At 43.3% G+C, this 71,510-nt stretch overlaps 2 protein-coding genes and 2 pseudogenes across 7 annotated transcripts; 2 read left to right on the forward strand and 2 right to left on the reverse strand.

Annotated features, from left to right (window-relative positions):
* Positions 1 to 517: 517 nt before the first annotated feature.
* On the forward strand, positions 518 to 23,468 carry LOC131415801 (rab-like protein 2A). 6 transcript variants are annotated; one of them, XM_058557618.1, is made up of 10 exons: positions 1,658 to 1,731; positions 6,270 to 6,631; positions 15,222 to 15,372; positions 16,485 to 16,514; positions 17,651 to 17,730; positions 18,428 to 18,507; positions 20,972 to 21,083; positions 21,425 to 21,522; positions 21,914 to 21,997; positions 22,193 to 23,465. In XM_058557618.1, the coding sequence occupies exons 4-10, from the start codon at positions 16,489 to 16,491 to the stop codon at positions 22,271 to 22,273; spliced, it is 561 nt and encodes a 186-aa protein (XP_058413601.1). In that variant the 5' UTR covers positions 1,658 to 1,731; positions 6,270 to 6,631; positions 15,222 to 15,372; positions 16,485 to 16,488; the 3' UTR covers positions 22,274 to 23,465. The 6 variants fall into 6 exon arrangements, with proteins under 6 accessions (XP_058413598.1, XP_058413600.1, XP_058413599.1 ...); XM_058557615.1 differs by lacking the exons at positions 6,270 to 6,631; positions 15,222 to 15,372 and adding an exon at positions 518 to 601 and having other exon boundaries at positions 1,570 to 1,731; positions 22,193 to 23,467; XM_058557617.1 differs by lacking the exons at positions 6,270 to 6,631; positions 15,222 to 15,372; positions 22,193 to 23,465 and adding an exon at positions 22,098 to 22,186 and having other exon boundaries at positions 778 to 1,731.
* Positions 23,469 to 30,470: 7,002 nt separating this feature from the next.
* Positions 30,471 to 31,023, reverse strand: LOC131416502 (riboflavin kinase-like; annotated as a pseudogene).
* Positions 31,024 to 35,424: 4,401 nt separating this feature from the next.
* LOC131416503 (glucose 1,6-bisphosphate synthase-like) lies at positions 35,425 to 40,359 on the forward strand (annotated as a pseudogene).
* Positions 40,360 to 51,343: 10,984 nt separating this feature from the next.
* Positions 51,344 to 55,791, reverse strand: LOC131416504 (acrosin-like). The gene is made up of 4 exons (XM_058559188.1): positions 55,715 to 55,791; positions 54,467 to 54,673; positions 53,950 to 54,233; positions 51,344 to 51,396 (listed from the first exon to the last, which is right to left on the reverse strand). The coding sequence occupies exons 1-4, from the start codon at positions 55,789 to 55,791 to the stop codon at positions 51,344 to 51,346; spliced, it is 621 nt and encodes a 206-aa protein (XP_058415171.1).
* Between the last annotated feature and the right edge of the window lie 15,719 nt (positions 55,792 to 71,510).

Below are 71,510 nucleotides of genomic sequence, written 5' to 3' on the forward strand. Positions count from 1 at the left end.
TTATAAATCACCTAGACAAACGCCTCCCACATATGCGGCCCCACCCCTCCAGTCTCCCAAAGGCAGCGGCCAAGCGCCCTCCACCGCCCCCAACGGAAGCCTCCGCCCCAACTCCCACAAGAGTCCCGGCCCCACACCTACGGACCACCCCCCCACGCCCGAGGCCCGACCCCACGCCTACAAGCCGGCCCCTACCACCGAGGCCACACACACACCCACACACCCACCCACACACCTGCAGACTCCCGCCGCCCCTCCACTCCCCGAGACCAGCGGCCACTTGAACCCTGACGCAGTCCCAGGGCCCAAGCCCACCCCAGACTCCCTTGGAAGCCCCAGTCCGGCACGGGCCGGAAGCCCACTCCCCGGCGGTACTCCCGCCCGGCACCGCGCTAGCCAGCCCGCGCCCCGGCGGGGTCCTTGGGGCCTTCGGCCGGGCAGCCCTCCTCGGGGTCCTTGCGCGGTTGCGTAGCAGCTGCGAGGACGCGGCCGACCCGGATGCGGGTGGGGAGCCGCGTGAGCGGGGTTCGCCTGCCGGTCCGGGACTGGACGGGGGCCAGGGCTCGCGGGGGGGGGGCTGGCTGGGGGCTGCTGGCCACAGGTGGGCCGACCTGCGGCGTCCCTGGTCTCTCCAGCCCTCGCCCGGGACCGCACGAGAGGAGGAGGCCGCCCTCGAGGCGGGCTCAGCTTGTGGGAACCGCCCCTCCGAGGCCGGCCGTGGGCCCCGGGCGAACGGAGGGCCAGGGTGGGGAAGGACGGGCCGGTGGGTTCACGCGGCGGTGCGGGAGCGAGGCAGCCCAGCCTGGCCGCGGGGGCGGGGGGTTTCCCCCAGACATGTTTGGTGCCCCTGACATATTGAGTGAAAGACCTTGCCCGCTGGATCGCGAGGACAGCGACAGCCGTAAATGTCGAGCGTGGAGTGATAGGGCTGGGCTGGGCTCGCGAACGGGTCGCTCCGGCTACAGGGTGGAGGTGGAAGACACTCGGAACTAGTGGAGGTTGAAATAACACCAGAGAAGAGGGTCTGGGGAATGCCCGCCTTGAGGGAGGACGGGGCAGCTACTGACTGCGGTAGGGTGGAAAATGGAGGGGAGGTGAGAGGCGTGAGGTGGAGGGTCGGGAGTACAGGTTAGGCGTCTTTGGCCGTGTGCCCTGCCATTCAGTGATGAGCGCTCAGGCTTACAGAGCACTCTCTGCCAGTGTCTCACATTGATCATGTGACATGGGCACTGGTTATGGTCACTGTTTTACAACTGAGAAAACTTTTGTATGTGAAACTTGTAACTGTTGAACTGTGGCTTCAGCGTGGCTTTAGAATACTGTCTCTCCAGGTGGGAGTGGGAGGTGTGGCCCTGAGCATAGCTGCAAAGATGATAGGGTAAACCACCCTAAGAGGATCTTGGTGGGGACAAGATTACAACAGGGTGATGGGGAATAGAGAAAGATGCAAGTGTGTTCTTGGGCCCCGCTCTCATCAGCTCATTGTTTCCCTTGTCCAGGCAGATGAAGAAGTAGATTTGGTTGAAGCAACTTCTCATCACTTTAACAAGAGACTCTTGATCTTCCCAGACAGTGACTAGACCCCCCTCCCCTGGGCTGAGCCCTTTTCTACAGTCAGGAGCCAATGGCCGAGGACAGAGCCAAATCCTGTGAGCTGGACCAAGAGAAATACGATGCTGATGACAACGTGAAGATCATCTGCCTGGGGGACAGTGCCGTGGGCAAGTCCAAGTATGTTGGGAGATTAGGGAAGAAAGACCAGGCCCAGAGTGGGTCTGGGTTATTAGAAAAATCCTGCGGAGGCGCAGAGGAGCATGCTCCTATGGAAGTGGTGAGGGAGTAGTCTTGGCTGGAGCCCCGGTGTGCATGGTGGAGCGAGGGGCATCACATCAGCAGCTGTGCATGTTGGGGCACGGGCAAGTCGTAAGGACTGAGGAAGCTGAGCTGTTTCCATGAGTCCTGGCAGAAGGTGTGGGGCGGGTCACCCTAGAGACTGCTAAAGCAGTCCAAGGTGAGGCAGTGAGAACTGGGGTATTCCAGTATGTGGTGTGTGGGCTGAGGGATTGCAAGGTGGAGACAGTGGGAATGGAGAAGGAAAAGTGTGAGACGTGTGACTAGCACAACCAGTGACAGAATGAATAAAGATGATAAAGATGCTTTCCTGGAGGAACTCGCTGAGATTGAGAAGAGTGGATAGAAATGATGACTGAGTGTAATCAGCATAAAGATTAGTGTTTTCTTCTAACTGACTTCGGTGCCTGTGTGCACGGGGGTGGAACTCCCCACCTGGAGAGTTGAAGGGAGGCCCTGGCAGCTTGTCTCTACGAGGTGTGATCCTGTTTGTCACTTGTGGGCTGCTGAGGGCACACACCTATTTCTGCCGTCACAGGATGAGGGTAGACTTGCCCCTGACCAGATGTCTGATTTAGTCTCATCTCACAGCTGCTCCAGATCCACTTTGTTTTCCACCTTCATCTTTTATTAATGTTTCCTTGGACTCAGGTAGCTGTGAACAATTCTCTAGGGGCCTTGCTGGTTTTTAGGCCATCTTCGTGAATTCACATTCTCTTTCTCTGCCCCACCCCAACACTCACACTGTAGCTTTAGTTTCGTATTTTACAGTTGCTTTGACCATCCTCAGCACCATGCCTGTACAGTGAAGGTGGGGATGAGTGTAGTAGTTTGGGGAGATTACTCAGTAAATAACACCCCCTTTTCCCCCACCCAGCAAAAAGAGAACAGGAATGGCAGGCAGTGGAGAGCAAACTGTCAGCTTTATAACTGATAGACATGTTGGAGGACGTAGTTTGGTGTGCGATCCAAGGTGGCTACCCAACCCCTAAGTTCAATGCCAGTGTCTTATAAGCCTCACTTAAAACAACAAAAAATAAGAATCTAAGCAGTTAACAGGACGTCAAACATTATCACAGCGTTGGCCTCTACAACTACAACCTTTGGAAAACAAGCCAGTCTCCAGCACCTAACAGTGTCTCAGGGAAAACGTTGTCCCAAAGACAAAGACCATGATGAAAACACAGTGTGTCTGAGGAGAGATGAGCAGGTGGGCAAGTCTTGGTTCAGTTTCACTGGGACTCAAGAATTCTGTGCCTGTTTTCAGTATCTCCAACTTGTGAATCTAAACTCAGTTGGGGGAAGACTATGAAGAGGTTAATTAACCCCTGTGTTCATCATAACTGGAGGGCATCTGTGCACAGCCTCCTCTGGGTAGTGGTTGTGAGGTGGTGCTGCCACCTTGCACGGCTTGGAAAGTTAGAGTAATGGCAGCCCCACTCACCAGGCCTTCCTGGAAGTGCCTTCCTTTCTCATGCAGCAGCTTTATGCCGCTCCATTCCATTTCCTCTTTAGGCCTATTTCTGGCTCCCCGAGCCTCCCTTGAGGGTGGACTCCTCTGCTGCATGTGAGCGGCTGTCCTCAGACCTGGGCACTGCCTCCTGGGGAGGCCTTTCCTTCCCTCTGCATTCGCCACCTTCCTGAGCTGGATGCTGCTGCAGGGAGATGTTCTCCCTGACAGCCGCGTCTGACCTAGCCAGCTCATGACCTGAGTGTCCTGCCTGGCTGCCAGTCACTCGACAACAGCTGAGCACTACCAGGCCAGACCCTGTTCTAGGTGATGGATAAGAGCCCCTGCCTGAGTCCCCACTTATGCCCAGGCATTTTCTTCACGTTTTCTGTACCACTGGGACTGCTGACCAGACTGAGAGGTACCCATGCTCTTACTGTGGCTTCTCTGCAGCTCCAGAAGCCATCTTCCCCTGGGAGTCATTTAAGGCTCTCCACCCCTTCCCTTCCTTCTTTTTATGGATTTCTATGGACCTCAGATGTTCTTTCTGCTTAATAACAAGACAAGGCCTTTTCTGATTCTCTGTTTGAGAGTAGTTAGGTCCAGGTGCATTGCCTTTTTCTTTGATAGCTGTCTAAGTGGGCCTTAGGGTCTCATTTTCCCCTTAATAACTGTCCATCATCGTGCAAAGAGGGCAAAGGCACACACTCGCTGAGGCCACATGGTGTAAGTACAAACTTGAGTCGACTGGGGGAAATTATGAGGAGAGACTACACAGCATGCCCCATGTCCCAAGCTCTTGTTATCCCTGAGGGCCTGGAGTAGATGGGCTGGATGCCTTGTGGAAAGGGCCTCAAGACAGCGATCTGGTGCCTATAATACTCTAAATATTTTTGGGAAAGGACTGTTTATGTGACTGTGTAGCAGTGGCAGCCTCCTGGGGCCTCCAGAGGGTAAACCTGCTCTGCTTTTGAACTCAGGCCTGCCAAGCTGGCTGTCTGCTAAGCTACAGAAAGTTGAGAGGGAATTTGTATCTCAGTCCTGTCGTCCAGAGGCCAAACTTTCCGTAAGAAAACCCCTCTCTGCCTTTGTTTGCACTCTTTCACTGCTCCTGCTGTGATGAGGCGAGTCTCGCAACCTCTGCTGAGCGCGTGATCTCTCCAGACAGCGTTCCAGGCACAGGCCGTTTTCTCACCCTCTGTGGCTGCAGTACTTTCATTGTGTGGTTTTCTACATCCATGTAAGAAGGTGGTGTATTTTCTTTATAATATGGGTTCTGTTTCTTTTTAGTTATAAATGAAATCCACCCCCCTTTTACAATGGAAGCTGCAGTTTAAACCTCAGAAGTATAAAATCTTGGCTAGAGTGTATTAAATTGATAGACAGATAAGGAGTGACCTCACAAACGTGGGAAAAGAGCAGTTGCAATGTAGAGAGTGGTTAGGGCAGGCCTGTGTTTACAGGGGACGTAGAACAAAGACTTGAAGGAGGCAAGCGAATGAGCCATGCAGATATCTAGGGGAGGAGCATTTCAGCAGGAGGAAATGGCTAGTGGCTGGAACAGAGGGAGCAACAGAAAGAGAATGGGAGAGAAGAGAGGAAAGGGAAGAGTCAGTGGTGGTGCTGGAGATCTGAGGAGACCTTGATCTGATGGGAATCAGATGGGAAACCATTGGATGGTTTGAGCAGAGGAGTGACTTAAGTCTAACTTTTTTTTTTTTTTTGAGGAAGATTAGCCCTGAGCTAACATCTGTTGGCAGTCCTCCTCTTTTTGGCTCAGGAAGATTGGCCCTGGGCTAACATCCATGCCCATCTTCCTCTACTTTATATGTGGGACGCCACCACAGCATGGCTTGATAAGTGGTGCGTAGGTCCGTGCCCGGGATCCGAACCTGCGAACCCTGGGTTGCCAAAGCGGAGCACGCGAACTTAACCACTATGCCACTGGGCTGGCCCCCAAGTCTAATTTTTTAACTGGATTAGTGACCACGTTCTGAATAGATATTCATCTCAATAATCAATAGATCAAGCAGGGAAAGAAGTAGTAAAGTGATGAAGCATTTAAACAACACAGTTATCAATGTTGATCATTCATGTATAGAGAGAGATATTTAAGAGTTTCTATAGGGAATTTTAATTTTGTGTTTCACTGACGACTCATGGTATTGAGCACCTTTGCGCTTATTTGTACTTATTGGCCATTTGGAGCTCCTCTTGTGTGAAATGCCTGTTTAGGCCAGCTGCCCATTTTTATTGGATTGTTTGTAGGAACATCTTTATACCTTCTGGACCTTCTTTCAGTCTGTGGCTTTTCACTCTATTGTTAATATATTTTGATTAACAGAAGCACTTAATTTTAATAAAATCAATTTAATCTTTGAAAAAATTGTTAAATTAAAAAAACTATTTAAGCTTTATTGAGAGGTAACTGATATATAACATAGTTAAGGTGCACAATGTGATGATATGATACACGTATATATTGCAAAATGCCTATCACATAAGGTTAGTTAACACATGCATCACTTCACATAGTTACCTTTTTTTTTGGCGTGTGGTGAGAACGTTTAAGATTTACTTTCTTAGCAACTTTCAAGTATATAATAACAGTATTGTTAACTATGGTTACCATGCTGTACAATAGATGCTCAGAACTTAATCATCTTATGACTGGAAGTTTGTACCTTTTGACCAACAGCTCCTCGTTTCCCCCACCCCCCAGCTCCTGGCAACCACCATTCTATGCTGTTTCTGTGTGTTTGACTTTTTGAGATTCTATAGAAAAGGGAGATTGTACACTATTTGTCTTTCTCTGTCTGACTTTTTCCATTGATCATGGAAAGGTTCATTCATGTTGTCACAAATGGCAGGATTTCCTTCTTTTTTATGGCTAAGTAATATTCCATTTTATACACACATGCATATGCATACCTCATTTTGCTGCGCTTCACTTTATTGTCCTTCACAGATATTGTGTTTCTTACAAGATCCTCCACCAGCAAAAAGATTGACTCGCTGACTGCTCAGATAATGGTTAGTGTTTTTCAGCAATAAAGTTTTTTTTTTTTTTTTGTGAGGAAGATCAGCCCTGAGCTGACATCTGATGCCAATCCTCCTCTTTTCTGCTGAGGAAGATTGGCCCTGGGCTACCATCCATGCCCATCTTCCTCTGCTTTATATGGGATGCCGCCACAGCATGGCTTGACAAGCGGTGTGTCGGTGCGCGCCCAGGATCCGAACCTGCGAAACCTGGGCCACCGCAGCGGAGCGCGCACACTTAACCACTGCACCACCAGGCCGGCCCCTACAATAAAGTATTTTTTAATTAAGGTATGTACATTGGTTTTTTTTGACATAATGCTATTGTATACTTAATACACTACAGTATAGTATAAACTAACTTATATGCACTCAAAAACCAAAAAATTTGTGTGATTTACTTTATTGTGATATTTGCTTTCTTACAGTCGTCTGGTGAACCTATGTTCACTTGAGAAGAGTGTATATTCTGCTGTTGTTGGGTGGAGTATTCTGTATATATCTGTTAGGTCTAATTGGTTTATAGTGTTGTTCGTGTCCTCAGTTTCCTTGTTGTTCTGTCTGGTTGTTCTACTCATTATTGAAAGTGGGGTATTGAAATCTCAATATATTATTGTGCAGCTATCTATTTCTCCCTTTAGTTGTGTCAGTATTTACTTCATATATTTTGAGACTCTGGTGTTAGGTGCATATATGTGTGTAACTTTTATATCTTCTTGATAGATTGAACCTTTTATCAGTATATCCTTCTTTGTCTCTTGTGACTTTTTTGACTTAAAGTTTATTTTGTCTGACTGTAGTATAGCCAGTCCAGTTCTCTTTTGGATAATATTTGCATGGAATATCTTTTATCATCCTTTTGTTTTCAACTTCTTTGTGCCTTTGTATTTGAAGTGAGTCTCTTACAGACAAGCACATACATGGATTATGGTTTTTTAATGTATTCTGCCAATCTCTCACTTTTAATTGGAGAGTTTTATCCATTGCCATTTGCAACAATAATTAATTACTGATAAAGAATTACTTATTTCTGCCATTTAGCTATTTGTTTTCTGTATCTTCTGTTTTTTCCTCAATTACTCCATTATTGCCCTTTTTTTGTATATAGTTGATTTTTGGTAGTGTACTATTTTGATTCCCTTCTTCATTTTTTGTATAATTATTTAGTTTTTTCTTAGTGGTTACCTTGGAGTTTACAATTAATATCTTAAACTTATAACAACCTATTTGAATAATACCAATTTAGTTATAACAGTATATTATACTATTATATAGTATATATATATATACACACACACACACACTCTCTGCTTCTAGATTTCTCCATCCCTCCCCTTTATATTGTTTTGTCACAGATAACATCTTTATACATTAAATGCCTATTAACGTAGATTTATAATTATTGTTTTATCTATTTGCCTTTTAAATCATATAGGAAAAAAGAGGAGTTACAAACTGGAAGTACAAGAATACTGGCTTTTGTATTTACTGATGTGGCTGCCTTTGCTGGAGATCTTTATTTTTTCGTACGACTTTGAGTTTCTGTCTGGTGTCCTTTCACGTCCGCCTGAAGCACTCACTTTAGCATTTCTCATAGGGCTGGTATCCTGGTGATGAGCCCCATTAACTTATGTTTATCTGGGAGTGTCTTAATTTCTCCTTCATTCTTGAAGGATAGTTTTCTGGGCATAGCTGATGGTTTTTCCTTTCATAACTTTAAATATGTTATCCCACTGCCTTCTGACCTCAGTGGTGTCTGGTGAGAAATTAGCTGTTTATCTGATTGAGAATTTTTGTCTTTGGGTTTTGACAATTTGCCTGTAATGTGTCTTGATGGGGACCTCTGTGAGTTAATCCTGCTTGGAGTTCACTGAGTCTCCTGGGTGTGTATATTCATGTCTTGCATCATATTTGGGAAATTGTTAGCCATTATTTCTTCAAATATCTCTCTGCCCTTATCTCTCTCTCTTCTCTTTATGATGCATTATGTTAGTATGCTTTATGTTGTCCCACCAGTTCCTTGGACACTGGTCATTTTTATTCGTTTTGCTTTCTACTTCTCAAACTAGATAATTTCAATTGCCTTATCTTCAAGTTTGCTGATCCTTTCTTCTGCCTGCTCAAGTATGCTGTTGAAACCCTGTAGTGAGTTTTTCATTGTAATTATTGTACTTTTCAGCTCCAGAATTTCTGTTTGGTTCCTTTTATACTTTCTCTCTCTTTATTAATATTATCATTATGTTCATATATCGTTTTCTGATTTCCTTTAGTTCTTTATCCATGGTTTCCTTTAGCTCTTTGAGCATATTTAAGATAATTGATTTAACATTTTTGACTAGTAATCCCAATGTCTGGATTTCTCCAGGGATTGTTTCTGTCAGATTCTTTCTTTCATGTAAATAGGATGCACCTTCATGTGTCTTTGTGTGCTTTGTAATTTTTTTGTCAAGAATTAAACAGAGTATTTTAAAGTGGTAACTTTGGAAATCAGATACTCCCACTCAGGGATTGCTCATTTCTGCTTGTTTAGGGCTGGAGCTGTCCATTTGTAACTTTTCCACCTATTTGTGCAAAGTGTATATTCGTTGTTTTGTGTGGTCACTGATGTTTCTGTTCCAATATCTGTGGTCAGTGACCTGACAAAGATTTCCTTAAATGTCTGGCTCCAAAAAGGGAAAGAAAAAAAAGGTGTTTCTATCTATCAAAGTCTCCAGTCAATGCTAGCAGGGACAGTCTCGGAGGCCTGAGAAGGCTCAGACCCGGTTCCTCAGGGATCTACCCAAGTGGTCAAAATATGCAACCCAGACTTTTCGAGGGCAGTCTCTCTACTGCTCTGACACCAGCCAGACACTTGGAACACAGGTTACTACATCATTGTGGTGGGACTGAGGAATAGTTGCTGGTTTGTGCGTGTTGTTCTTCCACCCGAGATCAGCGTTGTCTCCTTTCATCTAGCACTGTGCTGGTTTTTATGTGTCCAGTCAGATTCCAGAGTTCTGAAATAGTTGATTCTGATCATTTTTTTCTAGGTTACTGATTGTTTCAGTTGAGGGATTGACTCCTACAATTTCCCCCTCCACCATTTTGTGTAATGTCCTCAAGGTTCATTTATTGCCATGCATCTCAGTTGCTCCCACACCATTGATCGATACAATAATCCTTTACCCCATTGAATTGTAGTACTGTTTTTGTTTTAAATCCACATAACATATATGTGGCTGTATATATGTTAAGGGCTCATTTATTGTCTGTCTTCATCCCCTAGAATGTAAGCTCCATGAAGACAAGAATTTTCATCTGTTTTGTTCAGTGTTATATCATGGCACCTAGCATAGTATCTAGTAAGTGGCAAGCACTCAGTAAATTTTTTTTTAATTAGTTTGTACTAAAATTGTTTAGTCTGTTCTGTGAAGAACATTTATGTTATCATTTTTATGCTATTAGACACAATCCTGCAGTGAATATTTTTGTGCCTGCCATCTTGGGCACACACTTAGACCTGGGGTGAAATTGCCAAGTTTTAGGGTTAGCTCAAACTTCGAGATATCCAAATTACTCTCCAAAATAGTGATATTAAATTTACACTCCTACCAGCACAGTACAAGAGTTTCTGTTGCTCCACAAATTCTCCAACATTTGGTGTCATATGACTTTGGGATTTTGGTAATCTGAGGGATATGAATGCTACTTCATTTTATTTTAATTTGCATTAAAATCATTAAATCATTAAATTAAAGGATTGAGTATCTTTTCAAATGTTTGTTAGCCATTCATCTGTGAATTGCCTGTTCATATTTTTAGTACACAGGTTGCTTGTTCTCTTATTCACTTATCAGATCTGTTTATATTTTCTGCATATTTTTTTTAATTTTATTTATTTATTTTTTCCCCCCCAAAGCCCCAGTAGATAGTTGATGTCATAGCTGCACATCCTTCTAGTTGCTGTATGTGGGACGCGGCCTCAGCATGGCCAGAGAAGCGGTGCGTCGGTGCATGCCCAGGATCCGAACCAGGGCCGCCAGCAGTGGAGCACGCGCACTTAACCGCTAAGCCACGGGGCCGGCCCCATATTTTCTGTATATTAATTCCTTGTCAGTTATTGGCACTGCACATATCTTCCCAGTCTTTGTTTTTTTGTTTGCTTTTTCTTAAATTTTCATTTTGAAACATTATAGATTCCCAGGATGTTACAGAGAGTGCCTGTGTACCCCTCACCCAGTTTCCCCAGTGGTTACATCTTACAGAGCTATAGTACAATATCAAAATCAGGGAAATGGCATTGGTTCAATGCAAGTCTATAATTCTGTATCATTTTATCACGTGTAGATTTGTGTAACCATCACGAGAATCAAGATAGAAAACTATTCCATCACCGCAGAGACCTTGGTCATGCTACCTATTTATAGTCACAGCCATCCCACTCCACCGCCCACCATCACTAACCCTTGTAACCTCTAATTTATTCCCCATGTCTGTAATTATGTTATCTTGGCGACATTGTATAAATTGAATTATACAGTATGTGACCTTTTTTACTGAGCATAATACCCTTAGGAGCCATCCAAGTTGTTGGGTATATCAATAGTTTGTTCTTTTTTATTGCTAAGTAGTCCATGGTATAGATGTACCACAGTTTGTTTTTTCCAAAATGTTCCAGTTAAGTGACATGTTGTTTCTTGGTGATGGCTGTTACACGTAAAGCTGCTATGAACATATGTGTATAGGTTTTTGTATGGACATGAGTTTTCATTTTGTGTTGTAGCTAGATCATATACTGAGTACATTTCATTTGTTAAGAAACTCAAATTTTTTTCGGAGTGTCTGTTTTCCCACCAGTAATATATGAGAGATGCAGTTTTTCTGCATCCTCACCAACATTTGGTGTTACTGATTTTTATGTTAGCCATTCTGATAGGTGTATAGTGACAGCTCATCATGGTCTTAATTTCCATTTCCCTAATGGCTAGCGAAGTCAAACATCTTTTCATGTGCTTATTTGCCATCTGTACATCCACTTCAGTTAAATGTCTCTTGCCCATTTTCTAATTGGATTTTTTTAACTGAGTTTTGACAGTTCTTTATTATTCTAGATACTAGTCTCTGTTGGATATATTGTTTGCAACCATTTTCTCCGATTCTGTAGCTTATCTTTTCATCCTCTTAAATAGAGTCTTTCACAGACAAAAGGTTTTAATTTTCGTGAAGTCCAATTTGCCTTTTTTTTTTCTTTTATGGAGCATGCTTTTGGTATTACCAAAGTCATGGGCTTTGGTCTTCACCAAACCCTAGGTGCCAAAGATTTTTTTCCTATGTTTTCTTCTAAAACTTTTATAGTTTTAGATTTTACATTTAAGTCTGTGATCAATTTTGATTTAACTTTTATTTAAAGTCTGAGGGTTTTGGGTAAAAGTTTTTTTTTTCTTTTTTTTTTTTTTTGCTTATAGATACAGTATTCAATTGGTCCAGTGTCAGTTGTTGAAAAGGCTATCATTCCTCCAATGAATTGCTTTTGCACATTTGTAAAAAGATCAGTTGGCTGTACTTCTGTGTGACTGTTTCTGGGTTCTCTCTCTCTCTTTTTTTTTTTTTTTTTTTGTGAGGAAGATCAGCCCTGAGCTAACATCCGTGCCAATCCTCCTCTTTTTGCTGAGGAAGACTGGCCCTGGGCTAACATCTGTGCCCATCTTCCTCCACTTGATATGGGATGCTGCCACAGCATGGCCTGACAAGTGGTGCATCAGTGCACGCCCGGGATCCAAACCCAGGCCGCCAGCAGCGGAGTGCGTGCACTTAACCGCTACGCCATGGGGCTAGCCCCCCTGGGTTCTCTCTTTTGTTCTGTTGTTCTGTGTGTCTAACCCTCTGCCAGTACCACACAATCTTTATTACTGTGGCTATATAATAAGTTTTAAAATCGAGTAGATGCATTCCATCCCCTTTATTCTTTTTCAAAATTGTTTTAGCTCTTCTAATTCCTTTGCCTGTCTATATAAATTTTAGAAAATCTTGCCTATACCTATAAAACGTCTTGCTGGGATTTTAATAGGCATTAAGCCTGCATATCAATTTTGGGAGAATTGGCATCTTTTTTAATAATGAGCTTTCCAGTTCATAAACATTGTATGTCTCTCCATTTATTTAGATCATCTTTGATTTCTTTCATCAGTATTTTGTAGTTTTCAGCATACCAGTTCTATAAATGTTTTGTTAGGCTTACACCTAGGTATTTCTCTTTTTTTTGTTTTTTGACCATTTATAAATGGTATCATATTTTAAATTTCTGTATATATGTTTGCATTGCAAGTGTATAGAAATACAGTTGATTTTTGTGCATTGACTTTCTATCTTGTGACCTTGCTGAACTTACTTATTAGTTCTAGGAGTCTTTTTTGTAAATTCCTTAGTATTTTCTCTATATACCATCATGGCATTTGCAAAGAGGGACAGTTGTATTCTTTTCTGAGTCATATGCTTTTTCTTGCCTTATTGCACTGGCTAGAACTAAGGTAAGAGCAGATATCTTTGCCTTGTTCATGAATTTAGGGGGAACACATTCAGTCTTTCACCATTGATTATGTGTTAGTTGTAAGTTGTTATAGATGCTCTTCGTCAAAGTTAGGAAGTTCCCCACTATTCTTATTTTTCTGAGACTTTTTTATCATGAATGGGTGTTGAATTTTTTCAGATGCACTTTCTGCATCGATTGATATGATCGTGTGATTTTTCTTCTTTAGCCAGTTAATATGGTAGATTACGTTGATAGATTTTCAAATATTGAACTAGGCTTGCATCCATGAAATAAATCATACTTAGTCATGGTGTATAACTTCTTTTATATATTGCTGAATGTCTTTGGTTTTGATATCAGGTAAACTGACCTCATAAAATGAATTGGGAAGTGTTCTCCCCTCTTCTGTTTTCTGGAAGAGATTGTGTAAAATTGATACTAATTCTTTGAATGTTCAGTAGAATTCTCCCCTGAAACCATTTGGGCCTAGAGATTTATAGTTATAGAGCTATTCAAATGATCTGTTTCATATTAGGTGAGTTTTGGTCACCTAATATTCCTTTTAAGGAATTGGTCCATTTTGTCTAAATTGTCAAATTTTTGTGTGTAAAGTTGTTTGTAGTATTATAGTTTGTAGAAGACTGTGATGTGCCTTACTGAGAAATATGTGTGTTAGATAAGCTTCCTCAGGCATGAGTTATAGTGCCTGGTGAGTCAATATGAAGTCAACATTAATGAATCAACAGTAAAAATGTGACCAGAGGCTCACAGGAACCTAGCCCTGTAACTCCCCTCAGAGCAACAGTTCAATATTCACTAATTCATTGTTTGTGGTGACCTTATAGGACATAACTACTATGAATAACAACAATCAACTGTAATTCTTGATTTGTTACGGCTTAAGTCTGCCATTGTAGTTTTTTTCTGTTTTTCATTTCTGTATTTGTTTGTTTTCTGCCTCCCTGTGGGTTGCTTGAACATTTTTAAAAATTCTATTCTGATTTATCTGTAGTCTTGTTGTGTATCTCTTTGTGTAGCTTTTGTAGTGGTTGTTCTAAGTATTATATTGTATATACGTAACTTTTCAGTCTACCAGTTAGAGTGAAGTGTAAACACCTTACTTCCCTTTATGTCCCTTTACCCTCCCCTGTTTAATTAATAACCTCCCCTTAATTAAAATTAAGTATTTCCTCTACATGCATTGAGAACTCCATCATATAGTGTTATAACTTGTGCTTTGACCATCAAAAATAATTTTAAAAACTCAAGGGAAGAAGAATGTTTATTGTACTTACCCATATTTTTTCTTACTCTGTTCTTTATTCCTTCTTGATACCCCAAGATTCCTTCTTTATTGTTTACTTTCTGTTTGCCATTCTTTAGCCATTTTTTTAGGGTAGGTCTGCTAGAAACAAATTCTCTTCATTTTCCTTCATATGAGAATATCTTGATTTCCCCTTCACTCTTGAGGGATATTTTCACTGGATTTAGGATTCTGAACTGACAGTTCTTTTCTTTTAGCACTTGAGAAATAATGTGCCACTTCCTTCTGGTCTTCGTGGTTTCTGATGAGAAATCCTCTGCCATTTGAATGGTTTTTCCCATGTAGGGACAGTGTCATTTCTCTCTCATTGCTTTCAAGATATTTTTCTTTGTCTTTTGATTTCAGGAGTTTTACTGTGCTGTGTCTTGATGTATACTTCTTTGGATTTATCCTTTGACTTATGTTCAGCTTCTTCACTCTACAGGCTTTTATGTCTTTTTCCAAATTTAGGAAGTTTTCAGGCCTTATTTCTTCTATTGTTTTTTGAGCCTGGTCCTCTTTTTCCTCTCCTTCTGGAACTCCGATGACATGAATGTCATCTTATAGTCCCTCAAATCCCTGAAGCTCTGTTCGTTCTTTTCTGGTCTGTTTTCTTACTACTATTTGTATTGGGTGACTTCTTTTGTTCTGTTTTAAAGTTCAGTGATTCTTTCCTCTGTTCTTTCCATCCTGCTGTGAGCCCATCTAGTGAGTTTTTCATTTTGGTTCTTGTATTTTCCAAATGTCCTAAAATATCCACTGGGTTCTTCTTTATATCTTCTATTTCTGTGCTGAAAACTAGTCCATTGTTGAGACTTTGTATATTTTTATTTATTTCGAGCACATCTGTAATCGCTCATTGATGCATTTTTATGACAGCTGCTTTAAAAGCTCTGTCAGATAACTTTAATAACTGTATCATCACAGTGTTGGCATCTATTGATTATCTTTTTTCCTTTAGTTTCAGATCTTCCTGGTTCTGGGTATGATGAATGATTTTTGGTTGAAACTTGGACATTTTGAATATCATGTTATGAGATTCTGGATCTTATTTAAACCCTCTGTTTTAGCTGGCTTCTTGTGGCACTGCTTCAGCAGGAGAAGGGGGAGAGGCAGCACACCACCCACACCCACCACTTCCCTAACTGCTGGTGGGAGTGAAGTCCCGGCTCCTGTGGTCTCCACTGACACTATGGAGAGAGCAAGCCTCATTACCATCTGGTAGGGAAGAAAGTTCTGGCTCTCTGCTTGGCCTTCTTTGACACCAACCCAGCGTGGGAATCTTGGGGCGCCTCATTACAGTGGCAAAAGGGTGGAAGTCTCGGCTCCGCACTTGGCCTTTGCTGATGGGGGTGGAGGTGGGGCTACAGTTTTTTGCATGGTGTTTAGATGGTGGTTATAGTCTACATGATTTCCGTCGTAGGAACTGGGGATGCAGCAATAAACTAAAAAATCAAAAACTGCTTTCATGGGCATTTCATTCTAGTTAAGAGAGAGAGACAGTCAATAAGTAAAATACCTAATATTTCAGTTGGTGTCACCTGTAGGGCAGAGATAGAATACAAGGTAAGACAGAATTTGCCTGTTATAAGGAAGATCATCAGGGAAGGTCTCATTGCTCAGGTGACATTTGAGCAAAGCCCTGAAGGACCTGCAGAATATTGGGGAAATGGCTTTTGGGTAGAGGGCACACCTCCCTGGCCTCGGTTTCCTGTGCATAAAGCAGGGGCAATTGTGCTTGTCAGCAGTGTGAAGAGGTAGAAATAATGGATCTGAGATCCTCACAGGGGCTCGTGTGTGCACTTACAGTAACATGAGCTGTTTGTTATGAGGGGTTAGTAATGGTAATTCCCAGGTTCTAGGCTTGGAGAATCAGGTGATGCCACTAACTAGATAATTCAGAGGCAGGGGCAGGGTTAGTGGGTTAAAGAAACTCACTTTTAGATCTGTTGAATTTATGGTTCACACAGACTTCTCCAGTGTCAACATATGGCAGAGCTCTGAAGAAAGTCCTGTATTTCTTCAACTAATATTGATCATCAGCTGCTGTGGTGCCCAAAAAGGATTAAGGCGGGGTCCCTGCACGCAGGCAAAGCAGCTGTGGGTACTGGGCATTGTTACAGCAAGGGGGCCAGGAACTTAAGGGCAGTCAGGAAGAGGGCGGGTGGGCAGTTCCTGGGCGTTGTTCTTAAAAGGAAACTGTGTGGCTGTGGAGTGAATGGGAGGTGGGAAGCCACAGGTGGCTTCCAGGTTGTCAGCTGTGAGATCATGCAGCAGGGCAAGGAAGAGAGGTCGAGGGATATGTCTGACCACCTTGCACACTCTCCTTACAGACTTATGGAGAGATTTCTCATGGATGGATTGTATCCTTCAAGGTTTGAAATGCTCCTTGTTCCTGCAGCTCCTCCCCACCTCATGCCAACTCAACCCCACTGCCCACCCCTTTGCTCCAGTGGTCCAGGGAGGAAGGATAGGTGAGTGAATGCACAGGTTTCATTCCTGCTGGTTTCTTGCCGACTGACCCACATGGCATCACACATAATCGATGCTGCATATTGTGGAGCTTACTCATTTGGATTTGCTTTATATTAGGAGGGCAAGTAGAATGGCTAATAGCTCCTGGTCAAATGCCTAGATTCAAACCCCACCTCTTCTTAGTAGCTCTGGCATTGGGCAATTCACTTAACCTCTCTGACCTCAAAACTTGGGCTCTCTAATATTTAAAAATTCTCCAGTATGAATGAACTTTGTAAGGTATGAGTTGCCAGCCTCTCCCTCCTCCCATGAATTGTCACATTGTGCACATTTGGAGTGAGACCTTCCCTGACAACTGGGATAGTTTTAAAAATCTTCCCAGGGGAATCCATTGAGAACCATGAGTGAGAAGAGCCTGGAGCCTCTTGCTCCCTGCCCTGGGCCCCGGCCCCCAGGTGGAGTCTGCGTGTATCTTGCATTACCTTCTACCAAGTGCTCCTTTGCACCCACCCACCTGCTTCCTCCTGGCTTTCCTGGTTAAACCACCCAGTGTCCTGCAGCTTCAGGAAGTATTATTCCCCAGGGTTTTTGTTACAGGTTCACACACAGGCAAACTACAATTCATAAACAGCTTGTCGAGGCTTCTTTCGCTGGAACGGTCATGTTGCTGCCTATGGCTGAGTTTCCTCTCTGGCCTGCAGGAGCCCCATCCATTAAGGAGCTGGGGCATCGACGGTTGCATTTTCCAACTAGCTGATGCCGTTGATGACAGCAGCTCTGTAAAATTCCATTCCATGTTTTCCCTTGGACTTAGATGGCCAGGACACACTCCCAGCCTCTCCCGCCCTTGCATTTCCATTGTGCCAGCAATATTTGAAGCTGATCCTCTGTCTGCAACATTCATTCAATTTAAAACCTAACTTCAGAACGCAAAGGAGAGAGGGCCTGTTCCATCACACCAACGCCCCCCAAGCACCTTCCTTACCTCCCTTTTATTCATCTTTGCTCCTTAACCTGAACTCAGTCAGCCACAGCAGCTATCCACGTACGCCCTGACCCTGTACAAGCACACGGCCACGGTGGACGGCAAGACCATCCTTGTAGGTGAGCAGCACGCCCAGCTAGCCGACTCTCAAGGGGAGGGAGGGGGGAGGGGAGAGAAGGTCCCTGGGAGAGAGTCAAGCAGGGAGGAAATGAGACCCCAGGCAGGGACGAGGGGCGGTAGGGAAGACCCCGAGAGCCAGGAGGCCAGGGAGGGCAGGAGGAGGCACACAGAGTCTTAGTTCCAACCCTCTGACCTAGTGTTCTCATTTAGCTAGTGTAAAGAAATAATAAATGTGGTCTGAATATTGTCTTCCTCAAGGGGTTTTGACTTTCCGTGAGGTCACAACCTTCCCCTTGGCCAGGCCACACATCCTACCTGTGTCCCTCTGTGGTCACCACACGTGGGAAGTCTGCCTAGTGTTGACATTGGAGAGTCCCGCATCTTGTGGGTGGGGGAAGGGGGACACCTACCTTCTTCCTCTCGAGGCTTCCTGTGTGCATTCTCCTTCCTCTTGGCCCTGGCCCTTTGTCTCCCTCTCACCCACCCCCACACACACGCACACACCTCTCACGGCACACCCAGGTGTTTCGTGTCCTGACGACACACACGTGTGAGCTGCGTGGTCTCCATTCCTCCCCATCCTTCCAACTTGTGCGTTGTGTTTCAGCACTCAGAGACCTGCACAGAGATGCTCAGGGCATCGAGTGTCTGCCCTCCAACCCCCATCAGACAGTCAGAGCTGTGTTCATATTGCAGACTTTTGGGACACAGCAGGCCAGGAACGGTTCCAGAGCATGCACGCCTCCTACTACCACAAGGCCCATGCCTGCATCATGGTACGAGACCAGCTGGGAGGCAAACAAAGGCTCGGCAAGTCTGGCCTGAGGAGTGAGGGGCTAAGGGGCCCAGCAGCAGTGAACCCTCCCCACCAGGGCTGGGTGTGGGGGGAGAGGGGATTGGGGCAGCTGAGGGATACTTCAAAATATACGTGCTCCCCAGAGGTTTTGAGTGAGAGCATGCCAGGGTGAGCCTCTCTTCAAGTGGGGATGGGTGAATAACCACCATGCTAGGGGAGCAGCAAGTTCAGGGCTTCAGCATCAGGCAGAGCATCTAAGAAGCAAATGGGGCCAGCCTGGTAGCATAGTGGTTAAGTTCGTGCGCTCCTCGTTGGCGGCCTGGGTTTGTGGGTTTGGATCCCAGGCGTGGACCTACACCACTTGTCAGCCATGCTGTGGCGGTGTCCCACATACAAAATAGAGGAAGATTGGCACAGATGTTAGCTCAGGGTGAATCTTCCTCAGGCAAAAAGAGGAAGATTGGCAACAGATGTTAGCTCAGGGCCAATCTTGCTCACCAAAAAAAAAAAAAAAACACGAAAGAAGCAAACACAGTCCCTCCATGATGGAGTCCACCTACTCAGAGTGGACTCTATGGTTCCCAAGGAACTTTCCCTCCCAAACCAGCCCCTCTCCTCCCTCCCAGCCCCTCACTTTGCTGTCTAGAACACAGTCCTCAGGGGTCCACCCCAGTAGCCAAGGGGTAATAAGTGCGACAAGAGGACCTGAAACTCAGCCATGGGAAGGACCAAGAAAGGAGAGAAGAGCTGTGTAAACCTGTGTCCCTAGGACCTCCTTCCCATAAACTCCCTGGCTCCATCCTTGGGCCCACTATCCTTTAAGTACAAGAGCCCTTGGAATTTTCCAAAATTTTAATACTAGTACCTATAAGGGGACAAAACAAAAGAGGGTGACAGGGTAGTGCCCGAGGTTGTACTTGAAGTCTTGCATAGTCAACATCTCTGACCCTTGAGAACTGGGAGGGTGGCGTCCCAGCCATTTCTGTGTCTGTTCTGCACTGGCACTTGGTGCTTTGAGCCCACCTCTCTTTTCTCTCTGGGAGTGACCTCCTCCTGCCTCTGACATGTCTCCCTTGGCTCCTTTTGGACCCTTTTCAGAGGCTCAGGGATGTCTGTCCTGCCAGCATCCCTGTGTGCCTGTTCTGTCGATGCCTACCACCCACCCCAGACTGCTGCATGGGGCCTGGCAGGTAGAAGGCACTCACCTTCTGATGACCACGTGGGGATCTTATAGTTGCAGAGGGAGCTGGGGTTCCACTCTCCACCTTGAAACCCTGATGGGGATGCTACTCATCCCAGCCAGCTCCTCCTCAGCTCTCAAAACAAGGAGAGGAAGTTCAGGAACCCAAACCTGGGCAAAAGGTGACTGTTTGTTGGTGATCATGGGAGGCAGCCTGGTGTGAAGCACATTGGAGAAGTTTCATTACAAGCATGCTTTATAAGAAGTCTTTATTGGGAATTTAAGAGAGCATGGTCATTGGAATTGGGCCTAGGGAGTACCTTGGAAGAGCCTCCCAGGTGGACCTCCTGCTGCCTCGGGGTGTGACAGCTGCTGACCCATGCCCGCCATGCAGGGCAAGCCCCTGGCCCTGGGTGTGGTCCATGTTGCTCCTATGAAGGGCTGGGTGGTTTAGAAGTAAGATCAGCGGTTCCAGGGTTGCTCATCTCAATCCACTGTTGTGCTGGGGTGGTTTGGGCCTCTGAGTCTGTTCTGGAGGATGGCTTGGAAGCAGGAGCTGGCCTGTGAGGAGCTCCTGTGAGGGGCTTGAAGGATCCCTGCAAGGGAGAAAGGAACAACTTGAAGTGTTTTAGGACTTCTGGCATCCCTGCCCTTAGAGCAAGTCCAAAGTGCTCATGCTTCTTGCTGATATTTTAAAATAGGTAAAAGCTATAAATTATAAAAAGTTAATAAAATTATGATAAGCTACAAAATAAAAGATAAAAATTACTTTTAAGAAGTTTAAAATACAAAATGAATAGAAGATTAAACAAAAGCTTAAAGTTAAAAGGAAGTCAATAGTAACTAAAGGAAAGTTCTAGAAACATTTAAAATTATTACAAAGGAATTTTAAAACAAAGTTTAAGCAATTAAAATAAGACTAGACTAAGAAAAAAAGTTCACAATTTGTAACAGACTATATTGATTAGTAAAATGATACAACTTGGTTAAAATAGGTAAATAGGATTAGGTGACAAGATAACAAATAAAGGAATAAAGATTTTAACACTTGGATCTGGAGGTTCTAGAGGGCTTCCCTGAAAGAGCACACACAAGCCCAGCCTTTGTGGTCACAGGGGCTGCAGCTCAGAGCAGATGCCCAATCCAGGATCCCAAGCCCATGGCACGTGGCCATGCTCACCTGCCTGTGTGTGTGAGTCACCTGGGGGTGGCGTGCAGTGACATTGACGCACCTGAGCTGACTTCTTTCCTCTGCTCATTGCAGGTGTTCGATGTACAGAGGAAAGTCACCTACAAGAACCTAAGCACCTGGTATACGGAGCTTCGGGAGTTCAGGCCAGAGATCCCATGCATCGTGGTGGCCAATAAAATCGATGGTGGGGCCATCCCTGCATCTGGGTGTCAGCAATGGGGGACCCACCACCACACGTTTCCTCCTCCTTTCCTGGGGCAACAAACCTTCAGTGATCCATCCTCCTTCCCAAGATAAAGCCCTTGGTTGCTTGCCATCACTCCCTTCCCAGTAAAGATGCCAACTGAGCCAACCTGCCCTCTTCCTGAGGCACGGATCCCTGTGAAATGAACTCTTTCTAGGTCACATCCCCTGACTGTCCCTGTCCATCCCACATTCTGGAATGGGGGCCTCCAGTAACCTACCCTGTGAAACCCTCTCCCTTTCCTTTGATGGACAGGCCAATGTCCTACCTTTTCTCTACAGCAGACATAAAGATGACCCAAAAAAGCTTCAATTTTGCCAAGAAGTTCTCTCTGCCCCTGTACTTTGTCTCGGCTGCCGATGGTACCAACGTTGTGAAGGTAATGGTAGACTGTGAGGGCATTCTAGTGAGGTTGGGGAAGGGCGGGTGGTGAAGTGACCAGGGAAGCTACAAAGAGAAGGGCTTGCTGCAAAGATGATGGAGAGGATGGGCATTGTTGTGGGGACCGTAAGTGGGCATGTGGTGACAGGAAGGGGTCATTGTAAGTATTGACAGTAGAGGTGGTGATGGGCCTGGGCTTGGTGAGGAAAAAGTCCATTGACCATGCATGGGGTTAGGGTGTTGGGGAGAAGGTGAATTGAGGGGTGACCTTGCTGATTTTAGGGGTGGAGTATTGTGTGGACTTAGGACGGGACCTGTGGGTACTGTGCAGGCGGAGTCCAGGGCAGTGGTACCCACTGCTATGTTTTCCTTCCTAACACTTCCCCCAGCTCTTCAATGATGCAATTCGATTAGCTGTGTCTTACAAACAGAACTCCCGGGACTTCATGGACGAGGTTTTGCAGGAGCTTGAGGTAGGTCAGGCCCAAATGTCAGGTGGGATAGAGAAAAAGGCGTCTCTTCAGAGGGATGCAGAATATAACCCAACAGAGTGGCTCTTGCATGCCTTTGCAGGCAGCACATACTCATTGTGTGCACCGCTCCTAGAAGTATCAGAGCTACAGTTGAGTAAATGCCGGGCCAGGCCTCACCTGCAACCTTGTTCACAGAACTTTGACTTGGAGCAGGAGGAGGAGACTATGCCGGAGCAAGAGCAGCGTGGCAGCATCCAGAGCCCATCTCCCTCCTGAGTCAGAAGGAGGCCTCTCTCCATGGCCAACTTGTTGGGTGCGGAGTGGCTTTCAGAATACCCCGCCCTTCCGCAACCCTCCAGCTCTGCACTGAGAAACTCTTCCAGGCCATCCCCTGCTCTACTTCCTACAAACTCAGCCATCCCATTTGCCTCCCCCACTTTCATGGCCCATGATACCTGACCCCTCAACAGTTGTCCCCTCCCCTGTACTCAGGGACAGGGATGGGGTCAGCACCAGCAAGCACTCTCAACAGGTGTTAGGAGGTCCATACCACACCCTGAAGCAGAATTAGGAATCAGCATCATAACCCTTGCCCCAGGATCGGACAGTGAAGAGAATCAGGCAACATGCTTTGTGTCTCTCTTAAATAAAAGGAAATTTAGGTGGTGTTTTTTTTTCCTCCCCTCAAACTGACCTCAGGATCTATTCATTGCATTTCCACCAAGGAAATGGTTTCTAATCCCTGACTACCCCCATTCCCACCCCTGCAGAATTGGGAGGCCTCCACCCTTTTTTCACATGGTCTCCCATTCTTTTTCCTCTTTAGTCTCCCAACCAACTTTTTTAAAAAAATGATTTTGAGCAGACAGCTGTTCCTTCCACAGGTTTTTCAGAAGGTGCGGCCAGTACATTGAGGCTGCAGTCACAGGCACACAAGTGAATGCAGGTGACAGGTCCAGCCTTCCTTTGCAGGACACAAATGTGATTGTCACTAACACAAAGGTCAATACAGCCATATCACAAGGCACACCCATTTGGGTTACAAGAAATTAAGAATTAAGACTTTAAGAAAGGCTTCCTTTAAAAGCCCTATTTCAGCATGTGAGGCTTTCCTTCCTTTTGAGAACCAGCGCGGACATGGTGCCTCCTCAGTGGCGAGGGCTGCGGGGAACCGTGCTGCTGCCTGTCCACTTCTCTCCAGTACTTGTGGTTCACTAGTGTTTTTATGATTATCTTGTGCATCATTTCCATCGTTTTTATTTATATTTGTTTCTGTTGTTTTCTTTTTTACAGTAAACGTTGAATTATATAAACACTGAGTGTATGTGCATGCTTTGTGGGTATGGATTTCACCGAGCAAAAAGCCACAAAAGAACTTGTAGGTCATCAACTACATTAATGGAGGGAGACCATCTGGATCTGTCATGCGAGGGTAACCCAGGCTGACTCTTGATTTAGCGTAATAAAGACCATATCAATGGAATTTAGTGTTTTAAAAAGAATGGGATTGACTTGCGAGTCGAGAACAAATGTTTTCCCCCTTTAAATTACTGATATTAAAATTTCACCTTAAGAGATTTAACCTGACCAGGATTTTCAGGGATTGCATTACCCTGGTGAGGGGGGCTTTTAAAAACAACAATAACGGGCCAGCCCAGTGGCATAGTGGTTGACTTCACATGCTCTGCTTTGGCAGCCTGGGATTCGCAGGTTCACGGGGCACGGACTTAGGCACCACTTATCGAGACATGCTGTGGTAGCGTCCCATATACATAATGCAGGAAGAAGATGGGCACAGATGTTCGCTCAGGGTCGATCTTCCTCCCCCCAAAATAAAAAATAACCCTTTAGTTATTATAAATGACTAGTATTTTTTAATATAATGGCTTTATTGAGATATAATTCAAATGCCATAAATTCACCATCGGTATTGGTTTTACGTAAACATTTTGCACGAGGTTCCCTGGAAGCAGTCTGAGAAGGCGGTTCTTGTTCAAATGACGCACTGGGGCGGTTCTCTCAGAAGAGACAGACTGAGTGGAGCAGCAGAGGGCAGGAGGCAGGGAGCTGAGCAAGGTTGTGGGCTCGGCTGGAGGCCAGCTGCAGTCTCCCACCCCCACTCCCCACCCCACAGGGACGCTGTGGAGGGCAAAGTGCCCCACCAAGTTGGTTCCACTTTGAGACTAGGGGGCTTTTTGTGCAAGTCAGCCAACTGTTGGAGGAGGAGTAGGTGGAGACAGCAGTTTGTAGCCTCCAGGGCAAAGCGGCTCCTGTTATAGCAAGGGCAAGTCTCTGGGGAAAAGGGCAGCTATGAGTTTTATACATCAACACTCAAAGCAATTGAGGGATGAGTGCTCAGGCCGGGTGCCAACCCACCCTTACAGTGCTCAGATCCACCTGCGAAAGGCTCATTGCATCCTAATACAGGGAACAACACTCCTAAATCTTTTTTTAAATAATTTATTGAGGTAAAATTTACATAACATAAAATTTACTATTTTAAAGTAAACAATGCAGTGCAATTTACAGTTACAATGTTGTGGAACTATCACCTCTATCTAGTTGTAAAACATTTCCATCACTCAAAAATAAAATCCCTTACCCATTAAGCAGTTTCTCCCTGATACCCCCTTCCCTCAGCCCCTGGCAAATACTAATCTGCATTGTCTCTATGGATTTATGTATCCTGGAAATTTTATATAAATAGAATCATACTATATAGGACCTTTTGTGTCTGTCTGCTTTCACTTACCGTAATGTTTTCAAGATTCATCCATGTATCATGTACTTCATTCCTTTTTATGGCTGGATAATGTCCCATTGTATGTATATACAACAATTTGTTTATCCATTCATCCATTGACGGATGTTTGGGCTGTTTCCACCTTTTAGCCATTGTGAATAGTGCTGCTAGGAACAGGCTTGTATGTGAGTCTTTCAGCTTTGTTCTTTTTAAAGATTGCTTTGACAACATCAAGTCTTCCAATCCATGCACACTGGATGTCTTTCCATTTATTTAGGTCTTTAATTTCTTTCAGCAATGTAGTTTTCATGTACAAACCTTTCACTTCTTGGTTAAATTTATTTCTAGGTATTCTTTGAATGCTATTTCCTTTTTTGATTGTTCATTGCTGGTTACAGAAACACAGCTGATTTTTGTGTGTTGATCTTGTACCCTGAAACTTTGCTGAATTCTTTTATTAACTCTAGTAGTTTTTCTGTGGATACTTTGGGATTTTCTGTAAATAGAATCATATCATGTGCATATTGAAAAAGTTTTACTTCTTCCTTTCCAATTTGGATGTGTTTTATTTCCTTTTCTTGCCTAATTGCTCTCACTAGAAGTTCCAGTTCCGAAAATGTTGAATTAAAATAATGAAAGGAGGCATCCTTGTCTTGTTCCTGATCTTAGGGGGAAAGTTTTTAGTTTTTCACCATTGAGTATGATGTTAGTTATGGGTTTTTTCATATGGCCTTTATGATGCTGTAGAAGTTCCCTTCTATTCATAATTTTCTGAGTGCTTTTTATATGAAAGGCTGTTGGGTTTTGTCAAATGCTTTTCGTGCATCAATTGAGATGACTGGTGTGGTTTTTCCACTTCATTCTATCAATGTGCTGCATTACACTGATTGATTTTTGTATATTGAACCACCCTTGCATTCTTGTGATAAATCCCATTTGTTCATGGTGTATAATCCTTTTAATATATAGTTGAATATGCTAGTATTTTCTTAAATGTTTTTGCATCTATATTCATAAGGGATACTAAGGATATTTGTCGGTAATTTTCTTTGCCTGTGATGTAGGCTTGGTATCAAAGTAATTCTGCCCTCATAGAATGAATGTGAAAGTGTTCTATTTTTTGGAATAGTTTGGGAAGGATGGGTATTAATTCTTCTTTGAATGTTTGGTAGGATTCACCAGTGAAGTCATCTGGTCCTGGACTTTTCTTTCTTGGAAGGCCTTTTTTTTTTAACTGATTCAATCTCTTTGCTTTTTATAGGTCTGTTCAGAATTTCAATGTCTTCTTTCTATTTTTTCCTTGAATCAGTTTTAGTAATTTGTGTTTTTCTAGGAATATGTCCATTTCATCTAGGTTATATAATTTGGGGAGCACATACTTCTTTATAGTATTTTCTTTTTTTTTTTTTACTGGTTGGGGAGGAGGTTGGATGGATGAGGCTGGGTGCTGGAGCACCTGCACTAACCCCCTGCTGCCTCTGCTCCCTCCAATAGTATTTTCTTATACTCCTTTGTATTTCTATATAATCAGTAGTAATGTCCCAACTCTCTTTTTTTTAAATTTTTTTATTGATATCAAAATAGTTTATAACATTGTGAGATTCCACGTACATTATTATTTGTCAGTCACCATATAAATGCACCCCTTCACCCCTTGTGCCCACCCCCCAATTCCCTTCCCGCTGGTAACCACCAAACTGTTCTCTCTGTCCGTGTGTTCATATTCCACATATGAGTGAAGTCATACAGTGTTTGTCTTTGTCTGGCTTATTTCACTTAACATAATACCCTCTAGGTCCATCCATGTTGTTGCAAATGGGACGATTTTGTCTTTTTTTTGCGGCTGAGTAGTATTCCATTGTATCTATATACCACATCTTTATCCAATTATCTGTCAATAGACACTTGGGTTGCTTCCACTTCTTTGCCATAGTGAATAATGCTGCAATGAACATAGGGGTGCATAAGCCTCTTTAGATTGTTGATTTCAGGTTCATTGGGTAGATACCCAGAAGTGGGATAGCTAGATCATAAGGTATTTCTATTTTTAATTTTTTGAGGAATCTCCATACTGTTTTCCATAGAGTCTGCACCAGTTTGCATTCCCACCAGCAGTGAATGAGGGTTCCCTTTTCTCTACATCCTCTCCAACATTTATTTTTTATCTTGGTGATTATAGCCATTCTCATAGGTGTAAGGTGATACGTTAGTGTAGTTTTGATTTGCATTTCCCTGATGATTAGTGATGTTGAACATCTTTTCATATGCCTATTGGCCATCTGTATATCTTCCTTGGGAAAATGTCTGTTCATATCTTCTGCCCATTTTTTTAATTGGGTTATTTGTTTTTTTGTTGTTCAGTTGTGTGAGTTCCTTATATATTATGGAGATTAACCCCTTGTCAGATATATGATTTGCAAATATCTTCTCCCAGCGGGTAGGTTGTCTTTTCATTTTGATCCTGGTTTCCTTTGCCTTGCAGAAGCTCTTTAGTCTGATGAAGACCCACTTGTTTATTTTTTCTTTTGTTTCCCTTGTCCACCAACTCTTTTTATTTTAGCTATTTGCATCTTCTCTCTTTTTTGTCATTATTGTTTTCTGTTCTCCATTTCATTTATCTCTAATCTTTATTATTTCCTTTCTTTTGCTACCTTTGGTTTAGTTTGCTCTTCTTTTTCTAGTTCCTTAAAGTGTAGTTAGAGTACTGATTTGAGATTTTTCTTCTTTTTAACAGACATTTTTTACTATAAATTTCCCTCTAAGCACTGCCTTTGCTGCATCCCTTAAGTTTTGGTATGTTATGTCTTCATTTTCATTCATCTCTAAGTATTTTCTAATTTCCCTTATGATTTATTCTTTGATCCATTTGCTGTTTAAGAGCATTTGTTTAATTTCCACATATTTATGAATTTTCCAATTTTCCTTTTATTATTGATTTCTGGCTTCACACATTGTGGTCAAAGAAGATACTTTATATGACTTTAGTCTTTTAAAATTTATGGAGAATTGTTTGTAGCCTAACGTATAGTCTGTCCTAGAGAATGTTCCATATGTGTTTGAGAAGAATGTGTATTCTGCTGTTGAGTAGAGTGTTCTATATATGTCTGTTGTATCCAGTTGGTTAATAGTGTTGTTCAAGTCCTGTATATCCTTATTGATCTTCTGTCTAGATGTTCTGTCCATTATTGAAAGTGGAGTGTTGAAGTCTCTAAATAATACTGTATCACTATTTCTCCCTTCAATTATGTTCATGTTTGCTTCAGATATTTGAGTGTCCTGTTGTTTGGTGATATAGACATATATGTTTTTTGAGGACTACATGTTTATAATTATATTTGTATTTATCATTTATGTTTATAATTATCTTTTTGATGAATTGACCGTTTTTTTCAATATCTAATGCCCTTCCTTGTCTTTTATAACAGTTTTTGACTTATAGTCTATTTGGTCTGATATTAATATAGCCACACCATCTCTCTGTTGGTTACTGTTTGTATGGAATATCTTTTTCTATCCTTTCACTTTAAACCTATTTGTGTCATTGGATCTAAAGTGAATCTCTTGTAGCATATAGTTGGATCATGTCTTTTATCCATTCTACCAATCTCTGCCTTTTAATTGGAGAGATTAATCCATTTACATTTAAAGTAATTACTAATAAGGAAGGACTTACTTCAATCATTTACTATTCGTTTTCTGTATGTCTTATACTTTTTTTCACTTAGTCAAGATTTATTTCAAAGCCTGAAAACTTTTAGACTAATCAAAATGGTGTTGCTGTAATTTCTTATAATACTTTAATACTTAATATAAAATATTTTAAAATGTAGACACAATTACCTAACCCCTAACAGCACACTATAAGATTTACAAAAGCATTGGCTATTTAACAAAATGTAAGGTGACAATAAAATAATATGTCAAAGAACTTGCACATACTTAATGAGGACATAACAGCAAGCTAGTCAAACAAAATGATTCCTTTTCTACACTTTGCATGTTTATCTTTAACCTTTGCTTCATACAGTCACTGATAATTGAGGCATCTTTCTTTCAAGTATAGTATTTCTAAATATTTTTATAAGGAAGAAATGAAAAAGCCACAAACTGCTTTGTTTACCACAAATTCATACACCAAAAAGTAAAACACAGTCCAACTGAATTTATCCATGTTCCTCCACTTCCCCAACATCAGTTTTAAATATTTTCCTATATACTTTGCAAATATTTATATTATAATCAGCTCATTAATTTATGTAAGTTAGAGAAATTGATTTGTAATGTTATTATCTTTAAAATTATGTTCTATATACTTCTCTTCCCCAAGACCCCTACCAAATCTCTGGCTAAGGTGAACAATAATGCAGTGTACTATTTCAGGAGCCCAAAGCAATCTGTAACCTTAATTTTCTAAATATGCAATGATTTCAAATTTCTGCCAATATAAACAAAAAGACTCAAGTGGTAAAAAATCATATAGTTGGAGGAAAAATGTATATAGTATGAAGATTATTTAACTAAAACTTTATTATTTATGCCTTTTCCCCAAGCTACAATCACTCTTTAAACTCATTAAATTACAGTGCATACACAACTACAAAAGTTTAGATTTGGTCAGGATCATATAATTACATTAAATAACTTTCTAAATATGTCATAGTTTGATTGCCTCTTAAATAGTTTCCCTAGGGGGAAAACAAGAATTTTGTGTCTTTTAAGAAACTGGATATTTAGATGAACTGCTATGTGTTCATTTAAATCTTGAGGAAACCTAAAGATGAAGTTTTTCTTTTCTAAAAATGCAATAGATATGCATGGTAATCACTGCTCAGATAGTGAAAGAATGGAATGGTATAAACAGATTCAATCTCTTGTAAGTATACTTGTAAGATATTCTAAATGGGAAAAAAAACGATACTGACAGTCATTTCAAATAAAAAAGAAACAAAGAAGTCAAGGAAAATGTTGAACAGGAATATCTACTCTTAAAAAGAGTGAGAAGTGTTACCCAACACAAAAATGAGACTTAGAAATATGAAAATCACTCATTTTACTTTGTCGTAAAAAAATGAACAAAAAAATGGTAGAGAGAAGGAATCTAGATTATTTAGAATTGAGGCAGATCTATACAAAAATGGAGCATGGTACAATGATTTGACCTCATGAAGGAAATGTCTAATTAAAAGGAAATTTTTACAAGTCTTTATGTCAATAATAAAAAATACTAATGTAAAATATATCAGAAATACAAAATCTGGACTTTTCCCCTTAGGTTTATAATAAACTTCAAACCTCTTCTCAATGCATTTACTTTCATAAGCCTTCTCTGTTTATCAGCACATGCTATACAAGTACACACATGCTGGATTTTACCATGTGAATTATAATTCTCATCTGAAATTAGTGACTTTCCTTTTCATCCATACTTACTTACATTTTATTTCCATCATAAGACACTTTTAAGACCTTTCTAGTATATTGTAGAAAGCTTTGAAAGAGTTTTTAATTAACATATTACATTAAAAAAATCTTGGTTTTTTAAGATGAGTCTTTTAATACTGTTGCATGATGAGTTTAAAACAGTTGAAGCATAATATAGTAACTACATTATACTGTTTAATTCACAGCTTTAGGAAAATGTTTGACTTTAAAAAATATAACCAAGATGAGGTTTCATAGTTATGAGCAGTGAAATGCTAGAAAACAGTGAATGAATAAGATGATTTCTCGTCAGTGGCTATTCGTTATTTTGCTTTTAGATCCTGGAAAAAATTGTCTTCATTGAGTTTTAAATGTTTTGGTAAATCTAGTGGTTTCTTTTAGCTTACTCAATATAACCTTGAATTGCTAAAATAAATGATTCTAAAGAATCAAAGTTCTTTTCCAGTCTAAGGTAGCCAAAGATGGACACATTGAGGATTTCCCCATAGAAGCCTGCTTTGAAGGTGTGCGTGATATCAGTTTCCATGGACGTTTTTGTATTCTTGTAGTATGGGTTCCATCCTATGCTCACCACCATCTTATGGACATCTCCACTTCCAACACTGGTCCAATCATAATAAAGGCCAGTGAATACATAGACTAGACGATTACTACTTGTTCAGGGAAGTTAACTGTGGGAGGCCTAGCTACTTGGAGCCGTGGCCTAAGCCCCACACTACTTGACAGCAGCAGAAGTAGGGCAGGTGCCCTCACGACGTCTCCCACTCTGGGTGCGGGCTACAGCAGGGTCCTGTCATCTGGACCAACCGGTGTACACCAGCGAGAGTTCGGCCAACTGCATGGTTGGGCAGACAACTGAGTGGGTGGCACTGATGATAAGACTGTCTTGTACTTTTCTGTCCCTCCTTTTCTTTACTCCTGCATTCTTTTGTATTTAGTTCATTATTTTGTAGTGTAACTTTTTTCACTTTTTTTTATTGTTAAAATATAAATAACATAAAGTTTACCATTTTTAAGAGTATGATTCAGTGGCCTTAAGAACATTCATAATGTTCTGTAACCAACAATGCTATTAATTCTAGAACTTTTTCATGACCCCAAGCAGAAACTCTAATCATTAAACAATAGCTCCCCATTCTGTCCTCCCCTGGGCACTGGTAACCTCTATTCTACTTTCTGTCTTTAGAAATTTCCCATTCTAGATACTTCATATAAGTGGAATCATACAATACTTGTCCTTTTGTATCTGACTTATTTCACTTATAAAGTTTTCAAGGATCATCCATGTTGTAGCATGTATCAGAACTTCATTCCTTTTTATGGCTGAATAATATTCCACTGTGTGTATATACAGCATTTTGTATATCCATTCATCTGCTGATGGGCACATGGGTTGTTTCCACTTTTTGACGATTGTGAAGAGTGTTGCTATGAACACTGGTGTCCAAGTATATGTTTGGGTCCCTGTTTTCAAGTCTCTTGGGTATATACCTAGGAGTGGAATTTCTGGGTCATATAATAATTCTGTTTAATTTTTTGAGGAACTGACAAACTTTTCACAGAGACCACACCATTTTATATTCCTACAAGCTAAGGGGTGTGGAATTTCTTTTTAGGGTAATGAGAATGTCCTAAAATTGATTGTGGCGAAGGTGGCAGAATTCTATGAATAGACTGAATTGTACAGTTTAGATGGCTGAACTGTATGTTATGTGAATTATATATCAATATAGCTGTTAAAAATATATATATGAGGGCCGGCCCCGTGGCTTAGTGGTTAAGTGCTCGTGCTCTGCTACTGGCGGCCCGGGTTCGGATCCCGGGCGCGCGCCAACGCACCACTTCTCTGGCCATGCTGAGGCCGCATCCCACATACAGCAACTAGAAGGATGTGCAACTATGACATACAACTATCTACTGGAGCTTTGGGGAAAAAAAAGGAGGAGGATTGGTAATAGATGTTAGCTCAGAGCTGGTCTTCCTCAGCAAAAAAAAAAAAGAGGAGGATTAGCACAGATGTTAGCTCAGGGCTGATCTTCCTCTCTCACACACACACACACACTATATATATAAAGAAAAAACTGATAGACCCGCAAGGAGAAATAGGTAAATTTACAATTATATTCAAAGATTTCAATAACTCCTCTCAATAACTTATAGAAAAAATGTACAGAAAATCAGTAAAGATTAGAAAATTTGAACACTATCAACCATCCTGAACTAACTGACATTTATAGAACACTCCACACAAAAACAGAGGAAAATACATATTTTTCAGGTACACCTAGAACATTTACAAAGATAGATCATAACTGGGCCGGCCCCGTGGCTTAGCGGTTAAGTGCTCGCGCTCCGCTGCTGGCGGCCCGGGTTCGGATCCCGGGCGCGCACCGATGCACTGCTTCTCCGGCCATGCTGGGGCCGCGTCCCACATACAGCAACTAGGATGTGCAGCTATGACATACAACTGTCTACTGGGGCTTTGGGGGAAAAAATAAAGTAAAAAAAAAATTAAAAAAATAATAAATAAAAAAAAAAGATCATAACCTAGGCCATGAAACAAGTCTCAATAAATTTAAAAGGAATCAAGCCATTCAAAATATGTACTCTGACCACAATGGAATTAAATTAGAAATCAACAACAGAAATATTCCCAACTATTTGTTAACTAAATAACATGCTTCTAAATAACCCGTGGGTCAAATATGAAATCAAAAGGGAAATTAGAAAGTATTTTCAACCAAATAAAAATGAAAACACAACATATAGAAATGTGTGGGATGTCACTAAAGCAATACTTGGTGTTAAATACCAATATTAGAAAAGAAGAAAAGTTTCAATAACTTCAGCTTCTACCTCAAGAAACTACGAAACAAAGAATAAATTAAATCCAAAGTAAGTAGAAGAAAGGAAATAATAAAGATCAGAGAAGAAATTAATGAAATAGAAAAAAAAAGAAAATAGAAAAAGTGAATGAAACCAAAAGCCAGTTTTTTGAAAAGGTCAATAAAGCTGATAATCCCTTAGTCAGACTAATCAAGAAAAAAAAAGAGAGATTAAAAGTTACCAATATCAGGAGACAGCCCTGATGGCCTAGTGGTCAAAGTTCAACACTCTCTGTTTCGGCAGCCCGGGTTTGGTTCCTGGGCACAGAACTACACCACCCCTCTGTCAGTAGCCATGCTGTGGCAGCAGCTCACATAGAAGAACTAGAAGGACTTAGAACTAGCATATACAACCATATAATGCAGCTTTGGGGAGCAAAAAAAAAAAAAAGTAAGATAGGCAATGGATGTTAGCTCAGGGTGAATCTTTCCCTGAAAAAATACCAATATCAGGAATTAGAAAGATGACATCATTACAAATACAGCCGATAGGCATTTATTAAAAGGATAATGGAATACGATGAACAACTCTATGCCTATAAACTTGACCAGCTAGATGAAATAGATAAATTCCTTGAAAGATAAAAACTACCAAAGCTCATTCAAGAAGACAGATGACCCGGGTTGCCTTGTAGCTATTAAAGTAATTGAATTCCCAATTATACACCTTCCCACGAATTCTACCAAACAGTCAAGAGAAAAATAATATAAATTTTACACAAACTTTTCCAGAAAATTGGAGCATAGGAAATACTCCTCAACTCATTTTATGTGGCCAGCATTATCTTGATAGCAAGATTAACACAAAGATATTATGAAAAGGAAACTACAGACCAATATCCTTCATGAACATAGCTGCACTTTTTTGCAAATAAAATCCAACAATAAATAAAAAAGATAATACATGGGGCCGGCCCCATGGCCTGCTGGTTAAGTTCGGCGCTCTCTGCTTCAGTGGCCCAGGTTCACGGTTCAGATCCCAGGTGTGGACCTACACCACATGTCAGCCATGTTGCAGCAGTGACCTGCATACAAAATAAGAGGAAGATTGGCATAGATGTTAGCTCAAGGCGAACCTTCCTCGGTCAAAAAAAGGAAGATTGGCAACAGACATTAGCTCAGGGCCAATCTTCCTCACCAAAAAAAAAAAGGATAATACACTATAACCATAGTGGAGTTTATTCCAGGAACTCAATGTCAGTTAAACATTCAAAAATTATTCAATATAAGCAAGAAGGGAAGGATAAAATGAACTGTGGCTATTTTATCCTGTGGTACTGGATTACTGTTGGAAACATCAGTATGAACTCATGTTTAGCTTAATATATATGCAAATGGATGGATACAAAAACAATCATAGATATGCCTGTATACATGGGTTGAGATACATACATATATTGCCTATCTTTGTCTTACCTAGCTTAGAGGGCCTAAAACAGGAGCAACAAGCATGCCTTGTGTCCAGATCTTGATTTCTAAATACCATTCTCCAATAAAAGGAACTAGGTCATCTTGGAGAAATGGCTGATTCCAGGACTGAGGCAGGGAAAATACAAGATGTGCCTGGGCATCTTGTAGTACCAGAAAGTAGGGATGTATTCAAAACATAAAATGATGGGGACACAGGAGCCAGCATGAAAGGGCTCCCAATGGCCATAGCTAGATCAATGTGCACAATGAATTAAATAATAGATTGGGTTACAATCCAAAGTATAAAATAAATATATGTGAGTCTATACTGCTAAAAGAATCAACAAATAAATAGGAGAGAAGAGACAAATCTCCCCTACAAAAGAATTCCAAATAACGTACATAGATACTACACCCTGCAGGAGCTGACACTTCACCACCGCCACCAACACAAAGGGTGGACTAGACTGAGCAACCCACTTCCAAAGACTAGAACATGGAAAGGGAACAGCTAAGAAGCCTGGGAAACACTACCCTAACCTAGCGATCAAGGTTAACATCACCACTGTTGTCATGTGTATATCATGGACCCTTGAAGGATGTGATGAGACAGGTACTTCCTCTCTATGGGATTCTTTCCAAAAACACTTAATAGCAATATAATCATGAAAAAAATCAGACAATTCAAATTGAGATACATTCCACAAAATATCTGACTAGCACTCCTCTAAACTGTCAAGGTCATATAAAAGCAAGAAATACTGAGTAACTGTCACAGACAAGAGGAGACTAAAGAGACCTTCAAATAGGAGCAATGTGGTTCCCTGAATTGTATCTTGGAACATAAAAAGGACAGTAGAGGAAAAACTGGTGAAGTCTGAATAAAGTCTGGAGTTTGGCTAGTAGTAGTGTACCAATGTCAATACCTTAATTTTGATGTACGTACCATGGTAATGTAAGATGTTAACAATACTGGTAACTGAAACTGGATGCGGGGCATATGGGAACTCTGTACTACTTTGCAAGCTTTTCTGTAAATCTAAAATTATTCTGAAATAAAAAATTTATTTTTTTAAAAAAGAAGTCAATATAATTCACAAGATTAACAAAATAAAACAGAAAAACTACATGACTATCTTAACAGATGCAGAAAAAGCTTCTGACAAAATCCAACATTCGTTCTTGATATTAAAAAATAAAAATAAAAACCTCTTAGCAAAGTAGGTATAGAGGAGAACATCCTTAACCTAATAAAGGATATCTATGAAAAACATCATACGTAACAGTTCACTGTTAACATCATACTTAATGGTGAAAGACTTAATTATACAGCCCTAAGATCAGAAACAAGACAAGAACGTCCACTCTCACCACTTGCATTCAACATTGAAATGAAGGTTCTTGCCAGTGCAATAAGGCAAGAAAAAGAAATAAAGTTATCCAGATTGGAATAAAATTAATAAACCTGTCTTTATTCACAGATGACCTGCTTGTCTATGTACAAAACCAATGTAATCTACAAAAAGGCTGCTATAACTAATAAGTGAGTTCAGCAAGGTTTCAGGATGCATAATTAATACACAAAAACTATTGTATTTCTATATACTAGTAACTAACAATTGAAAATTGAAATAAAAATACCACTTACAATAGTATCAAAATATGAAAGACTTCGGAATAATTCTGACAAAATATGTGACAGGTCTGCACACTGGAACTATAAAACATTGCTGAGGGAAATTAAAGAAATCCTAAATATATTTTATTGGAGAGATATACTGTTCATGGTTCAGAAGACAATATTGTTAAGATGTTATATCTCCTCAAATTGATCTATAGATTCAATATAATCACAATAAAACCTCCAGAAGGATTTTGTTTGTTTGTTTCGAATTCAACAAGCTGATCCTAAACTTCAAATGGAAATGCTAAGAACCTAGAATAGCTGAAACAGCTTTGAAGAAGAAAAACAAAGTTGGAAGATGTACACTACTTAATTCCAAGACTTCTTATAAAGCTATATATAGTAAGACAATGTGGTATCAGTGTCAAGATAAACAGATCAAAGGAATAAAAACAGACCTCAAAAGTAGAACCATGCATATATGAGCAACTGATTTTCTTCAGAGGTGCAAAGGCAATCCAGTGGAAGAGGGAGTCTTTTCAACTTATGGTGCTGGAACAATTGGATACCTATATACAAAAAATGAACTTCAATCCATAGCTCATACCGTATACAAAAATTAACTCAAAATGGGTCATAGACCTAAATGTAAAACCTAAAATTCTAAAACTGCTAGAAGAAAATGGCTTTGGGGAGTTAACCAAAAATTTTTTTAGATATGACACCAAAAGCATGATCTATAAAAGAATACATTGGTTAATTATACTTCATCAAAATTTTAAACTTCTTTTCTTCAAAAGACACTATTTGGAGAATTGAAAGACAAGCCTCTGACTGTGAGAAAATATTTACAAAGCATATATCTGATAAAGGACTTATGTTCAGCACATAAAAAGAACTCTCAAAATTCCTTTAAAAGACAACAAAAAAAAAAATTTAAAGAAGCGAAAGATTTGAACAGACCACCAAAGAAGATATATGGATGGCGATCAGCACATGAAAAGATGCTTAACATCACTAGCTGTTAGGAAAATGTAAATTAAAGCCACATGATTTCTGGGTTGGTGAACTCAGAAGCACTGGGTGGGTGGTGGGCACAGAAGCACCACACCCTACTCCGCATATACCTTGCCCTATGCATCTCTTCCATTTGGCTGTTCCTGAGTTGTATCCTTTGTAATACACCAGTAAAAAGCCCAAAGCAAAAGAGCAAATTGAAAATCTGTTATGGAATGGGACAAACAAGGAGTTTTGAGATCATCTTTGTTGCCAAATGACTTTTGAAACCTCAGGACTTGGTTCTGCCGTGGGGGCAGTGTTTTGCCATATTAATGACCTTACAGTAATACAGTCAACACAGAGGATGCACAGATACCTTGAGAGAAGTTTCTCAGACTTCACGCAGAGAGGCTCTGTCTAGGCTATGACACCCGGCGTCAAGTGACTAGCAGCTGCAGCAGCCAGAGACTTGCTAACCTCTCTGCTGCAGTCTTGCTGGTAAAGATGTTCCTGTGTGCCTTTTTTCAAGACAAGTTCCTACACCTTTTGTATCATACGCAGTCCAGGAGCTCAAAGCAGTTGCAGGTGTGATGATTACTGCCTCACACAACTGCAAGGAAGACAGTGGATACAAGGTTTATTGGGAAACTGATCTTCAGGTCACATCTCCTCATGATAAAGAAATTCTGAAATGTATAGAAGACTGTATGGAACCCCTGGAATGGTTCCTGGAATGATAATTTAGTGGATACCAGCCCACTGGAGAGAGATCCTCTGGGGGGCATTTGCAGGAGATACATGGAAGATCTGTTTTCACAGGGAATTAAGACTGAGGCAGGAAGCTAGATACGACCTGGGAGCAAGGTCACTCCACCAGGTGCAGCGTCCTCATTACAGGGCAGCGGCCCTTCCGACGTTCGGCACTGCCCCCAACCCTGACTGAGAGTAGCCCCAAGCCTCTTTATACCCTCATTTGCATTGTGGTTTTGACCCCCCTTGTGGGGGATCACCGCCATGACAGTTCTGGAGATGCCTATGTAAGGAACAAATCTCCTCCTCCCGATGTGGGGGTGGAGACAATGCCCCCATTGGTCTACATTCCAAGACCCTCACCTGCCCCCAGGACCCCATCTTCCAAAGCCACTGACCACCACAACTTTGGGGCAGCTGCTCACCTGGAGCCTGCTGCCCCTCCCCTTGGGGGTGTAATTTTGCTTTGCTAATAAGTCCTCCTCTGTCAAAACATCTGCTGTGTGTCCACTCTCAAATTCCTTTGTGTCTGTGGACCAAGAACCTGGGACCTCACCGCATCGATCTGACTGGTGCCAGTGACAAGACCACCTTGAAATTTGTACATACTTTTTTTCATGGGGTTGGACATGACTGTGTACAGTTGGCTTTTCAAGTGTTTGGGGTTTTTTTTTTGTTTTTTGGGTTTTTTTGGTGAGGAAGATTAGCCCTGAGCCAACATCTGTTGCCAATCTTACTCTTTTTGCTGAGTAAGGCTGGCCCTGGGCTAGCATCCATGCTCATCCTCCTCTACCTTATATGCAGGACGCCTGCCACAGCATGGCTCGATAAGCGGTGCACAGGTCCATGCCCGAACCTGAGAACCCTGGGCCGCTAAAGCAGAGCAAGTGAACCCAACCACCATGCCACCAGGCCAGCCCCTCAAGTGTTTGGTTTGAAGCCTCCAATTCCATTACCAGAACAAAAAGATCCTGATCCAGACTTTGCTATCATTAAATGCCCAAATCCTGAAGAAGGAGAATCTGCGCTGGAACTTTCTCTGAAACTGGCAGAGAAGGAAAATGCCTGGATAGTGCTAGCCACAGATCTTGATGCAGACCAACTGGCAGTGGCAGCACTGTAGGAGGATGGTCGTTGGAAAGTGTTCACAGGGAAAGAGTTGGCAGCTTTGTTTGGGGGGTGGATATTTGGTTGCTGAGGGGAAAATAAATCAAGAAATGCTGATGTGAAGGGTGTTTACATGTTAGCCACCACAGTCTCTTCCAAAATTTTGAATCCAATTGTACTTAAAGAAGGATATCATTTTGAAGAAACACTATCAAGTTTTAAATAGATTGGGCATAGGATAAAAGACCTCCTGAAAAATGGGAATGAAGTCCTTTTTTCTTTTAAAGAGTCTATTGGTTTTCTGTGTGGAACTTCAATTTTGGATAAAGGCGGGATGAGTACAGCCGTTGTTGTTGCTGAGATGGTATCTTACCTGGAAACCATGAACATAACATTGAAACAGCAACTGATTAAGGTTTATGAAAAATATGGTAATCGTATTTCAAAAACTTCATATTTCTTGTGTTATGATCCAACTACCATTAAAAGTATATTTGAAAGGCTTTGCAATTTTGATTCTCCAAAAGAATATCCAAAACTTTGTGGGATAATTGTGATAAATAAATGGCAAGCAATAGGATACACTGGAGTATATGAGGAAGCCATTTGGTATAAAACTAATTTGGCCTGACTTTGTTTTTCCAAAACGGCCTGATGTGGCCATTGAGCATGCATTGTATATCTGCTTTAAGTATTTACTATGTCCCAAAGACAAGAACAAAGCCCTTTAAGATAAAGAAAGATGTAACTTCCCCCACATGAGCATTTCCTTAAGGATAAGCATCTTTCCCTAGGCTAAGGATTGATTGCTGACCTGCCATGACCACCCAGCTGAAGACCACAGACCTGCTACCTGCTGTGTTCATCAACTGCTGTGTGAAATCCTGTGCCAGCTAAGCATCTTGTGATAGTTGTAAAAGGGACATTCCTATCATATGTGATACATGCTCTTTGTTCCAAGACAGTATATAACCACTCTGTACCTCTTTGGTGCCCTTCCTTCCTTGGGGAAAGAAGGCCCTGGGCTAGCCCTCAGATCTGGCTCATAATAAATTCACCCCAATTTTGATTTATAGATTTGTTATGGATTATGTGCATTGACAATTGTTATATTGCATATAGGGACATTACCACTGGATATGACAGAAGCCAGCATGAGAGATCGATGCACCTGAGAGTCAAAATAGCCAAATGATTACATTTACTTTTCAAAATGGCTATGTTGCTACTCTTCAGACAAGCAGGACAGAAACAAAGATACAGTTTTATGCAGAGATGTGCACGTCATCTGACCAGAGTGATACTGCCTCACTGGAAGAAGAATTGAAGAAATTCATTGAAGCTCTGATTGAAAATTTTTCTTGTGCCCAGTAAGAATGGACTGATCTGGTACCCCATTTAGGTGTACACCAGTCCATCTTTACTTTGCACTGGCACATGGAACAAAACCAAGAAAGCTATGCATTGAACTTGTGTTAGCATTCTCTCCATTTCATCTGGCCAAGTATCATTTTTCCTTTTATTTTCTTTCTTTTTGGTCAGCTAACTAAACAAACTGTATAAATTTGAAATGAAATGATCTAGAGGGAAATTATTCGAATTTTCATAATCTTAACAAAAGTCATTACATTAAAAGTATTTAGTAACACCTTGTTCTTCCTTTAACAGAAACACAACAATACAAAAGTGAGTTCTCTTATCAAAGTATGATTAAGCTTAGTTCTACAGTCTTATAATTGTGTATCGCACATTTTTTAAAAGGCATACAAGTATCATTTAATTGTAGAGTTAATTAAGGAAATTAATACACAAAATTGGCAAGAAAATGGCACTGTTCCCAGATCACGGTGGAAAAGTGTCATTGTTACATCACAGATATTAATTTACAAATTAGAGTATTTGAAATAGAGTATTTAGCATTTCTAGTTTAGAAGAGTGTTACAATATGCAGTTTCAGCACCTCTGTTAAAGATGCTCTTGGTGCAGTACAAACCTGTACGTATTTAAAATTCTGACATTTATTAAATATAAAACAATAGTGGCAATACCCCTAGTGGCTTTGTTCTTGTCAAATTTCTCAGTGCCTTCTCAGGGTCTGGTGTGAACTGAAACAGTATTCCTGCATTGAATATGAGTCAGTCAGTTAATTTGCAGACAGCTGCAGAAGATCTTTCTGTGTAGGTGCTTCCCCTCTGCATCAAACAGGTTTGCCAATTTAAGTAACGGAAAAAATCTGAACTGAGAAAGGAGCTCTGCATTTATTTAGCAATCTAACTTTTCAACTACATTTTTGTAAGATTTATTCCTTTATGAGATGAAGTAATGCTAATTTTACTAAGAAATAAAAAGAGCAGATTTTAGGTATGATGAAACACTAAAACTAAGGTCCAGTTTATTCTAACAGTTTGCTAGAATTTTGTACTATTTCTCATTTTTAATGTGGAAACAAAATTTTGGAAGATCACTTTTGGTTGATTCTGCAGTATACTGAAAAAGAGTTAATAGAGAAGTGCTGATTAATCTTCTTAAGATATATCCTGTCCTGTATAATTCACAGAATACTTAAACGCATGTAGTATATAGTCAACAGGTAACAGTCACAGGCCTTGGATATAATCATAATAAATAAATTACCTATATGCAATAGCAATGGTATTTGAGAATTTATTTCCAATAATAATAATAATAATAATAATATAAAGTTTGAACTGATTAAGATGTTTGTTAAATCATGGTGTGGTTTGTTGTAGTGATCAGCTAACATTTGGTTGAACTTATATAATCCAAATATAATTTTCAAATTATTATATTGTCACTATTGTTAATTTGTTCCTTACTTTCTTATAGCTGGATCTTGTATGCCTGTAAACAATAGACAGCTGGCTAAATGTGGAGCACCCCACTTTTCTGAATGAGTTTGTTTTCAAAGGCTTTGCACTGAAGAAGGAATGTGTAGAATTTTTTGTTTTATTTGCTTTTAAGAATGTAGATTGAATTTAGGAAATGGCCTATATTCTACAAAGGGGTATGAACAATCCTCTATATAGGAAAAATATGTATATTTGGCTTGAGTATCTGTGTTTCAGTGATTGAAGAACAAAGTGGAGCTAAAATGGTATGACAGCCCATTCATAATCACTAAAGCCATGTCATTATGGTCATTCTATATGAAGAGAACAGTTTTATTTGAGTGCTTTAACATAATACACTTAAGTCATCTTAATCAAGGTGAAAAGTTATTGAAGCTTGGATTCTTATCTCAAAAACTTAAACATCCAAAATTAAAATTAACAAAATTTTACAAATGTTCCTGAAGTGTGTACACTGAGGAATCGTTTGATTCTAGCCAAGCTCTTGAGTCTGTCTGAGCATGATACTTAGAGTGAACTTGACACAGTGGTTACACGCTTGCTCACAGGATAAATTCAGTGATAGCCCCAGCCAGCCAGGAGAGATGCCAGTGCTGGCCAGTGAGTCTTAGTCTTGGCTCTGGATTAGCTTTTTCTTTGTGAATAATATCACAGAAATGAATGACTTCTCATTGAGCATGCAGATCAAACCTGAGATTTTCTAGAGCTTTGGGGAAAAGGAAAGAATTAGTGGAGAAAGATCAAAGCATACTTGGGAAATAAACAGTAAAAATAAGCAAACAATAGAAAGGTCAGTAAAGCGGGACAGGAAATGATTCTTAAGGGTAAACCTTTCTATCACCCTAAAAGCAGGGAATAAGCTGACTGTGGGCAAGTTGTTGACTTGTGTTTGTTATTACGATGAGCCAGTACTGAATGCATTGTTTTCCTTTATTAGCAATCACTAAAAAGAGGCCAGTTTTAGGAGGTGAGGAAAAGTACTGCTTTTGCTAATTCAACTCCTGCTATGATGTTGTGTCTCAGGATCCTGGGGGAACTCGGGAGGAGATATAGCAGAAATAAAAAGGAATAAAATATAGATTGTAAAATAAGACCTCTGAGAAAAAAGTTCAAAAAATTAAGATCATTTTACTCTGGAGAGGAAAAAGCTGTTGACATAGTTTAATAAGTTTTAAGTTGTTATTATTATTATTATTATTATTATTATTATTTTGTGAGGGAGATCAGCCCTGAGCTAACATCCATGCTAATCCTCTTTTTGCTGAGGAAGACCGGCTCTGAGCTAACATCTATTGCCAATCCTCCTCCTTTTTTTCTTCCCCAAAGCCCCAGTAGATAGTTGCATGTCATAGTTGCACATCCTTCTAGTTGCTGTATGTGGGACGCGGCCTCAGCATGGCCGGAGAAGTGATGCGTCGGTGCACGCCCGGGATCCGAACCCGGGCCGTCAGTAGTGGAGCGTGTGCACTTAACCACTAAGCCACTGGGCTGGCCCAAGTTTTAAGTTATTAATTGAGCCTCATTTATAGTGACCAGAGGCAGGTCACTGATGATTCTTTACCAAGAATATAGTTTTTGCAGAAAACCCCATTAAGCTAACTTCTGTTTCTTGATCAGTTTTCTACACGTTAAAGATGAACTATCTCCATTTTTTTCCACTTCCATTTAAATTTACTAAAATTATATTCATTAGGATCAGTTTTTTCCTTGAAAATATGACAAGGTTTCATATATTGATCAAAATCATAATGAGAACTTCTACCTCTCTAAGTGTCGTTGTGGTACATCTGATCTTCCTGACATGCCCAGTTTTCTGGTGTCAGAGTTTTACCATGTGTACTTTTAGCCACTGTCAAATCATTTTCTGTTTTTGTTCCTGGCAATAAGATTCATTATGAATTCTATTTTTAAAAAATTCTTACCATTTGTCTAACCATCCCACAAGAAAATAGTGAGCATGTCCCTCAGATGCCTAGATGCCCTTTGGTGTTGGGTCACTGGAGAGCTTGTCCATTTATTCTCTGTTCCTCCTGTCCTGTGTGCAGGAGAATCTGCTCCAGGATCTGTGAGCTGTTTTCAGGGTTAGAATATCCACAGGGACATGAAGGCAGATCAAAGACTTTCGTTTCAGAAAGGAAGCCAAACACAATACTAAAGAAAGCCATCAAACCACAAGGGAAGAGAGCAAGAGAAGAAGAGAAGAACAGAAAAGAACTACTAAAACACCCATAAAAAAGTAACAAAATGGCAATAAGTACATACTTATCAATAGCTACTTTAAATGTCAATGGACTAAATGTTCCAATCAAAAGATTTAGGGTGGCTGTTTGGATAAAAAAACAAGACCCATATATATGCTGCATACAAGAGACACACTTCAGACCTAAAGACACTCACAAACTGAAAGTGAAGGGATGGAAAAAGATACTCCATGCAAACGGCAATGAAAAGAAAGCTGGGGTAGCAATACTTATACCAGACAAAATAGACTTTAAAACAAAACTGTAACAAGAGACAAAGAAGGGCACTACATAATGATAAAGTGAACAATCCAACAAGAGGATCTAACACTTGTAAATATCTATGCACCCAACATAGGAGCACCTAAATATATAAAGCAATTATTAACAGACATAAAAGGTAAAATAAACAGTAACACAATAATAGTAAGGGACTTTAACACTCCACTTATACCAATGGATAGATCATCCAAACAGAAGATCAACAAGGAAACATTGGCCTTAAGTGACATATTAGACCAGATGGACTTACTAGATATATACAGAACATTCCACCCAAAAACCACAGAATACACATTCTTTTAAAATGCACATGAAATATTCTCTAGCATAGACCACATATTAGGCCACGAAACAAGTCTCAATAAATTTAAGAAGATTGAAATAATACCAAGCATCTTTTCTGACCACAACGGTATGAAACCAGAAATCAACTACAGGAAGAAAATCGGAAAAGCCATAATATGTGGAGATTAAACAAAATGTTACTGAACAACAATTGGGTCAATGAAGAAGTCAAAAAACACCTGGGGACAAATGAAAATGAAGATACAACATGCCAAAATTTATGAGATACAGCAAAAGTGGTTCTAAGAGGGAAGTTTATAGCAACACAGGCCTACTTCAACAAACAAGAAAAATCTCAAATAAACAATCTAACTGTGTAGTTAAAGGAGCTAGAAAAAGAAGAAAAAACAAAGCCCAAAATCAGTAGAAGGAAGGAAATAATAAAAAAACATAGCAGAAATAAATGAAATAGAGACTAGAAAAAACAATAGAAAAAAATCAATGAAACGAAGAGCTGGTTCTTTGAAAAGATAAACAAAATTGACAAACCTTTAGCTAGAATCACCAAGAAAAAAGAGAGAAGGCTCAAATAAATAAAATCAGAAATGAAAGAGGATAAATTATGATAGACACCTCAGAAATGTAAAAGATTATAAGAGAATACTACAAAAAGCAATATGCCAACAAATTGGATAATCTAGAAGAAATAGATAAATTCTTTGAATCATACAAGCTTCCGAAACTGAATCAAGAAGAAATAGAGAACTTGAATAGACCAATCACCAGTAGGGAGATCGAAAAAGTAATCAAAAACCTCCCAAAAATAAAAGTCAAGGACCAGACAGCTTCCCTGGTGAATTCTACCAAACATTCAAAGAAGACTTAATACCTATCCTTCTCAAATGCTTCCAAAAAATTGAAGAGGATGGGAAGCTTTCTGACTCATTCTACGAGGCCAACACTACCCCGATACTAAAACCAGACAAGTACAACACAAAAAAAGAAAAATACAGGCCAATATCACTGATGAACATCGTTGCAAAAATCCTCAACAAAATACTAGCAAATTGAATACAACAATACATTAAAAACATGTATCATTTTTAATACATATATCTTTGTATGTATTAAATACATACAATACATACAAAGACCACGTGGGACGCAGGGATGGTTCAACATCTGAAAATCAATCAACGTGATACACCACATTAATAAAATGAAGAATAAAAATCACATGATCATCTCAATAGATGCAGAGAAAACATTTGACAAGATACAACATCTATTTATGATAAAAACTCTCAATAAAATGGGTATAGAAGGAAAGTACCTCAACATAATAAAAGCCATACATGACAAACCCACAGCTAATATCATACTCAATGGAGAAAAACTGAAAGCTGTCCTTCTAAGAACAGGAACCAGACAAGGATGCCCACTTTCGCCACTCTCATTTAACATAGTATTGGAAGTCCTAGCCAGAGCAATCAGGCAAGAAAAAGAAATAAAAGGGATCCAAATTGGAAAGAAAGAAGTGAAACTGTCACTATTTGCAGATGGCATGATTTTATATATAGAAAACCCTAAAGAATCCACCAAAAGACTTTTAGAAATAACAAATGAGGGGCCAGCCCGGTGGTGCAAGCGGTTAAGTGCGTGCTCCACTGTGGTGGCCCAGGGTTCACCGGTTCGGATCCCAGGCACGCACCAACACACCGCTTGGCAAGCCATGCTGTGGCGGCGTCCCATACAAAGTGGAGGAAGATGGGCACGGATGTTAGCCCAGGGCCAGTCTTCCTCAGCAAAAAAAAAAAGAGGAGGATTGGCAGATGTTAGCTCAGGGCTGATCTTCCTCACACACACAAAAAAGAAATAATAAATTAATACAGTAAATTTGCAGGACAAAAAATCAACATACAAAAATCAGTTGTGTTTCTATACACTAACGACGAAGTAGCAGAAAGAGAAACTAAGAATACGATCCCATTTACAATTGCAACAAAAAGAATAAAATACCTAGGAATAAATTTAACCAAAGAGGTGAAAGACCAGTACACTGAAAACTACAAAACATTGCTGAAAGAAATTGAAAAAGATGGAAAGATACTCCGTGCTCTTGGATTGGGAGAATTAACATAGTTAAAATGTCCATACTTCCTAAAGCAATCTACAGATTCAATGCAATCCCTATCAAACATTTTTCACAGAAATAGAACAAAGAATCCTAAAATTTATATAGAACAACAAAAGACCCTGAGTAGCCAAAGGAATCCCGAGAAAAAAGAACAAAGCTGGAGGTATTACACTCCCTGATTTCAAAATACATTACAAAGCTATAGTAATTAAAACAACACGGTACTGGCACAAAAACAGATACACAGATCAATGGAACAGAATTGAGAGCCCAGAAATAAACCCACACATCTGTGGACAGCTAATTTTCAACAAGGGAGCCAAGAACATGCAATGGAGAAAGGAAAGTCTCTTCAATAAATGGTGTTGGGAAAACTGGACAGCCACATGCAAAAGAATGAAAGTAGACCACTATCTTAAACTATACACAAAAATTAACTCAAAATGGATTAAAGACTTGAGTGTAAGACCTGAAACCAAAAAAATTCTAGAAGAAAACATAGGCAGTATGCTCTTTGACATTGGTCTTAGCAGCATATTTTCAAATACCATGTCTGACCAGGCAAGGGAAACAACAGAAAAAATAAACAAATTGGACTATATCAAACTAAAAAGCTTCTGCACAGCAAAGGAAACCATCAACAAAACAAAAAGACAACCTAACAGTTGGGAGAAGATAATTGCAAACCATATATCTGATAAGGGGTTAATCTCCAAAATATATAAAGAACTCATATATCTCAACAACAACAAAAAAACTAACAACCCGATTAAAAAATGGGCAAAAGATCTGAACAGATGTTTTTCCAAAGAAGATATACAGATGCCAACAGACACATGAAAATGTTCAATATCATTAATTATTAGGGAAATGCAAATCAAAACTACAATGAGAGATCACCTCACATCCATCAGAATGGCTATAGTTAACAAGACAAGAAATGACCAATGTTGGAGAGGATGTGGAGAAAAGGGAACTCTCACACTCCGCTGGTGGGAGTGCAAACTGGTGCAGCCACTAGGGAACACGGTATGGAGATTCCTCAAAAAATTAAGAATAGAACTACCATACGATCCAGCTATTCCACTGTTGGGTATTTATCCAAAGAACATGAAATCATGAATGTGTAAAGATATATGCACCCCTATGTTCACTGCAGCATTACTTACAATAGCCAAGACTTGGAAGCAACCTAGGTGCCCATCAAGGGACGAATGGATAAAGAAGATGTGGTACATATACACAATGGAATACTACTCAGCCATAAAAAAGACGAAATCTTGTCATTTGCAATGACACAGATGGATCTTGAAGGTATTATGCTAAGCGAAATAAGTCAGCAGGAGAAAGTCAAATACCATATGATCTCACTCATAAATAGAAGATAAAGACAATAACAAACACACACATAGAGACAGAGATTGGATTGGTGGTTACCAGAGGGAAAGGGGGGAGAGAGGAGGGTGAAAGGGGTGACTCACACATGTGTATGGTGATGGATGGTAATTAATCTTTGGGTGGTGAACACGATGTAATCTACACAGAAATCAAAATATAATGATGTACACCTGAAATTTATATGATGTTATAAACCAATGTTACCTCAATTAAAAAAAAGACTCTCACTTCCCTCATAAACAACTTCATTCATTGTTTTAAAAATGAAAATTAGGGGCCAGCCTGGTGGCGCAAGCGGTTAAGTGTGCACGCTCCACTGCAGCAGGCCGGGCACGACACACACCACTTGTCAAGCCATGCTGTGGCGGCATCCCATATAAAAAGTAGAGGAAGATGGGCACGGATGCTAGCTCAGGGCCCATCTTCCTCAGCCAAACAAAAAGAGGAGGATTGACATCGAATGTTAGCTCAGGGCTGATCTTCCTCACAGAAAAAAAAAAGAACATTAGAACATCTATTAGATTGGCAAAGACTGATGAATTTGATATGACCCAGCGTTGACTTAGATGTGGGGAATGGGCACATTGAGGGAAGGCTAAATTGGAAAACTAGATATTCCCTTCTAGGAAGGAAGCGTGGCACTATTTCTCATAAATATCCCTACTTTGGAACACAATTTAGAGAAGGTGGGTCTGCATGTGCTGATATGGAAATACCTCTATATTTGCTAAATGAAAAAGGAAGTCATAGGTAGTATGAACAGTAAAAAATAAGAAGGGGATCAGATTATGTATAAATATATTCAGGTGCGTGGGAAGTTTCCAGAAGGTCTACAAGAAACCATTGCTTGGAGTCTGCAGGCTCCACCCCATCTACAGCCTCCTTATCAGAGTGTTCCTTGAGTGTAGGCCCTGTCTCTCCAGGAAGGAGACCCAAGCGTCAGCTACAGATGACAGGCCTGGGGCAAGATTTTCCACCTCAATGAGAAGACATAAACCAAGGACAGGGGTTTGAACACGTAACAGGAGAGAGAGTGCCAGGAGAATTCATTCTGGACCCAGAGGGCTCAGGAGAGAAGGGATGAAGGATCTGCAGGTGGGAGGAAACCGCTGGTACTGTAGCTCCTCCACCACTTGTCCGCAATCCCTCTGTGCCCACCCCTACTCCCCAGCCTGAGCACGCCTTGCCCCACTACTCCCACCTGCAAGCCCACCTGGTCTGGCTCTGGCTCAGCGTCCAGGACTGCCCAGCGAGGGTGACAGCAAGTCCTGGCTGCTGCCATTACTGTTTCTGCTCTTTGGACCATGCGGCCTGTAACTTGGCTTCTGTCTTGCTCTGTGACCAAGACACTGAGTTTTGTTCAGTATTTAGAGGCTGACTAATGTCTGGCACCAGGGCACAAAGATTATATACCCAGTAGCGAGATTAAGAAACTGGCTTTAGAAGAGACAGACCAAAGGCAACAAAATGAATAATCAGGCCACCTCCAATTTTAGCAATCCTAGCTCTTAGGAAGGCAGATAGAATTTGTTTTTGTTTTTGTTTTTGTTTTTGAGGAAGATCAGGCCTGAGCTAACATCTGCCAATTCTCCTCTTTTTGGCTGAGGAAGACTGGCCCTGGGCTAACATCCATGCCCATCTTGCTCCACTTTATATGGTACGCTGCCACAGCATGGCTTGACAAGCGGTGTGTCGGTGCGCACCCGGGATCCGAATTGGCGAACCCCGGGCCGCCGCAGAGGAGCGCGCGCACTTAACCGCTTGTGCCACTGGGCCGGCCCCAGAATTTGTTTTTTTAATTTAATCAAATGTTGCTACACTTACAGAGCCGTGGGCCAGTCAGGCCAAATGCAAGCCGTCCTATGTGGCCTAAGCATTTCAGGGGTCATAAGTGGAGAAACTGTGCACCAAAGTGTCCCTTGCAGATAAGCATAAGGTTATCCAGCAGCATCTCATCACCAGTTGGCTCTAATAACAGCCCACATTTATTGGCATTTACAGTGTATCAAGCTCTGCTCTGAATGCTTCGTATCTCTCCTCATTTCATCATCACACAACCCTCTGGCCATCTTCCCAAGGCCACATAGCTGATCACGGGTAGAGCAAGGGATTTGTTTGAACCCAGGCAAATCAATGATTCCTGAAAACAAAGACTCAAGGCTGCTTCATCTGTCCATGTTCCAGCCCCAGCAGGAAAAGGACTGGTCCCTTAGGCCTTCTCACCCAGGGTTCCTCCCTCATGCTCCTGCACTTTCTCTCTGCCATCTGTCTTTGCAACCAGAGCACAGGACCATCTTGCGTTTGACGCACGCACAAGCAGTTTGGTGAACAGATATGAGAGTGGATGCTCAACGCAGCAACTGCTCAGCCAGGAGCCAGGGTGTTTTCTTTCCGGGGTCTGCCATCTTTAATCCCACAAGGGGTTAATCCAGCAGAAAAGTTTGGTTTAAGCCCTGATCAGACTGGGAATTTGCAAACAGATGAGAAGTTCTGGTTGAGGGCAGACTCTGGCGTGGGGTGGTGTGGGATGGGTTGGCCACGTAGACTGAGCATCAGGCGGCCACTCTACAAAAACTTCAGACTAGGGTCATTCCTCACCAGGCTCCTCACCATTCTTGGTGTCTGCTACTGGCCCTTCCCACTGGTTCTGTGTGACATCTTTGTATCCTTATAATACATAAATTTCCCCTCCACACTTAAATGGTTCAAATAGGTTTCTGTTTCTTGCAGTGAAGATCTTGAATGGTAAGGAAGCCACTAAAAGCTCCCTCAGGGGCATCCAAAAAGTACCCCCATTGCTATGCCTGGAAAGCTTTGCCAAATAATAAATTTCCTAATTTTCTTGAACCCAGGAATCAGTAAGGGTTAACTATAGGCCAATAATGAACTTGAACAGAAGGTGTTCAATCTGCCACCAGAGCCACAAGCAAAATTGTTTTGTGGTGGACATTTGTTGTTTGGCCTGCTCAGTCGCCTGTTATCCTGTATGTTCTGGGAACCCAAACTTCCATACAGCATCCTCTCATGGGTCTGACTCTTCAAACCAACAGGAGGGCATGGCCTCAGTAGACTTGGACCCACACCCCTTCCTTCCCAGTCAGCTCACCTCACAGGAGCTGCTTCAGGGCCCACCCACGTTGATTCAACATGCAGACACTAAGTATGAAATAAGGATCATATCTGGCCTACGGCCACAGCTTGCCTTGTTCTGGTTTTAAAAATCACGACTGAAAAAAACACAATTGACATTAATGTACAAGCAATTCCACCTTGTTGGAGGGTGAAGGAGGGAGGGTAGATTTAATGGGGGAGGGTTTGGATTGAATTGGGGAGGGCAGATAGGAAGAAGTCCAGAGAGGATCTCTTTGTGTGTGTGTGTGTGTGTGTGTGTGTGTGTGCGCGCGCGCGCACACGTGCACTCACGCGTGTATTTATTTATTTATTTAATCTTTTTTTTCACTGGGTCCATTGAGAATCAGGTCAGATCAGGAGGAGGCAGTCAGTTCTGGGAGATCTGTGGTCTCCATTTCATAATAGCCCTTTGCATTTCAAAAGGTCTTCCCCTTCAAGGTCTCTATGAGTTGCTGTAGTCGCTTGGCAAAAGAAAGTGCTTGGGGAGGTATTAGGCATGGGTGGTTGAAATGACCCCTGAAGCCAAGTCAGAACGTCCTTTACAGCCCCAGACGCTCTATCACAACCTTTGAGTTAACAAATGCCCAGCCTAGACTGTAGCTCGAGCAGCCAACATTGCATCTGACTTACAGCCCGAGAACCGATGCAGCTGTCCCCTCTTCATCAAGTGGTCCCACAGACAGAAGGGTCCCAAACACAGCAGCACCCACAGCCCAGCCAGGCCTAGTGGGTGGGTGGGAACATTGTCTGCAGTACTCAGACCTGATGGAGGGGCAGACCTGGGACATGACTCTGCAGGCCATGTGGGGAGTCAGGAGCACACAGAGGGTCAGGCCAGGCACACAGCAGGTACCGGGTGATGGCTGCTGGATGCATGTGTGCAGGGCCCGGATTCTGTCTCCAATCCCGCTAGTCCCGGCTTCCTCGCCACCTGAGCAGTGGTGAGAGTTTTGTATATGCACTGCCCTTGAGGTGGGGGTGACCTGAAATAACAGCGACGACAAGCCTGGCTTGTCAGCCATGAAGGTGACCTGTTCAGTCTGTGGCAGAGCCTATAGTCTTGAAAGCCATGGGTTTCATTGTTAAAAGCCAGGTGTCCTGAAACAGAAAAGGGTTTTCTCAATCCCAACACCTTGGCTTTACATGACAAATGCTAAAAAACCTGCCGGAACTCAAAGTTCAATGGAAAAGGAGGAGGACTCCCCTAGAAGGCTCTTCCAGCCCCAAAGCATATGAGTTCAAGGAGGAGGAAGAAAAAGGAAGGTCTGAAGGACTGTCCCAGGAGTGTGGAGCCTGGGGGTTTCTTTAAAACTTGGCCTTAGGGGTGGGGGATGTGTTCATCAAAAAAAAAATGATTGAAATCCCATCAAGTTTAGGGGGATTCTAGAACAAAAGAGGTCTTGCATGATGTCCAGGGTGTAGCTGGGAGCCTGCATTCCTCCTGAGCAATAGGATAGCAAAGGTGGGGGTGGGCGTGTGTCATCTAGATGGGAGCCCTGAGATCAGCCTCCCAGGAACTGCAAGAACCCCCAAAAGCTGTGGACGTGGTCATACGGGTGGGCAGAGTGGGGCAGGCCAGGGGGTGGGACAGAGCGTGTGTACTAGCTCTAGAGGCCACGGAAGAGGCATGGCCATCAACAGCCGGACAGAGGTTGACACCCCAGGCCAGGGAGGGAAGGTCGGGTCAGCAAAGGCCAGTGAAAGCAAGGGCATCCGGACAGCAGAGATGGCAACCCTATCAGAGATTTAGATCAACCTTTGAGAGAGGGGAAGAAGAGTTAAGGGAAGAATCCTGAAATTACTGAGTTGTTGTTACTAAAAAAGGCTGAGTTTTAAACTCCAAAAGATGGAATTGCCTTGAATTCCATTATCAAGGAACAGAAGAGACTGAGAGCTAAATTAATTTCAGTCGTATCTTCACATCCCTAATGTGACTGGGTAGAAGTTCATGCGACCACCTATGGAAAGCTGAAAGGATAACTCACAGCCAGAGGTCTATCTGACTTGGTCTTGCCCTAGTGGCAAAACCTTGCTGCCCACTGCTGACCTGCAGAAAACCTCAGTCTACAGAGAAAACTTGAAGTAACTCTGAAGGGTAGGACAGATTTAGGTGCTATTACGGCCAAGGGCAGGGAGCAGAGATGGCACTGGGAGCAGGAGGACTGGGCTCTGGAAGCTCAGAGCTGGGGGACCATGTGATCTGGCTCTTCCACTCACAGTGGGGAAACTCAGGCCCAGAGAAGGAAAGGGATGGGCCCAAAGCCACAAAACCCCATCTAGAGCTCTTCTCCAAGTGTTGGTTCAGGGTATGTTCCCCATTTTCAGAACGCAGCACTGGGGGCTCCAGGCCCCAAATACAGACACAGCTTTGACCCCTTTCTAAAAATGCCAAGGTTTTCCCTGTGCCTGCTGCTGCTCAGCCTTCTCTTCAATGGCCACACTAGTCACCAGTTGTGTGGCCCTGGACAATGAACTCAATTCTCACTCTGTCTCTCCAGCTGTAAGAGGGGACAGTGACAGGCTCTACTCACAGCACTGTGATGATAACTGAGTTGCTCAGCTAGGCATCAACATATTACCCCTCACCTCAAAGACCATCAACGGAATGGCAAGCAGTGTCCCCCCTTGGGAGCCCCTTCCATACTCACCATTCTCATTTAAGAATCCCCAGCCAGCCAGCCAGCAGGTCTGAGGAACTCTGGGTGGGCCTGCCCTAAATTGGGGCAGGCAGGCTGGTCCAATGAAGTGCCCACATGGAACAGGAGGGGTGATCTTCAAGAGAGCGATGTCGTTTGCCTCTGAATGAGGGGAATATTTTTCATGAATGATGATTTGCTTGACACGTCTCTCCAGCAGAGGTGGCTTCACTGGCTTATTGCTCCCATACTCAATTTCCCTTGCTCCAAAAATCAGTCTCCAGTCATATACTCTTCTGTGGGCACAGAGGTAAGCCAGGGCATTCTCACTGTGGACTGGCTGGACACAAGTCTCTGGTAACTGTGACCCTCAGAGCCTCCCCCAGCAAGGGTCTGGGTCAACCCACTTAGGGTCTGGCTGCCACAAGGCCCAGAGCCCCAGGGAGACTCTGCACAGACACCCCTGGAGAAGGTCCCCTTCTGAGAAGAGCCTTTCTGAAGACCTCCCTCCACGTGCCCCCACACGTACTTTTTGTTCCTGAAGCAGTGAGCAGCAGTCACCAGCCAGTGGGAGTTCAGCAAGCTGCCTCTGCAGGCATGATACCTCTGGTTGTTGTGGTAAGAGGAGACCTGGAGGCTGACCATCCAGGGCCAGGCCCCGAGCGCCGCATTCTGCCCTCCGATGATGCGGATGCTCCCTTGTAGGTTCTGCCTGAACCGTAACCCACAGGGGCCACTGAGGAGAGACCATGGGCACAGTTCAAACCAGGAACAGGCACAGCCTGTTCTTGTACTTCCAAACCTGGGGGAGGCAGGGATATGGGGTTGGTAAAAGTAGGGGCAGCCTGGAGTGTGTGGAATCAAAGGGGGACCTGCTGAGGAGCAGTGCTGTGGGGACTGTGATGAGGCAGGAAGCCGCAGGCTTCAGGAAATGGTTTTGAGCGGCGTGATTTCTTGGGTCTTGTGAGTGTAGTCACAAAGTGGGGAAAGAGGGGGCCACAGGCAGCCAGGACAGACTGTAAGGGCCCTAGACGTATGGCAGATCCCTGGACAGAGGGGGAGGCTAAAGGTGGGGGTAGAGGGATGTAAGGCCTGAGGTCTTCAGAGCCAGTCTTGGGTGGGAGACTAAGGCAGTCTTGGGGCTGCAGTGTTGGGTTGGACAGCGACAAGAGGAGACAGAGTAGCCATAGGCAGATACAGTGGCCCCCAAGTGTGCAGAGGCTCACTGGGACCAGTGGGGTTCCGGAGGTGGAAGTTCTGGGAACTGTGTCTCTGGTGAGAGGCCATAACAGTTTGGGAGTTGTTGGCACTGTGGGTACCTTGGGGTCTGTGGGAGTCTACAGGTGGAGTGGAAGTACTACGGGTACGGCCTGATGATACCCTGGGGCCTGTGGGGTCAGCCGCAGGTTGGGGCATTTCAGTATCTGTGGGAGGCCAGGGACTCCTGAGAATCAAGACTTGATGTTCCAGAGGCAGTGAGGTCAGTTACTGGGTGAGAAGGGGACACAGATCTGTGTGCTATAAGAGCCCTAGGAGTTGAGGGGTTTGTCCCAGCAGGAAACCATGGACAGCTGGGGCCCTGGGGGCTATGGGCTGATGATGCTGGGAGCAGGGAGGGTCTGAGTTGGAGATGTGGGTCACAGGAGCTGTGAGACCCAGGGCACTGCTAAGGCCCAAGCTTCGCCTCCTCCCTAGCCCTGGAGAGAGGGAGTCTTGGGCGGGGGGACTGCTATTCAGAAGACACCCCCACACACACCAAGGTGTCACTGACACTTACTAACACTTTGTGTTATCGTTGGCGACCACAGACACTGTCAACACCAGCAGAACAGCAGGTGGCAGTATCTCTACCATACTCTCGTCCCAGCACGGCCTGGAAGCCCAGTGACCTCACAAAACTCCGTAGCCTCCTGACCAATCAGCAGGAGGAGCTCCCACCTCTACCTCCCAGCAGTCAGGCCAGGCAGGAGCCCTTCAGCCTCATTGGTTCATGCTGAAGTGACTTCCCGACTTCCTGCACAGGCTCCGCCCACCCCTGGGGTGATGGGGGCTCATATGCAGCCCCCTCTCTTCTCCCCAAGGCCAGGATCTTCATTCCCGGTTACTCTTCCAAGGTCCCACATCATCTCAGGTTCTAGCTTTGTGAGGTTCAGGGTGTGCCCCTCACGCAAGCTGTAACCACAGTCCCTATTCCAACTCATGGATTAAGGGACAGCTCAGTACCTCTGTGACAAAATGGTACAGTGTGTCAGCAGTTAAAGGGAGCCAGGCTCGACAGATTGATAGACCCTTAATACTGTGTGGGGCAAATTGTCTTTCCCTCTTCCAAGTGTATGCCATTAGCACACTTTTCAAAGAGCCATTTTGAATTTCCCTACTTTAGGACTACAAAGCCCACCTCCCTGTCCACTGCTGAGTATCACATGGTCTCATATTTTCTACTTGTGTCCAGGTCTCCTCTCCAGGACCTACATGCAGCAAGGTGTTGTCTTCTATACTTGAGTGTTAGGAATTCTTATCACAGTTACCTGAATATCATAAAGTATCATCTCTTCTGATTCTCAGGAGGCAGCCTCTTACCTGCCAGAGTATGACAGATGCTCACCTCACATACCTTAATGTTAAGATGTATCACCTCCCCTGTGAGTGAGGAGGTCACAGCTCTTCCTGCATGAAGGCCAGTCTTACCTCCTCTACCTGAGTGTGAGGTCTCAACTAGCCTATCTGAGTGTCAAGAGGTTGCACCCCACCTATGTGAGTCTCACAAGGTCCCACCTCTCCTACATGAGTGCAGGACACCTCGTGTCCTCTTCCTGAGTGTTAGGAGTTTTCAGATTGTCACACAATCTTGACTCCTCTACATGAGTATCTTCTCTAACTGAACGTCAGACTCTCTCATCTAACTTTCAAGAGGTCACATCCCCCTCAACTGAATATCCCGTAGGTCTCGTGTGTCTTACCTGAGTATCACGGAGCTATCATCTCCTCTCCCTGAATGTGAGCATGTCTCTGTCCTTCCACATCAGGGCCAAAGGCCACATCTCCACTACATGAGTGTCACTCTCTTCCATCTTCTATGAGAACCAAGAGGTCTTATATCCTCTACCTGAATGTCAAGAGGTTGCATCTCACCCATATGAGTTCTCTCAGCTTTCACCTGCCATTCTGGAGTGTCAGGAATTCTCACGTCCCCCACTGACTGCTGGAAGTCTCCCAACCCTACTTGAGTATAGTCTCATCTCCCTACCTGAATGTCATGAGCTTTTATCTTCTCTACCTGAGTCTCCTCTACTCTATACAAGTGTCTGAAGTTCTCACCTCCCCTACCTGAGGGTCATGAAATCTCCTATCTTCTATTTGAGTGCAAGCAAGTCTTATATGCGCTACCTGAGTGTCACAATGTTTCATCTTCTCCACCTGTGTGTCAGGAGATCTCATCTCTATCTGCCAGGCCTCATCTCTTCTGCTATGTCTGGAGGTTCCATTTCTTCTCTCTAAGTGGCCAATAGGTCTCATCTCCCCTACTTTAGTATAAGCATGTATCATTTCCCCTATTTAAGTGTCAGGGTCTTACTTTCCCTACCTGGGTGCCAGGCATTTCTCTCTCTTCTACCTAATTGTCAGGACATGTCATTTCCTCTAGAGGAGTGTCCAGAGACCTCATCTCACATACCTGATTGTCAGGAAGCTATCATTTTCTCTACATGAGAGTCCCCACATCTGCTCTCTCTGCAGGACAGAAGGTCTTGTCTCTCCTATTACTAGGCCAGGACATCTCATCTTTGTTTACCAGGGAGCGACAAGGCCTTATTCCCCGCAATGAGGGGCAGGATGATTTAACTTACTTGAGTTTTGATGTGCATTATTTCCCTTCCTGCGAAGGAACAGGTTTTATTTCCCCTAGGTGAATGCAATCAGTTCTCAATAATATAAACTCTTTGAGTATCATGAGATTTTTATCTCTGCTACCTGCATGTCAGGAGGTCTCCCTCTCCTCTACTTGAGTGTAAGGAGGATTCGTGTCCCCTAGGTCAGTTTCAGGGCTCTCACGCACTTTATCTGACTATTAAGTCCTCTTACTTTCCACACCTGAGTGTTAACAGGACTTGTTTCTTCTACCTGAGTTTCAGGAGGACTCTTCTCTCCTACATATGTATCCAAGGTCTTTTTTGTTGTTTTTACCTTTCTGTCAGGTGCTCTCATCTCCTCTATCTGAAGATCAGGAGGTCCTATTTCACCAACCCAAGCGTTAACAGATTGCAAGTAACCTACTGAGTGTTAGGCCTCACTTATTTTAACTGAGTGTCAGATTGTGCCTGATAAAGTAACTAGAAAGGACTCCGGAAATATTGTTCAAGAAATGGCAACAAGAATTCAATAAATGATAAAGTTTTGACTGCTGAAAAAAATATTATTCAGGTGTTTTACAGGATTTTGATGGGCATAAAATTGATATGGTATTTAGACGCATGAGAATCATTTAACAGAATGATGTAATCATTTATTTTAAATGTTAATATGTTTAATTTTATGGAAACCACAACCTTTGCAAGTATTTAAACATATGATGAAAATGTTAGATATAAACTTCAAAATGAAAAGTAGTACCTAGTTTTTTAAAACATTTAGGGGTTATGAAGTAACCCTTATGAAGACCCAATGTCTAGATTCTGGAAGACAATTATTGTTTGACTCTGCAGAGTAACACCCACTTCTGATTCTAGAAGGGCTGCCAGATTCTAGAAGGGCCCCCCTGGCCACAGTAATGGGTTGAGGGATAGGTAGATGGCCCACCTGGGTTTAATTTTGCCATTAAACCTAATGGAAGTAGCAAATATCTCAACTGAGAGTAACTTCATCTGCCTTCTCCACATTGTTCCCAAGTGCGAGGGAGGGAGGTGGGAAGGTACAAGATAGTTAGGACTCTGGGGCCAGAGGATAGTGTCCCAATGGCTACTGGGGGTTTGACTCAGGCCAAGGTGAAACTCCCAGCATAGGGAGCTGGACAAGGGGTTCCCCATCCCCCTCCACCTCAGCCTCCTCCTCCCTGTTCTCTGCTCCCACCTCCTCCCCATCCCCACATGCCCCTCTAGCTTACCCGAGCCCTTCTCCTTGCACCTACTCACTTCAGAATCCACGTTCCCATTCACCAGAGCAATCCAACTCCCACCCCATTTTTTCTCACCCTGATCCCTAACCCCTTTCAGCTCCTACCTGTCCCTATCTCAATTCTCCCATTCCTGTTCACTCCTACCCAACTCTTGTTCTCCAGCATGGCCCTCTGCAGAGCAGAAACCTCATCCGTCTGTCCAGCCTCAGCATCCAGGCCCCGCTCCAGAGCTGTCCACAGGAACCTGGGGGTGGCTGGTGGTGAAGGAGAGTTGGGACTACAGCCTCTGCTCCAGGTTCCAGAGAGAGTGTTGGTGAGTTGCTTAGGGACCCAAGAGGGTAAAGCTGGAACATTCTGAGGTCATAAGGAGAGCAGAAGGGGCAAGGGAGTTCCTAGCCCTGAGTGAAAAAATCTCTGCCTTAAGGAGTTTGGGGGCTTCAGCTCACTCAGCCCTGAACTTGCAGATGCGTTTCCCTCTGCCATTTCTCCACCTCCTCTTGCAGGTTGTTCTGGCGCAGACCTTGAAGGTTCTCACTCAACTTCTGAGGTATGGAGGTGGCTTCTGGCCTGTGGGGATATTCATCTTCTCCTCCAGATCCCTTGGAAGCCAGAGTGAGCAATGTCATTTCCATGGAAGTCTGGCTCCCACTGCCTTTGCTCTTCCTGTCCTCTGTTGAAAATTTGTACTTACCCCCAAGCTCTGGTCCCAGTCCCAGAGACCAGGGTTCTAAGTGCAGTTCAGAGGAGACCAACCTCTGACGCCACAGTGCCCAGGCCCAGAGCAAGTCAGGGTCCCATCTCCACCACTCACTCCTTGTCTTCCTTCATGGCCCCTTCTCTATAATGACCACAGTTTCTAACTCGAAAATGAAATGAAAAATTTGAAAATATTGAAAATTTGAAATTGTGGGACTTTTTAGACAGACTGTGAACCTCTCATGGTCCCACTGCCAAGCAGTCACTATCCGCCTCACAAGGGCCTTCACCATTCCCTACCAGGCCATCCAGACTTTCACGTGTTCCCTCAAAGCGCCTCTGTCTCCCTCACCTCCTCTGGGTGAAGACACCTGAGTCCATCTCTCTTCTGCCCGTAAGCCTTCACTCTATCAACCATTCTTACTTCCTCTGGGATTTTCACGCTTTCCTGGAGGTGTCTCCCACTGCCCTACCCCTGACTCAGAGGTAACTTGAGTCAAGGTTTATGTTTGTCATTGTGTCATATTCACGCTCCTCCTTGACCCAATGTGGCCAGGCCTTGCATCCACTGCCCCTCCTGAAACCCCACCAGGTGACTGGTGCCCAACTTCTCTGACATCACAACCCCTGGCCCTCTCTCAGCCCTGGGCCCTGTACTTTCCACCCTCTCATGGGTCCCTCTGGGTCTCCTTTTCCCACTCCACGGGAAAGTATCTACCCACTCACCTCACTGATCACTCTCCTTCCATTCATTGAGGTGCCTCTACCCTTCCCATGGGCTGACCACACCCAACAGGTGCCACACAGGACTTGCCACATCATTGACTGGTGGCAGCTGGCTGCTTACATGACTGTCAGCTCAGGGGGGAGAAGGAAGGCCTGAACATGGGCAGTGGCTCTGGGGGCAGGACAGCAGGGAGAGACATGAGAGGGTTCAAAGACAGGAGCAGCTACTGAACAGCTACTCAACTACTGAGCCATGTTTTATGACATGGGTCAACAGCCACCAATGCATCTAACCATATTGTGACTAGTTAAAACTAGTTTGAGAGATACTCAAGTCATCTTCCTGCAGACACTGTCTACTGAAGCAGATGCTGGAGTAGCTGCAGGGCCTCTTTGGACTTGTGTCCAGAATGAAATCTAGGGCCAAATTCAACTTTTCAGAGGAATGGAATCCCCAAGGTTTCCTTGCCTCATCTACTGACCTTTTGGAGGTGGTGTTTCTCCTCCTAGGCCCTGGGCCCCTCCTACATCTGTAGATACTTTGTTCCCTCCATTTTCATTCATTCACCTTTTTCTTTCACCTTTCCCTTGCTTTTGACTCTGTTCTCACTATAGAAACATGCTCAACTCAAAGGGGGAATCCCTCCCCTGTATCTATGTATTATATTATCCTTTGTTCTAGTCCTCTACAACTCACCGATGCTCCCTTCACTAGAATCCCTGAGGTTCTGCATGTTGTCAAAGAACTTCTCACCTCATTTCAATTTGGCTATTCTGTAGCATCTGGAAGAACTGACCATTCCTCCTTCCTAAAATGCTCCCCTTCTACAGCTTCTGTGATGCCAGAATCTCTTGCTTTTCTTCCTATCTCTCTGACCATTCCTGCCTAGCCTAATGGTCAAGAGTATGGATTCCTAGTGCCATGTAGTCTGAGTTCTTATCACTTACCAGCTTTATGATCTTGAGCAAATTACTTAACCTCTCTCTCCATCAGTTTACTCATCCGTAAAATGAGCTTATAATAGTCCCTTCTTCAAATTGTGTTCCAATGAGAATTAAATAACTTGATAAAACAGCGCTTGTCAGAATAAGTGCTCTGCAAAGTTTGTTGTTATTGTTATCATCATCATCATCGTTAGTAGTAATGTTAGAACATCTAGCATGGAACTGTAACTATTCAACTATTTCCTTATTTATCTTTGTGTCTCCAGTTCCTATCCCTGTATCCCTGTACTGAAGATAAATCAACAAATGTTTCCTAAAAAAATTTCTGGTGTGATAATAAACTCCTAATTAACTCCTTTTTACCTCTCAGGAAAGGAGCCATTTCCTATGAGCCCCAAATAATGGGAGTGTAGGAACTGTGGGTCCTTACTTGTCAACTGTGTTTAGTGTGGAAGAACTTGAGAACTTGTCACTGTTCCTAAGTCAACACTCTCTGTTATTCTGGTATCCATAATGGGCAATAAAGATGCACCCCAACCTAACTGGTTGGGTCCAAGGCTCCAAAATACCAACCATAACCAAGGGTGCTTCAGCAGTGCTGCTCTCTGCCTCGAGGCTGGCGCCCACTGTACATGGGGTGAGGAAGTAATCCCGTGGGGGGTGTCCACTGTACGCTGATGAGGAAGTAATCCCATGGGGGGCTGGGCTTGTTGAAGAGTCAGTGATAGTGAAAATTAAAGAAGGGAATGGTGTTGAAGCTGACGAAGGTAGGCTGTCTGCAATGGTGGACATAGTAGTATCCCCAGGGCCTGATTCTGTCCTAGAACATGGACTGGCTGGAAAGGCAAGTGAGCTGGCACTTGCAAATCCAGATGTGGAAAAGAAAGCCAGGGCTTCTGACAGAGAAGGCATCAATGTGTCAGCCAAAATGATCTCAACCAAGACAGCATATCTGTGCTTTCTGATACAGGTACGGAAAGCTTGCATTCTGGTAAGGAGTTTACCCCAGTAGAACCTGTAACAGAGAAAGAAGCATAAAAGCAGGTGACTGTTTCCACTGGAAATTTCAGTATACTGCAAAGGTGGAGGCTGGTCTGGGACAGATATTTTCACAGAAGAGGTGACATCGGTCTTCAAAAGATGAGTGGACAAAGGAGAAGAAAGTGTGTTTGTGGGTGTAGCTGAGCTGAAGTCCAGGGCTATGCTTGTCTCCTTCAGTCCAGGAGTGAGATGGGAAAGTGGCTCTGTCTCAAATCTTGTGGTCTCAAAGGAGGCATGTGGACATAGTGGTCTCCTCCATGGAGAAGGCAGTACCCATTGGATATGTCGTTCTGGATGGCTCAGAGTGGATTAAGACAAAGGAACATAGTCCATGTCCAGAAGCGCTGGTTCCCACAGCGGTCTCTGCTGTGTTTGTGGAAGGATGCATTTTCTCTGTATCTATGGAGGCTTTAGAAGTGGCTAGTATCTCAACTGTGGTACTGTTCAAACTTGGAAGTGAACTGGTCAAAGGGTCCAAGCTTGTGCCCAACATGTCTGTGGTCTTCACCAGGCCAGGTCACAGGTCACAGGAGTAGGAGAGGAGGGGCTACTTCCTGGTAACCTGGAGGAAACAGGGGAAGGTGATGTCATGGCAGGTAAAGGCACCAGGGAAGATGGAGAGCTGGTTCTTCCACAGAGGGTGGGTATGTCCATGACATAACCTTAGGACCTCTGCTCATGAGACTAGTCATCTCTGATCAGTGTAAAACTCTGATTTATAGCCAAGTGAGTCCCTGCCCAGGAGTCTGTGGTTGATGTGTCCAAGCTAAGTGTACCCTGTGATGTAGCCCCAGCGGGACCCGTTTGGGTGACAATGGTCATTTTGTGATGGTTCCTGGTGATGATTCCTGTGGGAATGTCTGGTGACACTGTAGATTAAGCAGGGCCAGGGATGGATGTCCTGCTAGAGAAGATGACTTCTGTCCCGGAATCGTCTGGGGAACCAGTGCCTGGGAAAGCTGGGGTTTTCTGGGATTGAATGCCTGTGAATGATATGGATGGTGTCAGTCCTGAGGTAAGAGGAGGTGAGGTGAGTACTCTGGGTTCCCTTGCTTCAGAGGAACTGGAGGAAGGTGAGATTAAGCTGGGGAAAGACAGTATGGAAGACAGAAATCTGGTTTCTTCTTCAGAGGAAGGGCTTCTTCATGACAGAGTCCCTCGACCTCTGCTCACAGGAGTAGACATCTCTGAGAGTGGAAAGCTCTAAGTCAAAGCCAGGAATGTCCCTTTTCAGAAAGCTGTGGTTGTTTTGTCCAGAATAAGGACACCCCCAGGTATAGCCCTAGAGACACCTGTTGGTGTGGTTAAGGTAATGTGTGAAGATTCTATCATGGGAGAGGAGGCAGAACAGTTGGTGCTGGTTCTTTTGGACACACTGGGTGTTCTCAAGGACTGAGTAGGGCCTGGGCTGGATAGTTTGTCAGAAGATGTGACCTCAGTCCTGGTGACCTCAGTAGCAGCAGCACTGGACACTTGAGAAAGGACTGTGCTTCTGTGTGTGGCTAAGCTGGTATCCTGGGAACTACTGGTCTCCCTCACTCCAGAAGTTTGAGTGAAAACAGGTTCTTCCCCAGTCTTGATAGACACAGTGTAAACGGAGAATGATTGAGACATGTTGATGGTCTCCATAGTGGATGCAGTAACCATTGAAGAAATGGTCTTGTGTGACTCTGAGTATGTGGGAAGAGAGGAACATGGTTCAGAGCCAGAAGTGATAGACTAATGAGTGGTCACTGCTGCAACTGTTGAAGAATTTGTCTATATGTCTGTGGTGGTCTTGAAAGTGGCCAGTCTATCATGTGAGCTATTGATCAAAATTGGAGGCGTAGTGTTCCCAGATTACATGCTTGTGCTCACAAGATGTGGAGCAGGCCAGGAAAGTGAGGGAACTCATTGATGGTACCCAGTGAGATGGAAGAGACTGCTGCCATCTCTGTGGTCAGTAATGTGGTTGAGGTTGCCTGCACCTCACTTCTAGAGATGGATGAATCTGTCATCTCCAATATAGGAGCCATTAGGCTGTGGATGTGGTCTCTCCAGGAAGAGTAACTGTCACTGAGGACTTCTGTCTTGAAGTTGTAAAAGTCACGGAGGGAGGCAGCACGGACTCTGTTCTGGCTTTCTGCTGGTGAGCAAAAGTTTCCCTGTGATAAACACTTCAGTGCTACTGACTATTCGGGTTAGTGTGACCCCACCTGTTATGGCCCCTGCGGGGGATGACAGTAATGAGATGGATGAGCTATCATTAGGCCTGAGGAGAGTTCTTGGGATCTTGTGGTTCCCACATGAATTGAACCTGTTATAGAATCTGAAGACACAGATCTTCTAATGACCAAGTCCAAGGTGGACACATCAGGCATAAAAGTGGGAGGGGAGCCATTTACATCAGTCTGTGTGCTTGGCTTCTCAGAAAAAGTAATGGAAACAGGGAATGCAGTTATTTTGGGGCTTTGGGGAGTTGGGTTTGTACCTGAAATCTCAGGGAATGCGGTGCTCACCTCCTGGTCATCAGGAAAAATTGCAATGGGAGCAGATGTAGTTATGTCCTCTGGACTTAACGCTTTTAGTCTTATGCTGACCTCAGTGATTTTATCTAAGAGGAGGGTAAAGTGGCCAGCAGACTGGTTCCAGTGAAAGTTGCAGAATGATGGGTAGAGCCTGTTGCAGTGGCTGTTGCTAAGGAAGAAAGTGTCCTCTCTATAGAACTGACCTTGGGCAAACCGGTGACATGTAAGCGGGCAACTGTATCTGTGACAGTCCATGGAGAGGTCCCCAGTGCCTGGATGCTGTCCAAGGTCCTAGACTTCCTCTCTGGGCTAGGCTTTATCATTGAAACTGACCTTGCTCCCCCAGGGCAGAAGGTGATGACCCCGAGAGTGAGGGCCTCACTCTTGCTTGTTTGTCCTACAGGAGACGATGCCACATAAGGGGCCCTGGGTGGAGATGTAGTTTCAGTGCACTGATCTGTTAGCTTTCCTTTCTGACACCAGAGAGGCCCCCAAAACATTTGGCTTTGAAAACCAATGGGGCTTATGTCCAGGAGACACAAAGACCTGTATGGAACAGAGATTCTTCTCTTAAAGAGCTCATGTACAGACTCACTTGTCCCAGGACCCAGTGCAAAAGCAGTAGTTTGAAAAGCACCTAAACTATACGTGAAGCAGATTAGGTAATCTTAAAGCATCTGCTGGAGGGAGAGTGGCCTATTGGAACTCTCTGGGGATGAAGGCGCTGGGAATGTGGGCTCCACTTTTGCACTCTCCCTCTCCCTTGCTAGTGCTGGTGGGCATGCACAGTCATAGCACTCTCCCATTACCCTCCTAAATCTGGCAGGCATGCCCCAGCCCTACACTCTACCACTGCCTTGCTAAAGCTGGTGGGTGCAACCTGACCCTATGCTGTCCTGATGCCTCTCTAAAGCCAGTGGGCACGCCCCAGCCCTGCACTCTCTCGCTGCTTTGCTAAAGCCGGCAGGCATGCACAGTCCACATAGGGGACACCCCTTGATCGCCTGGCTCTGGTGGCCAGGGGGGCTTGAGTTCCTGGGTCCCATGGGACTATAACAATTGGAGAGACAGTCCTTTTCATACTTTAAAAGCTGCTACCTGAGGGTCTGGCTTCCAACCAGCCTGAAACTAGATGGTGACTGAGATCCCTCCCTTTGGAACACTCACAGGTCTTGGCACACTCTCAACCACTGGGACACATCAAGAATAAATCAGGGGCCTGCCCCGTGGCATACTGGTTAAGTTCTGCACATTTCACTTCAGCAGCCCGGATTTGCAGGTTAGGATCCTGGGTGTAGGCCTACACCACTCATCAAGCCATGCTGTGGTGGTGACCTACATATAAAAAGTGGAGGAAGACTGCCACAGATGTTAGCTCAGAGCTAATCTTCCTCAAGCAAAAAACGAGGAAGACTGGCAACAGATGTTAGCTCAGGGCTAATCTTCCTCAGCAAAAAGAAAAAGAATAAATCAGGCTGGGAACAGCCTGATGGCCTAGTGGCCAAAGTTTGAGGCACACCATTTCAGTGGGCCAGGTTTGGTTCCTGGGCATGGAACCACACCACTCATCTGTCAGTAGCCATGCTGTGGTGGTGGCTCACACAGAAGAACTAGAAGGACCTACAACTAGAATATACAACAATGTACTGGGGCTTTGGGGAGGAAAAAAAAAAAAGAGAAAGAGAGAGGAAGATTGGCAACAGATGTTAGCTCAGGGCAAATCTTTCCTGGCAAATAAATAAATAAATAATAAAAAATTTTTTAAAAAGAATAAATCAGGCTGCTTAGACAATCACAAAGGTTTGAGAGGCAACCAAGAGCTAGGGCAAGGTTTAACGATAAGGTTCATCCTCCTACACAAGGTCACTCCTTCAAGACTGGGAGAGGTAGCTGTTTCACCTAATATGTAGAAACATACACAGAGAGTCAAGCAAAATGAGTAAACACAGAAATATGTTCCAAATGAAAGAACAAAATAAAACCCCATAGAAAAAAATCTTAATGAAATGAAGATAAGTAATTTACCTGATAAAGAGTTCAAAGTAATGGTCATAAATTTGCTCACCAAACTTAGAAGAAGAATGGACGAACACAGTGAGAACTTCCATAAAGAAATAAAGTATATAAGAAAGTACCAAACAGAAGTCACAGAGCTGAAGAATACAATAAACAAACTGAAAAATACATTAGACGGGTTCAACATCAGACTAGATGCATCACAAGAAAGGATCGGTGAACTCAAAGACAGGGGAGAGGAACTCAATCAGAGCAGCAAAAAGAAAAAAGAATTTTAAAAAAGTGAAGATAGCTTAAGAGACCTATGAAACAACATCAAGTAGAATAACATTTGCATTATAGGGGTCTCAGAAAGAGAAGAGAGAGAGAAAGGGGCATGAAATTTATTTGAGGAAATAATGGCTGAAAACTTCCCTAACCTGGGGAAGGAAACAGACATCCAGAGGCAGGAAGCATAGAGAGTTCCAAATAAGGTGAACCCAAAAAGATCCACACCAAGACACATTATAATTAAAATGTCAAAAGATAAAGAGAGATTCTTAAAAGTAGTAAGAGAAAAACAACTTGTTACATACAAGGGAACCCCCATGTAATCAGCAGATTTTTCAGTAGAAACTTTGCAGGCCAGAAGGACGTGGCATGATATATCCAAAGTGCTGAAAGAAAAAAACATCCAACCAAGAATACTCTACCCAGCAAGGTTGTCATTCTGAATTGAAGGAGAGATAAAGAGTTTTCCAGACAAGCAAAAGCTAAAGGAGTTCATCACCACTGAACCAGCCTTATAAGAAATATTAAAGGAAGTTCTCAAGGCTGAAAAGAAAGGGCACTAATTAGTAACAAGAAAACATATGAAAGTAAAAATCTCACTAGTACAGGTAAATGTATAGTAGAGGTAATGGATTAATCAATTATAAAGCTAGTATGAAGGTTAAAAGACAAAAGTAGTAAAAATAACTATAACTACAATAATTAAAGGATACATAAAAAGATGCAAAATGTGACATCAAAAATACAAAATGTGGGAGGGAGTAAAAATGTAGAATTTTAGAATGTGTTCAAACTTAACTTGCCATCAACTTAAAATAAACTGTTATATATATAGGCTGTTATATGTGAGCCTCACAGTAACCACAAAGCAAAAACCTATAGTAGACATACAAAAGGTAATAAGAAAGAAATCTAAGCATAACATTAAAGAAAGTCATCAAACCACAAGGGAAGAAACCAAGAGAAAAAGAAAGGAACAGAGAGGAACTACAAAACAGCAAGAAAACAACTAACAAAATGGGAATAAGTACATACCTAATCAATAATTACTTTAAATGTAAATGGACTAAATCTTCCAATCAAAAGACATAGAGTAGGTGAATGGATTAAAAAACAAGACCTATCTACAGTCATGCACTGCACAATGACATTTCAGTCAATGACAGACAGCATATATGATGCTGGTCCCATAAGGCTAGTACCACATAGCCTAGGTATGTAATAGCCTATACCATCTAGGTTTGTGTAAATACACTCTACGGTGTTCACACAGAGACAAAATCACCTAACAATGCACTTCTCAGAGTGTAACCCTATCAAAATTCCAATGGCATTTTTCACAGAATTAGAACAAACAGTCCTAAAATTTGTATGGAACCACAAAAGACCCAGAATAGCCAAAGCAATCTTGAGAAAGAAGAACAAAGCTGGAAGCATCATGCTCCCTGATTTCAAACTATTTTACAAAGCTATGGTAATCAAAACAGTATGCTACTGGCATAAAAACATATACGTAGATCAACAGAATAGAATAGAGAGCCCAGAAATAAACCCATGCATATATGGTCGATTAATTTATGACAAAGGAGGCAAGAATATACAATGGGGAAAAGACAGTTTCTTCAATAAATGGTGCTGGGAAAACTGGACAGCCACATGTGAAAGAATGAAATTAGACTATCTTACACTGTACATAAAAATTAACTCAAAATGGATTAAAGACTTTAATGTAAGACCTGAAACCACAAAATTCCTGGAAGAAAACATGCGGTAAGCTCCTTGAAATCGGTCTTGGTAATCATTTTTTTTGGATCTGACTCCAAAAGCAAAGGCAACAAAAGCAAAAATAAATAAGCTGGATTACATCAAATGAAAACGTTTCTGCACAGCAAAGGAAATAATCAACAAAAATGAAAAGGCAACCTACTGAATGGGAGAAAATATTTTCAAATTATATATCCAATTAGGGGTTCATATCCAAAATATATAAAGAACTCATACAACTCAATAACAAAAAAAAATCTGATTTTAAAAAATGGGCAGAGGATCTGAATAGACATTTTTCCAAAGAAGACATACAGATGGCCAACAGGCACATGAAAAGATGCTCAACATCACTAATCACCAGGGAAATGCAAATCAAAACCACAGTGAGATATCACCTCACACCTGTTACAACGGCTATCACCAAAAAGACAAGAAATAAGTGTAGGCGAGGATGTGGAGGGAAAGGCACCCTTGTGCACCACTGCTGGAAATGCAAACTGGTGCAGCCACTATGGAAAACACTATAGAGGTTCCTCAAAAAACTAAAAATAGAACCACCACAGGATCCAGCAACCCCACTTCTGGATATTTGTCCAAAGAAAATGAAAACACCAATTTGAAAAGATACATGCACCCCTATGTTCATAGCAGCATTATTTACAATATCCAAGATGTGAAAACAACCTAAGTGTGGATTCAAGGACGAACAAAGATGTGACATAATATAAACAATGGAATACTACTCAGCCATAAAAAAGAATGAAATCTTGTCATTTGTGACAACATGGATGGACCTTGAGGGTATTAGGCTAAGTGACCGGGACCGGCCACGGGGAACCCGGCGGGCCCACAGAACCGGACGGCCGGGGCAGCGGGGCCGCCACCGAGGGGCGCCACCCGCTCGCCGGGCCGTGTGTGCTGCGCGGGGCTCAGCTGTCCCCAGAGGTCCCGGCGGGCACACGACGCCGCGGAGAAAGAGGGACGCGCGGCCCCCGGCCCTTCAGGTCACAAAGTGAGGAAACTCCGTCACGGCCCGGCGCGGCCCAGCTCGTCCCCGCTGCCCAGGGGGCCGGCTCCACGCCCCTCCTCTCTCCGCAGCCAGGCTCCTGAAGAACCGAGGCTGGCTCCAGCCCCTCCGGGCCACCACACTCACCTCGCCGCGGCCGCCGCACGCCTCCATGCTTAAGGCCCGGGCTCGTCCTGAAGAGCCCGCAGGAGCAGCCAACCGCCGGGGCAGTCTTCGCGGCTGGCGGGCCGGCCGCCGAGACCCCGCCCCTCAGCCCCGCCCCACCCAGAGACCCCGCCCCTCAGCCCGCCTCTGCCATCGAGGCCGCACCCCTCAGACCCGCCCTGCCCCGGGACCCTGCCCCTGCCACCGAGAGCCCGCCCCTCGGCCCTGCCCCACCCAGAGACCCGGCCCCCTCGTGCCGTCCCCGCTGAGACCCCGCCCCTCCGCCCCGCCCCACCGAGACCCCGCCCCCTCGGCCGGCGCCCCCCACCCCGCTGAGACCCCGCCCCTCCGCCCCACCCCTCCAAGGCCCTGCCCCGCCCTGAGACCCCGCCCCTCAGCCCTGCCCCACCCTGGGACACCGCCCCTTCCACCGAGGTCCCACCCACCCAGAGGCCCCGCCCCTCAGCCCATCCCTCCAAGGCTATGCCCACCCTGAGCCCCGCTCCTCCGCCCAGCCCCTCCGAGGCCCCGCCCCACCACCAGGGCCGCGCACCAAGCCCACAGAGGCCCCGCCCCCGCCACCCCGCCTTCAGCGTCCTGCCTTTACGCGCCGCCCTCAGAGGGCCGCAGGCTGCTGCTCCCCCGAAGGAGGCCATTCTACTGCCTCTCCGAGGGTCGCTCGGCTCGTGCTTGCTATTGGCGCCGCCGCCACTATCGCTCGGCGGTGATCCCCTCTCCCCCACCCCTCCGCAAACACACACACCCCCGCTTCCTCGAGCCTCCCTGTTCCCTGCTCTGGACACACGGCGCGGCAGCGTCTCCACTGTCAACGGAGAATCCGGGGTCAAGGGAGGGGTGGGGGTGGGAGGGAGGAGGCGGGGCGGATGCGGGGCGCTGGGGGTGGGAGGGGGGCGAGGCGTGCTGGGGGGAGGCGGGAGAAGAAGAGTAAAAGCATCTGCCTCGCCTGATAAACCAGGCCTCTCCCTGGCGCATGCGCAGCGCTGTCCGCAGGCCCAGCAGGCCCCCCAAGTCCAGGAAGCAGCCTTGCAGCAGGAGGATTCCCCCAAAGCAAGCGGGAACTGGAGGACCCTCCTGAGCCCTCCAGGAGTCAGGGGAGGATTCCAGGAATATCCGCTTGCAGGGCTCACAAAAGCAAGTGCCCTGTACACTGAGTCACGCCCATTTTGGTACTTAGTGACAAATACTAGGGAGGGGATTTTAGTCCATTGTCCACATTAGCCTCCTAGAAGCTAGAGGCATCAAGCAAATGCATTTAAAATAAATTAGTACAGCTGCGCTCCCTAACCTCCCACCCCCCCGGCCC

This window comes from Diceros bicornis, chromosome 17 (assembly GCF_020826845.1).
Source record: "Diceros bicornis minor isolate mBicDic1 chromosome 17, mDicBic1.mat.cur, whole genome shotgun sequence".
NCBI lineage: Eukaryota > Metazoa > Chordata > Mammalia > Perissodactyla > Rhinocerotidae > Diceros > Diceros bicornis.

Excerpts from the sequence above, each read along its gene's own strand:
- LOC131416504 (XM_058559188.1), bottom strand. The coding sequence starts at position 55,791 with ATGGTAGAGATACTGCCACCTGCTGTTCTGCTGGTGTTGACAGTGTCT. Across the intron at positions 54,674-55,714 it reads AACGATAACACAAAGTGTTA|TGGCCCCTGTGGGTTACGGT; the intron begins GTAAGTGTCAGT and ends GTCTCTCCTCAG. Across the intron at positions 54,234-54,466 it reads CACTGCTTCAGGAACAAAAA|AAGAGTATATGACTGGAGAC; the intron begins GTACGTGTGGGG and ends CTGTGCCCACAG.
- LOC131415801 (XM_058557615.1), top strand. The coding sequence starts at position 1,625 with ATGGCCGAGGACAGAGCCAAATCCTGTGAGCTGGACCAAGAGAAATAC. Across the intron at positions 18,508-20,971 it reads AGGCCCATGCCTGCATCATG|GTGTTCGATGTACAGAGGAA; the intron begins GTACGAGACCAG and ends TGCTCATTGCAG. Across the intron at positions 21,523-21,913 it reads ATGGTACCAACGTTGTGAAG|CTCTTCAATGATGCAATTCG; the intron begins GTAATGGTAGAC and ends CACTTCCCCCAG.